The 60,948-nt window shown below is 39.4% G+C and overlaps 5 protein-coding genes across 8 annotated transcripts; 4 read left to right on the top strand and 1 right to left on the bottom strand.

The window, feature by feature from the left end:
- The first annotated feature begins 1,808 nt into the window (after positions 1 to 1,808).
- Positions 1,809 to 11,694, top strand: LOC134813518 (importin subunit alpha-7-like). The gene is made up of 9 exons (XM_063821337.1): positions 1,809 to 2,001; positions 2,271 to 2,361; positions 2,682 to 3,094; positions 4,048 to 4,139; positions 4,666 to 4,816; positions 6,603 to 6,728; positions 7,240 to 7,367; positions 10,467 to 10,648; positions 11,009 to 11,694. Exons 1-9 carry the CDS (start codon positions 1,825 to 1,827, stop codon positions 11,191 to 11,193), a joined length of 1,545 nt encoding a protein of 514 aa, XP_063677407.1. The 5' UTR covers positions 1,809 to 1,824; the 3' UTR covers positions 11,194 to 11,694.
- A 9,134-nt stretch (positions 11,695 to 20,828) lies between these two features.
- LOC134813078 (splicing factor YJU2-like) lies at positions 20,829 to 22,215 on the top strand. Its single transcript, XM_063820756.1, has one exon. It carries the CDS (start codon positions 20,829 to 20,831, stop codon positions 21,870 to 21,872), a length of 1,044 nt encoding a protein of 347 aa, XP_063676826.1. The 3' UTR covers positions 21,873 to 22,215.
- Positions 22,216 to 22,382: 167 nt separating this feature from the next.
- Positions 22,383 to 25,736, top strand: LOC134813075 (protein FAN-like). Its single transcript, XM_063820751.1, is given in 3 exon segments — positions 22,383 to 22,661; positions 23,212 to 24,168; positions 24,170 to 25,736. Coding segments are annotated over 3 exon segments (2,703 nt in total). The 3' UTR covers positions 25,637 to 25,736.
- A 566-nt stretch (positions 25,737 to 26,302) lies between these two features.
- On the top strand, positions 26,303 to 47,521 carry LOC134813076 (regulator of G-protein signaling rgs-5-like). The gene is made up of 8 exons (XM_063820753.1): positions 26,303 to 26,377; positions 31,124 to 31,290; positions 31,719 to 32,318; positions 32,463 to 32,594; positions 33,014 to 33,128; positions 42,940 to 43,218; positions 45,672 to 45,827; positions 46,785 to 47,521. Exons 2-8 carry the CDS (start codon positions 31,177 to 31,179, stop codon positions 46,940 to 46,942), a joined length of 1,554 nt encoding a protein of 517 aa, XP_063676823.1. The 5' UTR covers positions 26,303 to 26,377; positions 31,124 to 31,176; the 3' UTR covers positions 46,943 to 47,521.
- Positions 47,522 to 50,806: 3,285 nt separating this feature from the next.
- Positions 50,807 to 60,217, bottom strand: LOC134812926 (uncharacterized). Of its 4 annotated transcripts, none has more exons than XM_063820532.1 (8): positions 60,103 to 60,217; positions 59,351 to 59,503; positions 54,822 to 54,938; positions 53,797 to 53,873; positions 53,286 to 53,398; positions 52,732 to 53,031; positions 52,452 to 52,568; positions 50,807 to 51,968 (listed from the first exon to the last, which is right to left on the bottom strand). In XM_063820532.1, exons 1-8 carry the CDS (start codon positions 60,129 to 60,131, stop codon positions 51,894 to 51,896), a joined length of 981 nt encoding a protein of 326 aa, XP_063676602.1. In that variant the 5' UTR covers positions 60,132 to 60,217; the 3' UTR covers positions 50,807 to 51,893. The 4 variants fall into 4 exon arrangements, with proteins under 4 accessions (XP_063676602.1, XP_063676603.1, XP_063676604.1 ...); XM_063820533.1 differs by having other exon boundaries at positions 54,822 to 54,923; XM_063820534.1 differs by lacking the exons at positions 59,351 to 59,503; positions 60,103 to 60,217 and adding an exon at positions 55,496 to 55,625.
- Between the last annotated feature and the right edge of the window lie 731 nt (positions 60,218 to 60,948).

Here is a 60,948-nt window from a genome sequence, read left to right as displayed (position 1 = left end):
GCTACTCTGTTGACGAACTGCTTACACTCTTTAGACATTTCTCCGGATGTGAGGAATACAGCCGGGGTGAAGGTAGCCTTCTCCATTCTCCACATCCAACACTCTCTCCAAGTACTCATCCATCTTCTCGTTCTCATTCATTTCGTAAATTTCTTGAAGATCAATAGACTAGCAAGCTAGGTCTGTGTAATAGTCTAATAGTATCCTCGGTTGACTAAATAGTAGTACTATATTTACCTATAGAATTTTGATTCTGATAATTGTTATTTTCACTTAGTTAACAAACGTATCGCTAGCATTTGAATTTCACCCTGGTGTATTTGTATAAAAAGGTGCCTTACAAGATTGGGGATATTTTTTCAGGGCCTTTTGTAAGGAATACAAATTTAAGGAATACAGATTATACATATCATAGATAACCATAGATGCTGCACATCGGCTGATTTACCCTCAATCACTGTTTCCTGATCATTCATTTGATCATTCATTTGTTAAGTCAGCTGTTGTAGTAATTAAGGAAACACATTTTAATTGTAAAGATATTCTAAATACTCAATGATATAAATAAGGTGCTTTCAGAAACCTGCTTGTTTTAGAGTTTTGCCCCACAGTATTGTGGCACCTTTGATTTAGTCTTATCAAGCTTCTACTTCAGTTTATCAATTTTACTAATAGAGGAGCTTTAAGTCAAATTATATCAGTAAGTTGCATTACAGGTACAGTTTAAATAATGTTGATTTATTATTTAAAACCATTTTTATTAAACATTTTTAGTGTGATCAACTCTTTTGGTAAATTCCGAAGGGTTGTAAAAATGTTAAACTTCTTATATCGGGCTGCCTAAACCTTGAACTAATGAGGAGTTTTAAAGGGGTTCTTGAAGAAACACAGCACCCCCAAGGGAACCTCTCTGCCACTCGTACTTTTGTGCGCCAACAATAAATTCAATTAAACCAAGTGGTGCAATTGACAGAGCACAATAAAATTAAGTTTTGCAAACTGGCAGAGCACTATACATTGCCACCAATATTTTAAAACTGTAACAATCAAATATAATACACACAAGTTTCAAAACAAATGATCTACTCCATTATAGGGGCAGGGATGAGGTTACATGTGAGACTTCTGATAGAGGGGTCTCATGTTTGGTTTCCACCTTCTTTCCTCTGTACCCTCTTAGAGCAACAAGGGTTGTTCTCAACATTGCAAATTTTATCCTCATTCTCACTACATCACAGTATCTCTCCTTCCTTTTTTCTTGCTATGAGGTCTGCTACTCTGTTAACGAACTGCTTGTAACACTCTTTAGACATTCCTCCAGATGTGAGGAATACTGCCGAGGTGAAGGTAGCCTTCTCCACATTCAACACTCTAACAACACCTATACTAAGCAAAAATTGTACAAAATATCTTAGGGTGAAATAATAAAATAAAACAAAGAGTTAATTAAACAATCGGGAGAGCTCAACTTTGGATCATTCAAGAGTGCTTTAGAAGAGCTTTCAGTTGACATATGTGCGTCAAACATCTCTTTCTTTAATAACTGTGTGTAACTGTCGCGTGTGTTGTGTGTCCGTTCCTTAACCCTTCGTTAAGTAACCATTGTGTGCTAACTGTGCATTACCAATGTGTTAAGTGTGCGTTTTATGTCCATCGACAAATTACTGATCTACCATCAAGTTAATGTTTATATTATATGTTTTTATTATCACTATAGTGTAAAAATATAAATATTAGTTGCACTAATAGATATTGCTATCATGTAAATTTAAAATCCGATCAGAATTTTGTTGAAATGATGTTTAAATTAAATTGTATGTAGTGATGGAAGGAAGGAGACTGCAGAACTACAAAAACAAGGGCAATACTACAGATGAGCTGCGGAAGCGCAGAGAAGAGGAGGGGGTCCAGATCAGGAAAAACAAGCGCAATGAGATGCTGCAAAAGAGGCGGCTTTGTGCGGACCCTCCTGCCCAGCAAACTCCTCCCACTTCAAATTTAGTGAGTACATCCATTAGCATTTTTCACTGTACAAAAAACAACATCTACTTCTACAGTCTACACTCACTTTAGTCTTGAGATCGAAAAGTTTTGTAACAATCCTAATAAACATCACACATATTATATAATATGAATGGAAATACCATGAAATCCTAATTTTACAACTATCTTGTTTTAGTGCCACAGTTGATTGTGCAGTGTAACAAGCTGACTTTGTAAAGCATGTGTATAAGTTTATAATAACACTTTGCTATAAAATCGTATTTCAGGATTTTTCAGAGATGGTACAACAAATTATGAGCAATGATCCAGGGTTACAGCTCGTCGCGACTACTAAGTTTAGAAAGATTCTAAGTAAAGGTCGGTACTCTGTAAATTATAAGTTTGTACATTTGTTAAGTTGAAGGGTGTGGTAAATTTTAGCACTTCCGTTATACTTCTTATACAATGATTATAATTTGCAATTTTTCTCGATAACAGCTGAAAATGATAATTTCTGAAATATTATGTTCATATTTAATTGTTTAAAGCATCCCCGCATCTAATTAAAAAAAAGAGTTACATAAGATACAATATAAATGTGCCGTGCATAACATAATGTGAGTTGCATTATACTTGTATTCAACGTATCCCACCTTTCAGCACTACACACAATTGATTTTAACAACTACTTTCCTCAGAAAAAAGTCCACCAATTGAAGAAGTTATAAGAACGGGGGTGGTTCCGATTTTAAAAGACTTTTTAATGTGCGAAAACAACATGACACTACAGTTTGAAGCAGCATGGGCCTTGACGAACATAGCCTCTGGTAGTTCCCACCAAACAAGGACTGTCATAGACTGCGGTGCTGTCCCTATATTTATTCGCTTGTTGGAATCTCCTTACGAGGATGTCAAGGAGCAGGCCATCTGGGCGCTGGGTAACATAGCTGGAGATAACCCCGAGTGCCGTGATATCGTTATAGACGCTGGTATTGTTGATCCGCTTCTTAACATTCTGAAAACTGCGCAGAAGTTGTCAATGTTGCGGAATGCTACCTGGACCATGTCTAATTTGTGCAGAGGGAAGAATCCATCACCTAATTTTCCAAAGGTTTTCTATTTTAGGATAATAGTAATACCTAAACTTGTTGAACATGGTCATGTGTTATATTTTTATTTTTTAAACCTTCAAATTAAAAAATTATGTCATGATATAATACAGGGTTGCTGATATCAGAATTACCCTGTAAACCGCAATTTGTAACGTCATTGTAGAGTAGTAAAATGTGCAAGATATAGGAAGAGGCAGGAAGTATGATAATATGTAATGGACGGTCTATATTGCGACATTGCGAGATAGTCCAGTATGTTGGACAGTGCAAAGGAAGAAAACATAATTTTTAAATTGTACTACACACCAGAGAGTAATTCGATAAGCGGTGCAAGTTGCACTGCAATTACAAATCCAAATATTTGCAATTTAAATATTTAGGAAATTGTTTATGTCCGTTATTAACCGGGTGATGATTAATCACTCTACCCTCGACTATCACGTGACTTACATAAGGCTCGAGGAGGGAGGGTAAACATACATTTTCCAGTTTTCACGTTCTTTAGATGGTCTTATTGGTCCTGAGGGACAATTCAAAACCTTCTACTCTAACCCCGACCCTAACCCAATCCCTAACTGAAGCAGATGCTATAACCCCGCCCCTAATTCTAACCCTAACCCAATCCCTAACTGAAGCAGATGCTGACCCTAATGATAAATTAGACCAACTTCATTATATGATCATGTCACGTTATCGCAAATAACTCGCCAGGGGAACATTTTAACCATATGTCATGTAGGGTGATTCGGAATCAACGTTCAAAAATACGTCGAACCCTGTAGGTTTCAACTGTAGGGGGCTCTTTTAGAAAATTTTCGAAGTTCGAGTGTAGAGTGATTTAGGATTTAGTACGTTCGTTATTAAACCATTATATATTATATTACGTAGCTTTTAGTATTATAAGCTCTTATCTTGATTTCTCCAGGATTTAAACACTGATAAACTTTTTCAGGTATCACCTTGTCTGCCCGTGTTAGCAAGGCTGTTGTACAATAACGACGAGGAAATACTCACTGACACTTGTTGGGCACTATCTTATCTAAGGTACTTTCTCTTTTGATATATTTCCAATCCACCAATTTAATTAATCGAATCATATTCTTATCTGAATCATGGGAACTGTTTAAGCGGAGTGTCGAGTTAAATGAATAATTAAATTAGTGTACAGTGTACGCTGCACTGTACTCTGTACAATGTACACTGTACAATGCAGTGTACACTGCACTATACACTGTACACTGTACAGTGCAATGTACACTGTGTACACTGTGAAAATAGTTGACTTGCTTGCTAAAAAACAGACCCTCCGAGCGGAGCTATGCTACACGGAAAATTAACGTACGTTTCACACCCTCACTGTCAAATGTCAATAAAATGTACAGTACATTTGCAGTGTTGATATAGTTTGTACAATGTACAGTGCGTGTACATGTTTCCTGGGTGACCGACCCCTACTACTCAAGGTCGTTGTTTATGTAATCACCAATTTAACTGTCGCCATGGTCACCGTGTGACACTAACTAAATTATCGCCCAATCAATTGATGATTATCCAATTATCCAATCAACAGTGACGGCCCTAACGAGAAGATACAAGCAGTGATAGATGTGGGAGTGTGTAGGAGACTAGTGGAACTGTTGGTGAACCCTCAGTATAAGATAATTACACCAGCTCTAAGAACTGTCGGTTCCATCTGCACTGGAGACGACGTTCAAACTCAGGTACTGTTTACACCCCTGTTCCATGCCCAATGAACGATGAACGAGGATGGGCACGAGGATACGATTTCCATAAACTCGTCGAATATTGCCTCCAAATCCTCGCGCAAATACCCATCCTCGCGAGGGTAAATCATCATCGTGCACAATTTCCCACGAGGATGATTTCCTCGCGATGAAATTATTGGACATTTCCATCCTCGCGAGGGTATCGCGAGGGTTTTCTCTTCATCGCACGATGATGAAATTCGAATAAATCACTGATCTTTCTAAAAAGGTATGACAAAATTGGTATTGTGAAAATTCTCACAGTCTCTAAAAAACAGTGGTACAAAAATTTTTAAAATCCGAGCAAGTTTATTTTTATCGTGCACCCCCTAGTATCATCGCGAGGATCCCACGAGGATCGCACGAGGATCACCGCGAGGATATCTATCTGAAATTTCGACGAAATTATGGAAATCATATCCTCGTGTGCATCCTCGTTCACTGTTCATTGGGCATGGAACAGGGGTGTAACAGAGATATTGTTAGTTTAAACTCCGGTACTATATATTATACCGTTAACAGATACATTGTTAGTTCAAACACTGGTTCTAAATGGAAATCTTTATAATCTAGGTTCAAATAAAGTACAATTCACAAATTCATTTCTAGTCACCTCTGAGAGATGCACTTTAAAAGTTATAATTAAGTTTGCGTGAATTACCATATATATGGTTCGAGATTATAATCGATATATGCTTAAATTCTAAAATCTACTAAAATTCGCACAGAGTGCACCGCTAAGGGTGGTTCAAATTGCTCTTAAGCCACAATTAGCTCAAGGCTAAGATCGGGAAAACTCTATATTATATGTACATTGTACATAGTAACGACTGTTCTTGAAGATTTTTACGACACAAATTTAGACCAATAGCATGTCAATGAGATGGAGCTTTAATTTTCCCCAAACCTGAGCTTAAACTCTTCTTGTGGTCTCCCTATTGGTTGCTGTGTTCTGCAAGTGGTCCGGTCACGTGTCATGCGTTACCCCGGTCAGATCACGTGGTTTGCGTTATTCCAATTCCGGTCGTTTGTGGACAAAACATTAACAATTTTGAACTTGAGTTTAAACTCGAATATGGATTATGAACATTGAACATGTCCAGTTTGGTGGAAAATTAGACAAGACATTCCCACAAATGAAGCAATCCTCTCGCTAGGAACTTTATCTTCACATAAAATATAATATATTTAATATATTATTGATTATAAGTGTTGAGATGAGCTGTAAATCTGCAATATCCCAATACACACACTGTACACCACATTGAGCTGTATACAGGTGATTACACTGCAGAGTGCAGACCAATTGCCAGATCTAGAATAATTAGCACCTTGTCTACTGTCTAGTCGCCTATCACCATGTTAAAATGTCTACAACTGAGCAGTTTATGCAACCCTGCAATAAGGCAATGTGGTGTAGATGGGTGTGCAGTATTGCAACTCTTGGGGGGGGGGGGGGGGGGGGGGGGGCACTTTGTCATATGTTTACTTTTAAACGAATATTTAGCGTAAGTAGAGGAGATAACACATTTAATTGTTGAGAGTAACTTGAATTTGCATTTATGTATTTAGCTCTACTGTAGTGTATTCTGCTAAGTTAAGTTATATAAAGTCACGTCGTTTATCGTGGTTCAGTGACTATTTGTTGCTGTTACGCGGCAACCATTTACCACATACCATCTTTATTTTAAGTAGTTATTACGTAGTCAGTAAGCGTTCCAATGACACTTACAATCTTCAGGTTATATTGAACTGTTCTGCGTTACCATGTTTACTACATTTGTTAGCATCGTCAAAAGAGAACATCAGAAAGGAAGCCTGTTGGACCATTTCTAACATCACCGCCGGAAACAAATACCAAATCCAGGTAAAGAAATAGTTTACATTTTTTGCGGTTAGACAAGCCTAACAGTGTAGTAGGCTTGTAGCTACATGCGTGTTGGAATTGTTTGTGATTGAAATGCTAGGTGATGTAATAACCTAATTTTAGGACTGTACAGTATGTACAAGATGTCAATAACCTAATGAGTTAGTCACCGCATCCTAAATTACTAATCATCTCCTCTAATAAACCCTGTAAACTGTTAGATCCTAGATCTTGATTGTTGAGACTTTTCTAGTTGAGCGAGCCTGGCCTCGCTAATTCCATAATCCATTCGTCTAAGTAGTCCACTTTTAAGCCTAATTTTCCTAATTTTGTACTAAAACAGTCTTATGATCTGATTGACTGCATCCTTTACTGCATATTCCATAGTTTCTTATATAATCGACACAAATATTTATCGATAAATTGCCGTATTAAATTTGACTTTATTTATTTATCGATTTCTCCATCATATCATTACACAATACTTGTATTGCTATTATACCATTTTCAGGCAGTGATAGAAGCAGGAATAATCCCTCACTTGGTTGACATACTACAGAACAGTGAATTTAAAACAAGGAAGGAGGCAGCATGGGCTATCAGTAACGCCACTAGTGGAGGGTCTCTTGAACAAATCAAGTTAGTTCTCTTTTAGTTGCGTTCAATATACAACTTGATTTGACTTCCATTTTGTTATAAAATATACTGTATACTACACTTACATTTCCGTAACAGTAAGGTACACGTTTTGTGTACAACAGTGACTAATGTTTGTGTTGTCATATAGCGACTTGTCAGTGTGACTAATTGGTTGTCTTAAACCGCGCCGAAAATAACTTTTCGTTAGCATGTTCGTATTTAGATTATGGTTAAGCTAAAATCAACAAGCCGTTAACACGTGATATTTGTAGTGTGCGACTAAAGTTTGTATATAGTGGCAGTTACACAGTGGGCTACCATGCTAGCATAGGCCTAAAATCGACTTTCTTAAATTTCTTTGAAAATAAGCTTTCCTTATTGTAAAACGCTAGCCCGATTTCATGCAAAAAACCGTAATTAAAAACTTTGCAAGATGCCAAAATGGCGTCGCGTGAAAAAATAGCATTTTTCACTGTCAAGAAATTTTGCCTTTTTTAGCCAAAAATTGCCTAATATTTATTATTTTGGGCTAAAATGCCTGATCAAGGCAGTTTTTAATAATTGAAATACAGTATAGTACTTAAGAATACTCAGCCATCTAAAAAAAACTGTGTGACATTAACATTTTCACCTGATTTTTGACCGCGCCTTTTTTATGGCGTGTATTTTAGGCAATTTTTGGGGTATTTAACGACAGAAATCGTTGTTGGTTTGCAATAGTTCGGTATAATGCATGGTATCATCAGTAACTAGTTACTACTGCCGTTATATATATATTCATGATATTGCCTGATGGAAACGTAGTTCTATCAAGCAGCTGTCATGTCAACTTTTCCTTGGCAAGGCTTTGGAATGATCTTTCATGGGGGGTCACCCCTCCCTCCACTTACCAGCCTGTACTCCCTCCCTCCACTTAGCAGCCTGCACAGGGTACCCCTCCCTCCACTTAGCAGCCTGTACCCCCTCCCTCCAATTGGCAGCCTGCACACCCTCCCTCCACTTGGCAGCCTGCACAGTGCACCCCCTCCCTCCACTTAGCAGCCTGTACCCCTCCCTCCACTAAGGCAGCCTGCACAGTGTACCCCTCCCTCAAATTAGCAGCCTGCACACCCTCCCTCCACTTAGCAGCCTGCACCCCCTCCCTCCACTAAGGCAGCCTGCACCCCCTCCCTCCACTTAGCAGCCTGCACCCCCTCCCTCCACTTAGCAGCCTGCACAGTGTACCCCTCCCTCCAATTAGCAGCCTGTACCCCCTCCCTCCAATTGGCAGCCTGCACCCCCTCCCTCCACTTGGCAGCCTGCACAGTGCACCCCCTCCCTCCACTTAGCAGCCTGCACCCCCTCCCTCCACTAAGGCAGCCTGCACACCCTCCCTCCACTTAGCAGCCTGCACACCCTCCCTCCACTAAGGCAGCCTGCACCCCCTCCCTCCACTTAGCAGCCTGCACACCCTCCCTCCACTTAGCAGCCTGCACCCCCTCCCTCCACTAAGGCAGCCTGCACCCCCTCCCTCCACTTAGCAGCCTGCACCCCCTCCCTCCACTTAGCAGCCTGCACAGTGTACCCCTCCCTCCAATTAGCAGCCTGTACCCCCTCCCTCCAATTGGCAGCCTGCACCCCCTCCCTCCACTTAGCAGCCTGTACCCCCTCCCTCCACTAAGGCAGCCTGCACCCCCTCCCTCCACTTAGCAGCCTGCACACCCTCCCTCCACTTAGCAGCCTGCTCAGTGCACCCCTCCCTCAAATTAGCAGCCTGCACACCCTCCCTCCACTAAGGCAGCCTGCACCCCCTCCCTCCACTTAGCAGCCTGCACACCCTCCCTCCACTTAGCAGCCTGCTCAGTGTACCCCTCCCTCCACTTAGCAGTCTGCTCCCCCTCCCTCCACTTAGCAGCCTGCTCAGTGCACCCCCTCCCTTCACTTAGCACTCTGCACCCCCTCCCTCCAATTAGCAGCCTGCACAGTGCACCCCCTCCCTCCACTTAGCAGTCTGCACAGTGTACCCCTCCCTCCACTTAGCAGCCTGCACACCCTCCCTCCACTTAGCAGCCTGCACACCCTCCCTCCACTTAGCAGCCTGCACAGTGTACCCCTCCCTCCACTTAGCAGCCTGCACACCCTCCCTCCACTTAGCAGCCTGCACAGTGTACCCCTCCCTCCACTTAGCAGTCTGCTCCCCCTCCCTCCACTTAGCAGCCTGCTCAGTGCACCCCCTCCCTTCACTTAGCACTCTGCACCCCCTCCCTCCACTTAGCAGCCTGTACCCCCTCCCTCCACTTAGCAGCCTGCACAGTGTACCCCTCCCTCCACTTAGCAGTCTGCTCCCCCTCCCTCCACTTAGCAGCCTGCTCAGTGCACCCCCTCCCTTCACTTAGCACTCTGCACCCCCTCCCTCCACTTAGCAGCCTGCACCCCCTCCCTCCACTTAGCACCCTGCACCCCCTCCCTCCACTTAGCAGCCTGCACAGTGCACCCCTCCCTCCACTTAGCAGCCTGCTCAGTGTACCCCTCCCTCAAATTAGCAGCCTGCACACCCTCCCTCCACTTAGCAGTCTGCACCCCCTCCCTCCACTTAGCAGCCTGTACCCCCTCCCTCCACTTAGCAGCCTGCACAGTGTACCCCTCCCTCCACTTAGCAGTCTGCTCCCCCTCCCTCCACTTAGCAGCCTGCTCAGTGCACCCCCTCCCTTCACTTAGCACTCTGCACCCCTCCCTCCACTTAGCAGCCTGCACAGTGTACCCCTCCCTCCACTTAGCAGTCTGCTCCCCCTCCCTCCACTTAGCAGCCTGCTCAGTGCACCCCCTCCCTTCACTTAGCAGTCTGCTCCCCCTCCCTCCACTTAGCAGCCTGCTCAGTGCACCCCTCCCTCCACTTAGCAGTCTGCACCCCCTCCCTCCACTTAGCAGCCTGTACAGTGCACCTCTCCCTCCACTTAGCAGCCTGCTCAGCTCAGTGCACCCCCTCCCTTCACTTAGCAGTCTGCACCCCCTCCCTCCACTTAGCAGCCTGTACAGTGCACCCTCTCCCTCCTCTAAGGCAGCCTGCACCCCCCCCCCCTTCACTTCATCGACTAATATTTTAACGTCCTTACTTTACAGGTATCTAGTAAACCAACAGTGTATAAAGCCCTTGTGTGACCTGTTGAACGTTAACGATGGTAAGATAATCCACGTGGCTCTAGACGGACTGGACAACATTTTGAGGGCAGGACAGGAGGAATTCCAGAGTGATGCCAACCTTACCTCTAACCCTTACTGTATTCTCATCGAGGAGGGAGACGGTAAGTTATATGTTCTTAAAATACTTGAATAGGTACTTTCATGGTCATAAGGAGAGTTTGCTTGGCAAGTTAATTTATAGGCTTTTGATAACTTGATCAGTTTGCTGAGAATCGTTATTATCGAGCCAGATCCGATGAGAGCGCATTTAGATGACTTTAATTCCGGTGGATATATATTATACAGTTATTTAAGATGGCAGGCAATCGACCTTAGCTCTTCAAGATAAATGTTCTCCTTATAAAGTTATTGTTAACTGCATCTTTTTTCTATCTGGAATGGGTAGATAGATGCTCGACCTTAGCTCTTTAAGATATATGTTCTCCTTATATAGTAATTGTTAATTGTATCTCCTTTTCTAGGTCTGGAAAAGATTGAGTATCTGCAGAATCATGAGAATCAGGAAATCTACAAGAAGGCGTTTGACATTGTCGAGAAATACTTTAGCGGTGACGAAACGGATGCAGCATTGGACCCACAGATCACTGGACAACAGTACACATTTAATCCGGACATACAACAGCCACCGGGTGGTTTCACTTTCTAAAATTCCGAAGCTTCCTTAAATTATTTTTTCTAGATAATTGATAAACTAGTAAATTATTTGGGCATGATGTCTCTCTTTTTAAATTTTGTCTGATCTTTGAAACCGTTATATCTTTGCCGCTGAAATGATCAAGGCGAGCGTTATCAACTCTGGTTTTAAAGCGCTTGATTATTTTTATAAATTTGGGCTGAGAAATGTATGTATTCTGTACTATAAAAGTAAGATCCAGATAACTTACATTATCTACCATTGCGATATGAAATCGAAAATTTGGCATCCCTGCGTTCTGGGGTTTGTTTGTTATGAAAACATGAGTTGTTTTTAGCGTAAATTCCTTTAAAATCGAACATGGCATTTTTTACTGAGACCGGTGATTTCTAATAATGTAAATGGCTGAAAATTTTGTAGTCATTTTGTACGAGGAAGCCCCAGAATCTTTGCTGACTTAAGTTTGTGTTAAAATTTTATTCAGTGCATAAATTTTCCATTCTAATGTTTCAACGCATGAGTATTACTTTGTAGTGCCTTGAAGCTGATCTCTGTTCATAGTATTTGATGTCCTACAACACTGAGACTACATCGGCCATTGGAATGTATGTGATGACCGCGCCGTTAGGGGTTAGATTCAAATTTGTGGGAAATGTTCTTAACTTGAGCTAAAGTACTAGCAAAAATGAGCTCGTTTGCATATAAACTGAAGCTAATTTAGCGCAACTCTTCACGCACCGGCGCGCGCGCGCACGCAAGTTTCTTTATCTAGCTCATGGTAAGGTATGCACTTAAAATTGATGATGTAAGGTACGTGTTTTAAACTAATCATTAAACACTACAAATCTATTGTAGGTTTACAACCTACCAGGACGCGCGCCGAGTTGGACTCGTCGACGGTCCAATATATGGAACAGATATTTTACGAGTATCACCCGTTAAAAGTTACATTGAAACGTCGAGTAAACTCCTTTCCCTAATATATCAACTTAATAACACCAGAATGTGTGTGTGTCTGTCTGTGTGTCTGTCTGTGTGTAATTTCCGAACGGTTATACAAAAAAAACGGTAATAGTTACGGGACTGGTTTTTTCGGTATAGTGCCGACAAAACTTTGATGAAGCCCATAAGCAAATTTTATAAAAATCGGCCGGTGGTAAGTGGTTTAATTGATGGTTTTGTACCACAAAATATGTTACATAAAATGGCTTGAGAAGAACGGCAAGAGTTACGGGGCTAGCTCTCTCTCTCTCTGCATATGTAGCGTATATATTACATGGCGTATATATTACATGGTCATATGATACTATGAACTTATTAGGGGAGGGAGTGCTCAAACGGTCTGTTTGGACTGTAGAGAGAGTTCATACTTTCATACGACAATGTAATGCATGTTCACAAATATGATAGGCTGGTGTGGTGCAGGGTTAATTTCTATTGATTATTGATTAAGAATTACTATTTTTTAAGCATACGTGAGGGCACTCCGAATACAATTGCTCGCCTAATCCGGGTTTTGACTCAGCGGGTAATTACTCCTACCCTTTTTAACTGCGGCAGTGAAATCCCGGCCGTAGGCCGGGTTACACTAGTAAGATAATAAGAGCATTTTCACATGTCGCAACAAAAGGAATAAAAATAATTTTACACAGAATACAGTACGTTTTATAGGTTTACAACCAAGACGCTCGCTGATCTGGACTCGTCGACGGTCTTTGAAACAAATATTCTACGAGTATCACCCACTAAGGTACGTGGGCCACATTGTTGGAGCACATTGCGATTGTAGCGCGATGCACTACTGGGTCGCGCCGCGCATCAAATAATTCTTCTCGCAACCACTTCGGTAGATCGGCGAGATGCACCACTGTGCCTCACCGAGCTGCGAAGGATTGACATCGTGAATCAAACATTGCGATTGCATAAACAGATATTTGGAGGACTTCGACGCGCCGCGCGGTCGTTGATTACTTGTAGCGCGATGCACTACTGGGTCGCGCGCGCATCCAATAATGCGTCTCGCAACCACAGCAACTTAAGCAGATCGGCGAGATGCGAAGGATTGACATCGTCAATCAAGTTGATTACGTAATCAAAATTTTCTTTTTTTACCCTCTAGAATAATAACAATTTGACAATATTTTAATTGAAATTCCACTCAATTTCACTCTGAGTCTGATAGTGATAAAATTAAGAAATTGATCGAATATCCGGCTATAATAATAAGTAGTTTAAAAGGTGCTTGGCTTACCTGATTTTGGTTACCCTATTTCGGTTGGTAAACAACCAAATAGAGATTAGGCGGAATGACAGGCTGAGCAAGAAAACAACAAATTTTTCGAGAAAACAACAAATTTTTATTTAAATCAATTATAGCAACAATTTGAAAAACTTTAAAGCTCTTCTATTACCATGGAATATACTACGGGTATGGTGACTTGGGCTATTGAGTTGTTAAGTAGATCGGAAATACGCCAGGAGCTCAAGTCAACACCACTGGCAAAGTTGATGTTCCAACTAGCTGCTGAGAAAGGGGCAAGTGCTTGGTTAACAGCACTACCTTTAAAAGAGTATGGATATCTGATGAACAAACAACAGTTCTCAGACGCAATAGCACTCAGATATAACCTAAACTTAAAGGACAGCCCTAAGACATGTACGTGTGGCCAAAAGTACTCAGTAAACCATGCGCTCATCTGCAAACTCGGTGGATATGTGTCACTGCGGCACAACTCGCTGAGAGACACCTTTGCTGAACTAATGAGAACTGTGAAATGCAAGGATGTGCAGACTGAGCCAGTTCTTCTTCCAGTTGATGGTCTGAAGTTGCCTAAGGGAACAGTACTTGGAGACCAAGCTAGGCTGGACATTTCTGCAAGATCGATTTGGAATGCTTCAGAGAGGGCATATTTTGATGTAAGGGTATTTCATGCCCCAGCCCCCTCCAATGCAAGCAAATCGATCCCAGCAATGTACCAGTCCCATGAAAATGAGAAAAAGCGATGTTACAACGCAAGGGTTCTTGAAGTGGAGAAAGGAAGCTTCACACCTTTAGTGTTCTCGACTTCTGGTGGAATGGGTAGTGAGGCTGAAAGACTGGTAAAAAAGCTGGCCAGTAAGATGGAGTACCACACTGGCCAGAGGTACTCGGATGCTGTAGGTTACATCAGAAAGCGCCTTCGCTTTGAAATCCTAAGAACAACAGTGATTTCTCTCCGTGGAGACAGAGGTGCGAGAAAAAACATTGTTAATATAAACAGTCTAGATCTTAACTTGGAGCCACAAGGCCAAGGGTAATTTTTAAGTGTTTAGGGAATTTTTTATATTCTTAAAGGTTTGTTTTTATATAGTGTCATTGCTATATTATGTGTATATTGTTTGAATAATTTTATTATTAATGTTGTTAAGTAGATTAAGATTAGTAAACCTGCACTTGCATTGTATATTTTATAAAAACTAGAAATTAGGCTTCACGGTAAAATGGAGAAGCAGGCTGATCTTGGAGAGAGCAGACCGTAAAGTTTACGCACCCACCAGGGCTACCTACCTACCCCAGTTGTTCTTTTTGGTTTATCAGCTTGTATTGTTATATTTATGGACCCCAAGTCACCTCACTAAGAAGGAGTATGTAAAAAAAAAAATAATAATAATAAATTAAGTTAATATCATCATATCTGTTTAAAACAGTAAAAGTCAAGTTGAGGATTGACTTTCCTAGTTAATTTAAAGGTTCAAACGTTTGGGAATATAATAATGTTGGTATTTGTATCTGCTGCAGCAATAATATCGAAATATCATTTGTCTAGAAAATTTTCGCCACTTCAATAGATATTGGGTCGGCAATTTGGTGAGTGAGTGATGAGATGGTTTGGTCTGTGATTGAGTGAGGGGCGATGTGAAAGTTGTGGTAAGTCCAGGTGTTATTATTGTTGATGGATTGAGATCCCAGGATGATACTTTTACAGCGTAATTTAACCAAAGATACAGAAGTAGTGAGGATTTCCCCATTCTCATTTAGAATCCGTTTATGTATGCTATTCCACAATTTGGAGGCTATATAAAGAAAAGTGTTGGTTTTTCTTGGGAGGATTATGACATTGCTTGTATCACGTTTTGAATGAGTCTATAGTACAATACAACGAGTATGGAGTGCGAAATTTCATAATTCGAAATATCTCAGATATACAGTGGTATTTGTACAAGTTTTGAACAGTAAGCAATTTTAGTCGATTAAAAATGGGCTTGGTGTGCTCTTTTTCGAAAAAAGCAGCTCCTAACCTCTGTTTTGTATAAGGTCTGGCTCGTGCACAAGTGGCATGTTTGTCGAGGTATGCATTTAGGTCTCCAAAAAGGATTCTTATACAACGTTTCTGAGTTATGAACAGCTTATCGTTTGGTTGGTCTTTGAGAGCTGAGCCCCAAACACTTATTCCGTAAGCAAGATGTGATTCCAATAATGCAGAGTATATTTTTTGGTAGTGTTCCCCTGGAACTGAATGTTTAATCCTGTTAAGTGCTCCTGTAGTGGATCTAATTTTTTTTCTTAGATATTCTATATGTGGGCCCCAGCTAAGTTTTTCATCAATTACTACACCAAGAAATTTGGTGTTGCTAACCTTGACAATTTTGTGTCCATTTATAAATATTCCTTGTGATTTGTCATGTTCATTGGCATACGGCCTAACCCTGGCGCAGGTTTCATCAGATTCGTATGCAGGTAGAAAATGTATGTAGCAGCATTTAGACATATTTATATGTAAGAGATTACTTCTCATGAATTTGCATACGAAATCAAGAACTTTATTGGCCTTCAAGTATGTTGCTTCTTTGGACGGTCCAGTGATAAATATATTTGTGTCATCAGCATAGAGCACAAATTTGCATTCATCGCCTTTGTAACAGTTTATTATGTCGTTCATATAAAATAAGAAAAGTAGAGGGCCTAGTATGGAACCTTGGGGAACTCCATATTTTACATTCATAGTCACTGATGTAGTGTTGAGAAATGAAACATACTGTGATCTATCGGATAAATAGCTTTTTAGAAGTCCTAGAGCTAGACCTCTTACCCCATAATTTTCCAGTTTCCTCAGGAGAATGCCATGGTCAAGAGTGTCAAAAGCTTTGCTTAGGTCAATAAAGATTCCTAGAACATGATTACCACTGGATGTTGATGTTGTGATTGAATGAACTGATTTGTGGAGTGCATGTGAGGTTGAGTGGCCTTTTCGAAAACCAAATTGTTCATTACTGAGAATGTCATTAGCAGTGAAAAAGGTATAAAGCCGTTTGTATATTATTTTTTCAAATATTTTACCAAAGATTGGCAATATTGACACAGGTCTATAATTTTCAATATTTTCTTTATTATCTTTTTTATGGATAGGAGTTACTTTGCCTATTTTGAATATGGATGGGAACGTGCCTTTTTGAATACATGTATTATACAAATTTGCTAATATGTTGGATAAGAGATGAGCCGGTTTCTTGATAACTGCTATTGGTATATCACTGGCTTTTCCGTTAACGAATTCTTGAATTATTTCAAGAATCTCCTCAGGATGAGTTTCTTCTAGATGTATTGAACTGTTGACTGATTTCGACATAAACTCAACAAATGATTGCATTGGTTGGATAGACAGCGCGCGGCCCAGTAAGTGCTTGGCCGGATATCATAACAATGATTTCGGCTCATCATGATAGCATGATTAGGGTAGCATGAAACGTAGAGAAAAGTGTTTTCTAGGTGGGGGGGGGGGGGGGGCCATGATTACGTAATATTGCTGTCAGGAGGGGGGGGGGGGGGGGGTTGGGTCTTGATTGTAGCGCGATGCTTTACTGTGCCGCGCCGAGCTGCCATGAATTGACATCGTCAATTAAGGTCTTGATTACGGTTGATTACGGAAGGGGGGAGGGGGGTAAAAATTGCTAAAATATTGATTACGTAATATGTGAACGACCCCTTATGAACATAATAGCCTGAGGTCCCCAGGTAAACATGTATTACCGAGTTGGACTCGTCGACGGTCCTAATATTTGGAACAAATATTTTACGAGTATCACCCGTTAACTACACTATTATCGGGACCAGGTGAGCCAAAGTTAGGCCTAACTCTGCTGTCTGCGTTAGGCCTAACTGCATCTTGGTGACAGGTTTGTTATGGGGAGCCATTTTCAATCTGGTTTGCTCTTTTGATATTGCTGCAGGAGGCATGGAAATTTTGCAAGCACCTGTAACATTATTTAGTATTTGAATAACCATTTTTGCTCTCAGAGCTTGCTTGACAGGGACAGCTGCTTTTGTTTGCACGTTACTGGGCCGCGCTCAGCCTGTCATTCCGCCTAATCTCTATTCGTTTACCAACATTAAAGCCTGGGGTCCTCAGGTAAGTTTGCACGCTGCTTTATGGCTGACTGGTATTTTTTTTTCTTCTTCAGTACGAAAGGGTGGGAATGGTTTATAGATGAGGTTCATAGGGCTCTGTTGAGTAGATTCAATGGTTTGTTGAAGCATACTAGTGGCGTAACGAAGGCCCCCGCTGACCCCGCTGTGCAGGGGGGCGCCGTCTTAGGGGGGCGCCAAATCGTCGTTTGAATGTGGGACAATTTCGAAAATTTAACTGAAGTACTAGCAAAACTGCGTGTTTTGCTCTAGATACACACTTTTTTAGAGATTATACATGTATCGTTTGGTATTGCTTTATGGGTTAGTGGGTGGGGTTTTCCCACTGGGGTGGAGTGGATTATGGGTTGATTTTAATGCAGACTAGGGTTGGATAAAGGGAATTGTGGGATTCCTGGATGAGGAGACATTGTGAAAAGCCGGTTGAGTAAATAGCAATTGTAGTCGACCAGCTTGCCACAAAGGGATTTAGAGTAGTACAAGTTACAACAATCAAATAATTTGATTATGGTCAATAATACAATAATACAAGTTACGGAAGGTTGATCTATCGTAATTAGTTTAAATTTGAGTAAGAAACTTGTATTATATAATAACTATCCGATAAACCACTGAGACAAAGATACATACACAGTTAAATAGAGTTTATTAATCAATATCAATTATTTATCCACACAACAAATAATTTAAGAAGCCCCCTCCAATGCAAGCAAATCGATCCCAGCAATGTACCAGTCCCATGAAAATGAGAAAAAACGATGTTACAACGCAAGGGTTCTTGAAGTGGAGAAAGGAAGCTTCACACCTTTAGTGTTCTCGACTTCTGGTGGAATGGGTAGTGAAGCTGAAAGACTGGTAAAAAAGCTGGCCAGTAAGATGGAGTACCACACTGGCCAGAGGTACTCGGATGCTGTAGGTTACATCAGAAAGCGCCTTCGCTTTGAAATCCTAAGAACAACAGTGATTTCTCTCCGTGGAGACAGAGGTGCGAGAAAAAACATTGTTAATATAAACAGTCTAGATCTTAACTTGGAGCCACAAGGCCAAGGGTAGTTTTTGAGTGTTTAGGGAATTTTTTATATTCTTAAAGGTTTGATTTTATATAGGGTCATTGCTATATTATGTATATATTGTTTGAATAATTTTTCAATTCAATTCAATAATTTAAGAAAGAGACCAGCCAGAAGCCAGCAATCGATGTTAAGAGCTTTTAGGGAGGGGCAGTTTATGAGAGGGTGGTGGTTTAATGTGTGTTATGATTTAGAATTTCATAATCAGTTGGATCATCATCACCGGCAGCAACATCCCTTTAGGCACCTTCGTATCATCCCCCAGTGATCATTCTTTTACTCAGACATTGATTGGGGCTACAAGACTTGTTCTACATCATAAAATTATTTTTTTTATAGTAATTTAATTATAGTAATTTAACCCACAAATCAGTTCACGGTACTGCACCTGATTACCTCAAAGCACTACTGGATGTGGATGTAGTGGATAAAGAACTCTCAAACACCATGACCATGACCAGGCCGAAGAGACCTGATGACCATCTCATGCTCAAAGTACCAAAGAATAAAAGGTCCAAAGTTGATGACAGACGTTTCTCAAGCCATGCACCGATTGCATGGAACTCTCTTCCCCTGATGTTGAGATGTATTACTGATACCAACTGTTTCAAGCGAATGTTAAAGAATCATTTATATAATCAGTTCTGATGTTTTTCTTTCCATTGTCTTCACTTTGCAAGACACATTGGCTTTTATTTTTTACCGCACTCCATTTTATGCCTTGATCTCTTACTTACTTGGATCTGATTCTTTCTTGATTGATTATGTCACTGTACTTACCTTTATTATACCTACATGTACTGTATGGTTTCTGCTTCTATTTAGTTTAGTGTGGTTTACAATAAAAGATGTTTTAATTTTGTCTTTGCCTTATGCTGAGTTATACTTTAGTTCACTTTTACACTTTTGCTCACATCACTCACAGTCAGCCGCTCTGACATGGTTAACCACCTTCCTTGAATTGTGTTGTTGGTTAATCATATGAACGGGATATAAATACCTCATTTCATTTCATTTCATTTCATTTCAATGTTGGAAGTATTAAAATGCATTAACATATAACATTTAGGCATGGCAAGGAGAAATTGCTATTTTGTTCAAGATGTAAATCGTCGTAGAGTACTGTATCTCACTTTAATGAGAAGCTGGAGGGCCTCCAAAAGCATGCTATTAGGTGGATTCTTCACAAGGAGTATATGAGTTATCCACCATCCACATACATTCAAAAATGCAGACAGCTTAAGATTATGCCCATAGAAGAGCGCTTCGACTTTCTTGACCTTATTTTCTTCTTTAAAATTGTGAAGCAACATATACCTGTCACTTTACCCTCATATTTGCAACCATTTCAAGGCCACTCAAGGTTAAGAAATAGCCACATGGACCCCTTATGTTTTGTAAGCTCAATCTTACCACGAGCAAGCTCTAACGCTTTTGCTAAGAACTTTTACTTTAGGACCCATTCCAAATGGAATCATATTCCTCTAGCTATACGTGAGATAGAGACTATTTCTGAGTTCAAAGGCAATTGACCTCCTACATGTGGTATAAAATTCTGCCGGGGGACTTTGATTATGATCTAGATTATTCCCTCGAGACAGAGATGTGAGGCAGTCTACCTAAAGCTAACAATATGTTCACAAGAGCTTAAATCCCTGTTGTCTTTATTTATTATTTCTCATTTTAGTGCATATCATCACATCATGGATTTCACTTTATTATATGATTTGATTGCTTTTGATATTTTTGTGTGATTCTATTTGCAATTCTATTTAAAATTCAAGATTTTCGTGGGCCCATACTTGTGCAGGAGGTGCATTTTGCTCTCAATATCTGTGTTTTGGTGACCCTCAGGTCCTTTGATTACATACATTTTTTCCTAGAAAATCTGATTTTATCGGAGTCTTATACTTTTGAGAAAATTTAATGTTGTTCATTCATTGTGTAAATTTGTATTTAATTGATCGATTTGAAAGATTTCAATTAAAAAAAACACCTATTTGCTTTACACAGAAAGTTTGTATTAAATTAATAGTTGTGATTGATTGTACAATATTTTAAATTTAAATATGATTTGTTATTAATTTGTTCCCTTTAGATACAAATTCATATCAACGCTACTTTTAATTTATAATTAACTTTGAGCTAATCATTTTATTACAGAAGATAGAAACATGGCTGATCGTAAAGTTCTCAACAAATACTACCCGCCTGACTTTGATCCTACAAAACTCCCTCGGCTGCGTGTCAATCCTGTTAAAACTTTTGTTGTACGTATCATGGCTCCGTTCAACATGAGATGTAACACATGTGGAGAGTACATATACAAGGGAAAGAAGTTCAACTCAAAAAAGGAGGATGTTCTAGATATGGACTATTTGGGACTAAAAATCTTTCGGTTCTTTATCAAATGTACAAGGTGCTTAGCTGAGATTAGTTTTCGAACTGATCCAGAAAATACAGATTACGTCTGTGAACAGGGTGCTTCTAGAAATTTCCAAGCTCATGACTTTGCTGAAAAAGAAGAGAAAAGGATGGCTAAAGAAGAAGCAGATGATGAAGCTAATCCCATGAAAGCACTAGAGAAAAGAACAAAGGATTCTAAGAATGAAATGGACATAATTGATGCTCTTGAGGAGCTAAAGGATCTTAATGCTCGTCGTGCCAACACTGACATTGACACAATGTTGGAAGCTGTCACAAGCAAGAAAAATCCTGAGGAACTAGCTGATGAAGAGGATGCAAAGCTAGCTCGTGAAATGTTTGAACAGAAAAGGAAGAAGATAAAACGGCTTGAAACTGATGCTGATGCTGCTGAATCAGATGACCTGGATACAATATCTAATTTTTCTCTTAAAAATGCGGCAGAAATAGCCAAAATTGCACCAACTGCTCCCCCAAAGAAGTCTAGCAAACTCAGTGGATTGGTTGTTAAGAAAAAGAAGAAACTTAAAAGAGAACCTCCTACAACTAAAGCGTCAAATAAGTCCACAATCTTGAGTGATTCAGGTCAAACCACTAACAAAGATGAAATGAACGGTCAGAACTCTAATAATCATATATCACAAAGCAAGGTGGTAGCAGCCTCAACCCAATTAACCTCTGTTCAATCTTCGTCAGTTCCATCTTCAGCAGCTCAATCTTCCTCAGTTCAACCTTCTCCAAGTGGAGTTGGTATTTCATTGCTTGCAGATTACAGTTGTAGTGATTCTGATTGAAACTTTCACTGCTTAATAATGACTCTTGTCGCTGCTAATTATTTAAAATATTTTATGATAAATTAAGCAGGTTTGTTAACAAACTCATGAAAACTATAAATTCTTGAAATTAATAAATCAAAATATCTTTTTATTAAGGGTTGCATACAGAGGTTATTTTATCATTTTAGTTTGCTTAAAGCAACTAGGTACATCTTGTCTGTAAAATGGTACACTATTGTACACGTGAGTGTTGATGGTATTTAATATTTATACCTGTCGACTTTAACACGATGATCTTTTAAAACATGTCCGTTATCACTGTATCTGACACATTAAAGAATATTTCTCTGTTTTATTCGAATTGCAGTACTATCATTGCATTTATCGCTAAATAACGCAAAATGACTGCTTTTCGATAATCTTAAAAATTTAGCACGTGTACAGGATTGAATATTATAGAAACTGTGTGATAAACAATAAATATCTGCCTGGTTTTACTAGCCCTCTACTTCAGGGGTGATCAGGGTAATGTTTTCGGGGGTGAATGACCAGCGTTTCTCCCTGCGCATGTTGGAGCCCAACGAGTATTACTTTGACGACTACTCCGTTGACTTCTACCCGAAAGGCATGAGCAATGCATCTGATGATAACTTCGAAGTTGTTCAGGGAACACTCAAAGTTTGTTCTAGATCAATTGTTTTTGTGCCCTCGAACGGATATGATCCCCTGATAAGGGTTAAACAGAGAAACATCACTGATATAAAAATTTACTCGCCCTCAAACCTTTCACACCTCAAAACTAAGAAAGTAAGTTATCTGTACTAATTAGTTGATAAGTACGTAAACTGTTCAAGGTGTAATGGGATAATTACCAAACCACCGTTTAGCTGTTTGTTATTGTTATGATCAGAATATAAAGATTATGTTTGCATTTAATGCATTTATTTAACCACATATCCTAATATAACAATATGCAAATAGTCTGTACACGTATTCACATGACTATTGACTGGAGCCAAATATACACTATTCATTCGTGTATATCGTTTATATATTGTCCCTCAACGGTATCTTAAAAGGGAGGTAACATTAAACCAAAAAAGGATCAAGTCCTGTGACAAGTCATCATCAAATCTTGATTAGATTCAAAGCAACCGTGTTAATATCAAATGATCTGTTCTCCCTCTCAAATCATTTTACTCTCGTCTGTGCTCACCATGTTGATTACTCTAACACATCCCTCCCCGTATGTGAAGCTCTTATATCTAATTATAATACTCGCGTCGTGGTGATCCTGAGATCCTTTGTCGGTAGAGTCAGTAAAACCAGTGTTCTGACACCCTACTCATACTTTCAGATAGAAGGTGAGACGTTTACGTTCAGCGCCTCCCTCCACACAACGATACAGAACTCAATATCAGCCTACAAAACCCACCGAGACACTAAACTCTTCTCCTTCAGTCTACTATACGTGTCAGGGGAGAAAGTGATTCCCTTCCTCCAACAACTAAACAGAGCATCACAGCTTCATCACATTGAGCATCAGACCATGATAGCCATGATCGCACACCACAGACAGTCTCTTTACCCGTTTAAATCCATGTTTTTTGATGATCTGTATGAGAGGGAATGTGGTAATTTTGTTGTAGATATGGTGGAACCGCTGGTTAATGTTCCTGGACGGATTGTGGTATCGGAGACTAAATTATATTTCCATCCGTTTAACAATGCATTCAGTATTGCAGATATTTTGAAGTGGAAGCTGGAGTCTGTGACCCAGGTTAACAAAAGGACGTATATACTTCAGGATGTTGGTCTGGAGATTTTTGTGAAGGATACTAATTCAATGTCTAATTATTTGTTTGTTCTTGACTCTGAAAAGTCGCGAAATGAGCTTCATCAGTTTCTGTTAGACCATTGCAAGAGTAATTTAGAAGACTCAAGTCCGTCCAATATGACGCTAAAATGGCAGAATGGTGTCATCTCTAATTACGAATACCTAATGTATGTGAACAACATAGCAGACCGAACTCTTAATAACCTGTCCCAATATCCAGTATATCCGTGGATATTCACGGACTACACCAGCAACACCATCGACATCAACAACCCTGCAATCTACAGAGATTTAACGAAACCTATCGGAGCTCTGACTCCTAAACGTTTGAAGAGCATTATGGATAGGTACCATGACATGCCGGACCCTAAGTTCATGTACGGGTCCCACTACTCGACCCCTGGGTATGTTACCTATTATCTGATGAGGAGTCAACCGGATCTTATGCTTTGTCTGATGGGAGGGAAGTTCGATCACCCCTGACCGAGTATTTGCTGGGATTGCAGAGTCTTGGAACAACGTCTTGATAAATACTTCTGATTTTAAGGAGCTTACGCCACAGTTTTACGATGGAGATGGTTCCTTTCTCGAGAACAGGATGAAGATAAACTATGGTAAGAGACAGAATGGTTCTGTAGTTGGCCATGTGGAGCTGCCTCCATGGGCTGCCAACCCAAAAGACTTCATAACTAAAATGAGATCTGGTCTGGAGAGTGATCACGTGTCATCTAATCTGCACCACTGGATAGACCTTATATTCGGGTACAAACAACGTGGTGATTTTGCAGAGAAAAGTTTCAACGTTTTCCACAACTTGTGTTACCCTGGCTCAGTCGATCTTAACTCTATTTTAGATCCAAACGAGAAAAACTCGGTTGTGACACAAATTCTAGAATTCGGTCAGGTACCTCAGCAAGTCTTCACAAAGCCACACCCTGAACGTAAAATGGCAGCTCCATACCCCACTCTAACGGTCCTCAACTCGAATATCGACTCGGAGGAAATTTCCGACAACGAGGTCTCAGCTCCACCTAACTCTAACAGACGATTATCAGCTGTTGGAACTTCTCTCGACAGATTCACGTTATCGGAGAAGATTCCTGTTAAGGAACACGTGACATTCTTCGTAGAATGCAGTGAAACTAAGAGCATGTACGTAGGAACTGTCTCTGGAATGTTGTATACCTACCGACTCCCGGCGATGAAGTACGCATACAGTGTAATCGTCAGTAACGTATCTCTTATGTGCGTCATGGACCTCGGCCACTCCCTCTGTGTCGGATCTTCGGACGGGAAGTTCTACTTCCTTTCCAAGCAGCAGGGAAACGTTTACCTAGCTTTCCCGGCTCATTACGATACTGTTTCTGACATCACCATGGACAGGAGCCTCATTTTCTCCTCTTCGTGGGACTCGTCTGTGAAGGTGTGGGATGTTGTTAAAGGCCCAGGTGGGAGGGTGAAAACACTGCGGCTCTTCAACGAGATGGACCACGAGGATAGAGTTCATAATATCGGTGTTATAGAGGCTATCCTGGTGTCCTGTGTGGAGATGGCACTGATCGTTGTGTGGGATTGGGATACCATGGAGATCTTACACAACGTAGACTATTCACATCATGACATAACACAAGTTTCCATCTGGAACAGTAAGATTGTTTTAGTTGGAGTCTCCATTGTGTACCTTGATGTTCGAACGTTTACGGAGGAATTTTCAAAAATGTTTGATGCTGCCATAACTTCACATCAGATTATAAAAGACAGCAACGCTGTTGTCATTGCAGAAAGCTCTGGGAAAGTTACACTGTTTGACATGGTGGAAGGTGTAGCGAAGGGAGAGTTTACCACTGATCAGAGTGACCTCACCAGAGTTCATTATCTCAATGATGGCTTGTTACTGGTTGGTGATCAGTCTAAATATTTTGCTGTTTACAAAAATATAAGTTAATGTAAATGTTGCTTGTGTTTGTGTGTTGATAGTACTAATCTGTTTGGATTTGTGATTTTTAGTTTTCTGGCTGTGGTACAGAATGTTATATTGATACAAACATTTTTGTAGTTTGGTGTAACACTCCGAGACACGGTATTATACAATTTAAGTTGTTTTGTGAACTTGTAAAATAGTACGAGAACGTTATTTTGAATCAAATCCATAGCGGTGAATAACTAAATCGATTGATGAGATGCCATTTTTAAAAGTAATAAATTGTGTAGTATTAGCTTTATTGAGCAGTTGAACTGTTGAAGGTCAGTAGCTTAGTGTAATAGCAAATTTTGGAAAGGTTATTTTTAAGAGCTATAGTTTCTGTTTTCGATTTTTTGGTTTAAATTATATTTCGTTTTATACTTGAAGATATTTTTGTTGACGGAGTTGACCTCCAAAATATGAAGTTTACTTGAATTTTACGGCTTATCGTTCTGCAGATCTTGAAATAATTTGCGGATTCAATGTTTTAGTTTCAGCGTCGTCATTATATCCAATTTTCTTACTAATGATTTCAACAGTAAACACACTATCTTTCTTTTTTGTATGGTTAACTTCAGGTAAACATAACTTCGGCTTAATATGATTTGTGTGTTTTCCTTATTCCAAAAATAACAATATAATGACCCGAATACCTTTTCACAGCGGTATGTAGTGAAAAGGCGTCCAACAGAAACTTAATCGATGTACTAAACCTTTAACCTGGTGAGACTTATTTAATTATAACTATTTATCATAATTGATCATATCACAAGAGCTTAAAAGACTTGCAATCACTTAATTGTATAAATAAAAGAAGCATTCTCTCACCAATAAAGGAAAAACAGACAAATTTCCCGATTCACTAATTATGGAAACTCAGTTAAAAACCAGGATTAGTGTTATCAAAAAAGGAGCCTGGTGTGTTTCAACGTAACAAACCCTCCAGGAAGTAGGAACATGTCATACTCTAGAAACAAAAAGGCCTACAACGAGTACTATTTAGAACCTGATATAGTGTTTCAAGGTGTCTTAACGGTACAATATGTTATAAACTTGATTACATGATTCTAACTTGTAGCCCCCTCAATTATTATTGTGTTCATTATGATTTAACGTCGTCGAACTATTTTTTATCTGTACCTCTGATTCGAATTTTTGTGACATTTGTTCCCTATGCTGGGTAAGAGAAATAGTCGCTGTAATTATTTTAACCATGTGTAATGAATATCATGAACATGGCTGTTTTATATGAAATCAAACATATTGCCCACCATCAATATGCAATATTCAATGACAATATGCATAAGTGTAACCCTACTCTTCCATCTAAACGCTGTAACCGTACTGTACTAACGGGATTTGGGTGATTTGTATATAACAGCACACTTGTGACTTGTGAGCCGAATAATACTTGATTTGCAGGATTATTTGGGTTAATTTGGTTTCGTTCTAGAAGGCACAAGAAGCCTCGTTGATCGAGTAGGGTATTTTTTGCTGGGTGTTGTTGTATCTTCATATTATTGGGATTTCAGTTCTTAAGACAATTTCTTTACAGCCTAATTTTATAAAGCCCTTCCCGCATGAAACATATGGTCCATAGCCGACTTTACCTGAATGATGATTATAGGCCCAAGACTAAATGCATATTAACGCAAAGGACAACAACTCTTCCACTAACTTTGCATGTATATTTTACTTTCAAAACCTTCAAAATCCATGCGTTTTTGATCAGTATTTACCAGTAGGGCCTGTCGTGATATCATGGATCGCTTAGGTTCCACCAGGATCTGGTAGTCCTCATAATTCTGCGGCCTCTATGTGTCGTCATCTCGCACAACTCTTTAAGAATCTTGTGGATTTGGCATGTGAAAATTTGCAGCCTTCCAGACATAGATTGGGTTAACGAGGTGTCGTACGTCACCTCAAGATCGGGTGACAGGGGGCTGACCAGGCCAGAACCCAATTGATTGGGCCTGAGGTCACGTGATTATGAGCCTGAGGTCACGTGACTATGACGTCACCAGACCTTCCTCTCCGTTTCCCGCTCATTGGACCAGGTGAGCTTGCATGCATGTGAATGTGGGTGTAAGTATAGCTGTACTGTAGTTTATACCTAATTAAACCCCTATAGAAACCGACAATTTATTTTCTGGCAGAAAGCTAGAAATTTACCAAAATATCGTCATTGTTTTAAATTTATTTTGATGACCATTCCTGACCTAAAATCGCACGAGAAATCGATTAAACTTGGTTTCAGAACTCAACAATGCTTCCTTATGCCTCAAAATCCATGTTTTATCGATACAATCAACATATCGATCCTGTAGTTCAACTTATTACTTAAAGGGTTCAAGTATAGTTACGCGGTAGACAAACTAAAACAAAATTGTAGGTTTATAACCTACCAGGACGTGTGCCGAGTTAAGCTCGAGTCGAAGGTAATATTTGGAACAAATATTTTACGAGTATCACCCGTTAAAAACAAAACACCAGTTTAATTGTCCTTTTGTCTGAACCATATGGTTAAGTGTTAGCTGTATACAATACGTCAAAAAATCATATCAACGAATCGTATCAAAGTCCATCATCAGTTAGTAACAGAGTAGAGATCAGAGCAGAACGAAGGAACATGCTTGCTTGCGGGAATCTTTTCTGAAATATTGTCGACAGGTTAAAATCAATTGCATTTCTGTTACTTGGGTGTGGGATATAAAGCATTATATGGTTGTTAAAAGCCTACATAATACTCTTCACTTAATATGGCTAATGTTTAGCATTATTTATAATCCATTATAATGATGTGATCTGAAATTAAGTTAAGCTACAGACGTTTTTTGTGACAATACAAGAAATAATAGATGAGCTCCTACTTGTGAGCCACTTAGGAAATACAATATATCTGATTTATTGTACCTTCACTTCTTCTGCTTTTTCGTTTGCTGTCTGTGCTCTGCGACAGCAATTTGTTGCCCAGATTTCCTATCCTCCCCTACCACCTTCTTACCACAGGTTGACATAAGCGCCACTTGCCTCTCAACAGCTTGGTTGTTGTTAACAAATGCTGTTTTGAGAGGCATTCCGCAAAACCATCCAAAAGCTATACACTAATCCTACCTAATCTTACACTCAGCTCTTATGGCTATTCTACACTCATACTAGAACATTCTAAAAGATCGATTATTACGCTAAAACCCTGCTGTGTACAGCTTATTGGCCACTGTGTATGTGCTCGTAGTCATATAATATATATATGTGTGAAAAGATGCCGATAATACTTCCAGATTATTTCTCGAATAAATTCATAAATAACCTTATAAAATAAAACATTATATTAATATAAAAAGTAGTTGTCTTTTCCATTTATACTGTACCAATCGCCGACTCACTTTTAGCATTTAGCCTCACCAGCGCAACTTGAATTATATTAGAAATCGTTAACAAAATATTTTACGAAAGTAGTGAGTGGAGTTGGGTTAAAAACATATAAGAGATACGATGATTTAACTTGTAGAAGCTTTCAATAAACATTAAACATGTGTTAATCGTCTTCAGCTGAATGTGATGTGGTGGACAATGCTTATATGTGATTGAGTGGTGTCAGGGATGGAGGGTGGGGGAGGTGTGGGTGGGAAAGTGAAAATTACAGTACAATGTCAATAAAAATTTAGTCTTTAAGGATTTGGCAATTTTAGGAAGAATGGGGTCCCAGAGGGAACTACATTTGGGTGCGCGGTCTGTTCTGTTCATAGCTGGTTGTCGTATTTGTATAGCTGCGTGTTCTGTGAGGTCAAGTTGGGAGCGTGAGGTGAGGGATTTGAGGACTTCGATGTTGTTCCAGGAGATGGTGTGGCCGGTGGTCAGGGCATGATGTGCAGGGGCTGATTTGATTCTGTCTGTGGATTCGTCGATGGCGTTGTTGAGTCTGTAACAGATCCAAGGCCGTCGTCAACGAAATGGGAGTAAGTGTTCGGAGGGTCAGGACATGAGGATAAAGCTAAGGTCTCGATTTCAGCAAGGCGGATTTCAGCTAGTTCAACAATGAGGGGGGATCCCATTGTACCACCTTCGTCTTGGGAGTAGAAGGAGCCGTTGAATTCAAAGTATGAGTTGTCAAGGCAAAAGTTGATAAGGGAGCCTATGGTGGTGGTGGTGAAATTGGAGGGAAGACGAGAGGGGTTCTGTTCAAAGGAGGAGATGACAGTTTTGAGGGCTAGGCGCATGTCACAGGAGGTGTACAAGGATTGGACGTCTAAGGAGGCGTGGTAGTGGAAGGAGGGATTGAGAGAGGAGTCGAAGCGATGTTTGAAGTCGGAAGAGTCTTTGAGGCGTAAGGGGTTCTGGGCTAGGGGTTTGAGGAAAGATGCGAGGACTTTGTGGAGGGCTTGGAGGGGGGTGTTGTAGAAGCTGACTACGGGACGGATAGGTGCGCCGGGTTTGTGTATCTTAGGTTGTCCGTAAAGTTGAGGCCATCTAGGATGTAGGTTGCGTAATCTTGAGATTACGAAAGTAGATCTGCTGGATTTGCAAAGTGCTAGTAATAACCAAAGATGGTCACCTTTTTATTTCATTACATTCCCAGGTAGTAGGTTTACGAAAATTGAAATAACAGACACTTTAAAAAAGCTGCCCAACTGAAATTGCACAAATTGCAATACAACTGCCACATAACACAAGGTTTTTATACATATAAGTTTATTTAACGGGTGATACTCGTAAAATATTTGTTCCAAATATTACCTTCGACTCGAGCTTAACTCGGCACACGTCCTGGTAGGTTATAAACCTACAATTTTGTTTTAGTTTGTCTACCGCGTAACTATACTTGAACCCTTTAAGTAATAAGTTGAACTACAGGATCGATATGTTGATTGTATCGATAAAACATGGATTTTGAGGCATAAGGAAGCATTGTTGAGTTCTGAAACCAAGTTTAATCGATTTCTCGTGCGATTTTAGGTCAGGAATGGTCATCAAAATAAATTTAAAACAATGACGATATTTTGGTAAATTTCTAGCTTTCTGCCAGAAAATAAATTGTCGGTTTCTATAGGGGTTTAATTAGGTATAAACTACAGTACAGCTATACTTACACCCACATTCACATGCATGCAAGCTCACCTGGTCCAATGAGCGGGAAACGGAGAGGAAGGTCTGGTGACGTCATAGTCACGTGACCTCAGGCTCATAATCACGTGACCTCAGGCCCAATCAATTGGGTTCTGGCCTGGTCAGCCCCCTGTCACCCGATCTTGAGGTGACGTACGACACCTCGTTAACCCAATCTATGTCTGGAAGGCTGCAAATTTTCACATGCCAAATCCACAAGATTCTTAAAGAGTTGTGCGAGATGACGACACATAGAGGCCGCAGAATTATGAGGACTACCAGATCCTGGTGGAACCTAAGCGATCCATGATATCACGACAGGCCCTAATTTACCAGTCTCAATAACCGCCTCCCCCCTCTCAGTGCCAGAGGAATGTATCCAAGCACCCTCCTTCAGTGAACTTGATCCGCAGCCAATGTCAGCTAAACAGATCCACGTGTCTGCCGCACCCTACCCTCCTGCCTCAAACCTCAAACCTCGCCTGACTGAGTGTCTCAGTGCTCTGCACTGCTTACCTTATTTTATACAGGTGGGGACAAGTTAACTTAACGTTAGTAGTAACTTTGTGAGTCTCAATGAAGTTTGTACGTGTTTTCATGTGCCGTATCTTGTAACTTTTTATAGTACATATGTATAAATAGACTTTAATAGTGCACTGTAATATGATATTGATCACTTTAGTAACCTCACAATGTAGTAACATAGTAATGTATCTTAACAAATGTAGTTATATAGTAATGTATCTTAACAGTTCAGTGGTATGAATCTAACCGACATATATATTGTTAAAGAATCCTGTAGAATGTACATCTTAGCACTCTACGAATACACGCTATTTAAATACACTCAATTATTATGTAAGTTATCTAACTTATGAAAAGTAGACTAAATAATACTATAAATACATATTATTACTATAAATATATATACTATTACTATAAATGCATAATCTTTCAGTATCTAGAGTACTGTAAAAGTATACGGTTACTGCACTTCCTCTTCGCGTGTGATTCATTCAGAGAGATCGCCAACAAAGACATCCCAAACTCAGGTTTCTCGTTTCCCAACAGCCCTACCCAAACCATTAAATCAAGCCTGCAAAACGATGCGCTTGACATCTACGTGAAGTTCATCTCAATGAACGCGCCGCACCCCATAGCCCTGCCTGAAAACATCAGGATTGGTGTTGAGAACCAGATATCTACAGAGGATGGCAGTATAGATTACAGATGTTTTGACGCTGCAGTAAATCACGTGAGACACGTTTTAGGAGAATCTTTCGTACCTAAATTCCGCAGATCTTCATACTGCGCGGCGTACCAGCTGGAGGTGCTGCGCAAGAATGTGTGTTTAGCAGATATACTGCTGTGTGAAGAAAGTATAACACACTTCATGGAGTATCTGGAACAGAAGAGTCATGAGAACCATGTGCTGTTTTGGGTTTCTGTAGAGGCATTCCAGGAGCATTTGAGGCGGAGTGGGACGGAGGGAGGGTGTAAGATGGAGGATGTGGGAGATGATGCTATTGCGCTCTATGAAACTTACCTCTCTTTACAGGTTATTATTATTAATTAACTTCTAATTTAGTTTTTTATTCTTTTTGGCAGATGTGTCATGATCCCTTGAGACGAGTTTGTTTAGATTTTGAAGTTTTACACAACAACATTAACTAACTTATCACACTAACTTAAACCTCACCAGGCCAGAAAACCAGTTAACTACGGTCGTATAATACGAGGTATTGTGGAGAGCAGTATATCTCCAGACGATGGTATTATTACACCTGACGCGTTCATGATAGCACAACAATACTGTTATCATTACATGGATAAGGTTCGTTGTAATAGATGATATTGTTAATGTAAAACATCTGGATACTGGCGTGGAGCTGAACTAGACTTTGAACAACTTGTTCTACAAATGTTTTTGACACGTGATAGCAATTCACCAGTTAGCTCCCAGAATTACTGCACGTGTCAAAGCAAACATGGTTCATCTCTCAATCAGTGTCCTGTTTCCGTAGATATTAGATAATATTTCCCTATGATCCTGGATCACAGTTATCTTGCTAACAGGATATTGTACAATTAAATGTATCAGAGCATGTGTATTATATTTACAGTAATACTTGGTAACGTACACTTGCATATCCTACATTGTTCTAACATGTGCTGGAAGTGGTCCTAATTATATTAAATACAAACACGGTTCCCAATGTCCCGTGCACCTCGTTATTGAGTATCAATTTTCAGTTTTTCTTCGAAGCTTACACCAAAAGTGACCAGCTGAAAAGATATAAAAAGGAACTGACCACGGCTCTGGAAACTCGAAGAAAAGAAGAGTTCAATATAAAGAGCAATTCGAACGGTTTGTTTACTTTCCATTAACTGATATAATGTATTCCTTGCCTTCAATGTAGTGCTTGTCAATTCGATTAGATATTGCATAACTATTTAAGTGTGAGTTACGCACTCAAACGAGAATTCTGAACGCCATTTTAGTTTTACGAGGTTCCTCCTGTTTCCGTCTTTTCATGTAGATTGGATTGCGATCGAGGTTATATTTTCTAGAAGATTGCATCATCGTGATCTGGTTAAACAGGACGTCTGGTCCAAAGTGCCCCAAAAGAAAACAAACCCTTTATGTCACTTGTAGGAACGCGCGATAACTATTATTCCGTCTAAAGTTTTCATTGCTTAAGTCGTTCATGCATGCGCGTATTTATATTATTTAATTTAATTTAATTTTATTTATTTATTTATCTAATTTATCGTGTTCATTTACGAGCTACTGCCGGTCGCGCGCGCGTGGCCAGCATTAATTACATCATTATTAAATGACTCAATTAATTACATGACCGATCTCGTACACTGAACCAAACTGAAATAATTCCTTGCATTTATTATATTAATACAATTTAACTAGTCACTATATATGAATCTAAAGTGCGTCCTGTCAATTTCCGCTTCTCATTATCGAATTATTAAATAAAATCAAGTCATAAATCAAAATAAAATGACACAAACATCATCACACATCATCAAAAATATATCTACTAAAGTTTAAAAATTATCTAAAATCTATTGGCCTAAACAACCAAGTTGAAATGAATCTAATTTACATACTTTCCACTACTATATAAGTTGATAAAGCGTTTTTTAGCAACATGAGGATTACACATAAGATATTCATTGTGCTTCTCTTTATTAGTAGCATAATTTAATCCCTCAATCTTTCCTAATACTTCGTCCGAAACATACCAAAAATGACTATCATTTACAGATCCGTTTAAAATAGTCTCTTTTTTGAAAGCCTCTAATCTTATTTTAAAACTTAACACTGTCCCACAATTCTTGACATCCGAGGGGAGTTTGTTCCAATATGGTCTCACCCTCTCCGGAAGAAAAGAACTGTGGACTTTCTTCATTCTACTGCTACTTTTACTGCATCTACTGTTTGATACCACATTAAGACCAGATCTGCTCATACTGAACAAACCAGCTCCGTAATTGACCAAACCACTTATCATTTTAAAAGATTCAATGAGGTCCCCACGTATTCGACGCTCTGCCAGCGTTGTTAAATTGAGGATTTCCAGTCGACGACTGTATGGAAGAGTACCCACCTCGTCAATCAGACGGGTAAACCGCCTCTGGACGCTCTCCAGCTCCAAGATGACCCCCAACTTCCATGAAACATTTTTTTAGAACATTTGAATATAATTTGAAACATTACAGAAATGTTGTACAAATCGCTCAAACACACACACTCGGTTTTAATTCGGTAAAATTCCATTCGAAAATTAAATGATTCTCAAAATGTAGGTGTCTAATGAAAATATGATACTGTGTGACAAAGTTAAGTATGTCGTAGTGAAATAGAGTTAACTGTCGATAAATTCATGTGAGGTACTATCGAAGTTCAAAATGTTGTGATGGGTGACATGATAATGACTGATAAGAAAAAGTTTTCATGTCAACTGTGCCAAATCCATAACAGTGTGATGACTGTCAAAGTGTCTACCACTAGGTACTTGGACGAACAAGTGTACCCGAGGTGTTCTGAGAGAATAAGAGGACAGGCTCGGGAACACGAACGCGCGCTAGTCGCTAGGGCAAAAAAGTGAAATGCACAGTAAGCAAGTTAAAAAACGGATAATTAAAATGCCGTTTGGGCCAAATGCAGTGAGCCAGTAAGGTACGGTTGTAGGAGCAAGTGGCTCTGAATACTAAAACTGATGAGGCTGATGCTGAAGATGAAGACTGAAAGAGGGGGAAGCAAAGGGGAAGGACAGGATGCAGGGGGACAAGAAAAAAAGAAACAAGAGTGGAGACAAACCACCTGCTGAGGTCTGGCTAAAATCAGAATGCAGTGAGCGGCCCATGTAACATAATCGTCCGTGGCAGTCTACCCCGTACGCAGACTACGGTCCAAGATTTCAGGCGCCAGAATACACCTTTTGGTGCAGAGCTGGTCACGACCAGGGTCCTCTCGGATACCCCGTCTCGGAGGTCGGGCCAATGGAGCGATCCATTGCTGTACTGACAACCATTGTAACCCTATCACTCTGAAGGCCCCACAGTTCCTACATGGACGCACGGCCGGAAGCCCATGTAGGGACGGAAAGTCCCAAGAGTCGCTCATAGCATCCGTCACAGATCCAAAGCAAGAGGAGAAGGAAAGGAAGAACGAGAAAAGCAAAAAAGAGCTGAAGGACTACTTTCCATCTTCATCACGAAGGCTGTCTTTGTGCTTGAGGTTCAGACTGTACATTTCTCTGATGGTTGAGCATGAAAGTCTAATCAAGTTCACATCCTGCTCGTTAAGGTTACCGTAAAGATCTTGGGTACGAGAGAGAGTGTTGACAATGTTGGTCAGTCCGTTGTCATTGCTGTTTCCCAAGCTTTCACTAGCTCTGGTAAACTTGTCTCTGATAGCCTTCCCTTGTGGGCAGGAAGTGAGAAAGTGTGTTTCATCCTCTATGATCCCGGTTGATCCTTTCAGTTCACAAAAGGTGCAAGTTCTGCTCTCTAGAGGTGTGTTTTCGTATCTCCCAATTTCTATGCTGAGTCTGTGAGAACTGCACCTTATTTGAGCTGTTGATCTTCTGTCATCGAGAGTTCGTGCATAATCTAGGTAAGGCTCCCATGCAAAGACTGTTTTGACGTCCTTGTAGAAAGTGAGTTTCCTGCTCTCGTTAATCTTTGATCTCCAGGAGTCTGTAAACAGCTTTTGAAAGTTATTAACCAGCTCGTCTGGACTGCAAGCGTCTGCAAACGCAGTTGCATTGAGTAAAAGCGAAGAGTTCCTTGCATATGTTCTAGGATCAATGTTGTTAAAGCACTTGATGATGTTTTCTATTCCAGAGTACCACGAAAGATGCAAGTTTACTTGCTCAGTCATAGCAGCCTTCACCAGTTGAGACGATGGAAGACACATTATCCTTTTGAAGTATTTGACACTTAGTTTTAATACTTCGATCAGTAGTGGGTACGAACCTGTCTCACCCCATGCAGTCATGAAATGAAAGTTAATTTTCGCCGCTCTGCCAGCGTTGTTAAATTGAGGATTTCCAGTCGACGACTGTATGGAAGAGTACCCACCTCGTCAATCAGACGGGTAAACCACCTCTGGACGCTCTCCAACTCCAAGATGATCCCCCAACTTCCATGAAATGAAAGTTAATTTATCCCTCATTGAAATGAAATGAAATTATCCCTCATTTTTTTACTAACATAGAAATTCAATGTACTCAGGTACTCTTGCATAAACAGTATCTTGTGGAAAATGAGCTTATAGAATATAGATAGAAAGGATGTCTCCAGCCGTAAAAAGAATTAGGCTATTCTCTTGAGATTGAAATGTGACATTTAGGCGGCGCAAGTTGGCACTTCCTTAGTTTGATAGCTGTGAGCTACGTGACTAGCATTATCGGTCCACAAAAGGATTAGTCGTGAGTGATTCAATCAGGTATTTTCATTTAGGTGTACCGGCGTCATCCTTTTATAAGTCAATACAGCGGTATTTTCGGAATGGGTATTTCATACACGTAGAAGGAAATAAATCGTATATATGATCCGAATTTCCGATGTTAATTCTGTCCCTATTGATGGGAATACTTGGTATATCCTAAATGCAAAATTGTACACACTAAGTTAAAAATCGTCCAAATGCAAATGATTGTACCCGCTTGTAAATATAAGGTTCTCAAAAACGGTAACGAAGCAGGCTATGCGTTGTTTGCAAAAACATAAACGTTGTACTATTTCGTTAGGCAAACAAATAAAAATATGACAGATTGACAGAGCTGACAACTGTCCTTGCATCGTACAAAAAATTGTTTGTTTTGACGTTCTAATGTAATCCTCTTTTCCTTGAACCCTTCTCAAAGCTTGATGTGAGCCTACTTTTCCGAGCCGAACTATTCTATCGTGACTGATTTAGACTACCTACCTGCAACTGTAGCCTCTTTGGGTTTGATTGTCATGTGATCCATGAAATTTTCATTTGATCATGACCGCATATAATCTATAAGCCACCTACAAATATTGGACGTCCTTTGTGCATTATACTAGGTGGCTGTAGACCAAAGACTGTGTCACACCGAGACCTTTGAGCCTGGTGAAAGGTGGCTTATATTTTGGTATCCCAACTTTTAGTCTAATAGCGTGGAGAGTTAGGACCATTGGAACTGGGTATAAACGTCGTACAATGCTCAAAATTTTAGAGTCGATCATCCATATTTAATCACCTGTTTCAACTTCAGATGCTATCCAATACATGTTTTTAGTTGCACAATTTCGGCGGTTAAACTTTGTTCTAAGAAGATAGAGGCCCGATTTCTGGCGAATAATAACTGCGATTAAAGGCCCTAGATCTGATGTCATTGCAAAGAAGAAGAGAACGGTATTTAATCATCAACATGTGGAAAGTTCTGCATTGCAAGTGCCCTAATGATATTGGTATCCAGTTCTCGGCGACTCTCAGACATGGTCAAAAAGCAGTTGTGCCCAGTATAGCTAAGTCCAGCAGTCAACGTAATCAAGCACTACATGACAACTCATTTGCAGTCACTGGACCTCGATTATGGAATGTAATCCCAACACATATGCACACCATCGAGGATCCTATGCAATTCAAAGTAGCTTTAACGAACTTTGTGAAGTCATTTCCGGACGAGCCTCCAGCTCCAGGATACAGCCGTCGGAATGGAAACTCCTTGCTTGATTGGAGTGGTGATAAAACAGTTTCTACACTGTCCGGGGGGTCGACTTTTTCGATGGCCCGATAGAGGATTCTATGAAGCCCTACAAAGTAACAAAGTAAGTGACCAGACTCCAGTTGAATAGTTTCCTGTGAACATAAAAAATCGGGCGACAAAGATAGAGAATTGCAGAAAGATTGGCCTAGAACTGCTCAAAGCCCGTATTTCGTAAAGGTCGTCTTCTTTCTCACCAAGTATTGTTTTTTCTAACTACAAGGCACGATCTCTCCTTGATCTCTGCAATCAATTTTGAAATCGTTATCAGACCACAATTAATTTCTTTGCTGGATATGATCGACGCCATAGTGAGTTGCATTCCTGCTTTGTCGGTGACCGATTCAACGGCAGCTTAACTCTTTCTGGCGCAAGTATGGCCGAAAAATTCATTGTCAAAGCTAACGAGTATCTTTTAATGTCAATCAGAACAATGCTCTGCAGTCTGCATACATTTCAGACCCTCTTCTCTCTGTTCTGTTAACTAATTCTAGAGGTCTGCATCATCTCTTCCAGATGTCAGGTATTCAACATGCTCCACAGCAGATCGAGGAACAATACCTTGGATTTAGGGACCGTTAAAATATTGAGTAGGCCAGATTTTGACCTTTTTAGACCTCCCTCTAGCTCTCATCGCTGTATGCCACTTTTCACATAGCTATTTTGTAGAAACTCATTAAGCTTTTCCAAACCCCTCCCTCTTACAAAAGTAATTTCGTGGAATAAGGAACAATCTTCAAGGAATGGAATTCGACTCGCAACTTATTAGCAAAAATAAAAATTCAGAAGTTTGATCGAATTGCACGCTGTATGATTTTCCGTTGTCTTTACTAATATAAAGAACAGACCTAGATTCGAAACTGGCTTTCGGCTTGTGATTCGATCTGACGAGTTTATGGTTGCTGTGTCTGGCTATTTTATATTTCAGCCTTATTGAAAGATCAAAGAGATCTGCTGCAAAACAAATTCCTACCATGTTTTGGTTATTCATATCCGGCAATTACCGTATAGAAATATTTAGCCACTCCCCCACACACTCCCCTGATCTAACACACTGCTACTGAGCCACTCCCCCACACACTCCCTGATCTAACACACTCTACTGAGCCACTCCCCCACACACTCCCTGGTCTAACACACTGCTACTGAGCCACTCCCCCACACACTCCCTGGTCTAACACACTGCTACTGAGCCACTCCCCCACACACTCCCTGATCTAACACGCTGCTACTGAGCCACTCCCCCACACACTCCCTGACCCTCAAGCCCTCTCTGACCGAGCTACTCCTAAAGTACGCGGTCCCTCAATAGATTATAGAATGCGGTTTTTCTGCAGAATTTGTCTCCTGAAAATCGGGTGCATCTATATCCGTAATTTAATATTGTAAATATTGATACTTATATTTATCGTTATTGTTGTCTATATTTCTTATATAAACTGATGATCGTGTTCTTCATAAAGATAGGCAGTCTAAATAGTTTGTAGCCAGAAAATAGCTCAAAAATGAAAAAAGAGCTACATTTTCCAGCAGTGCGCTTCCGGAAAATAATGCAATCATTAAAAATAAGAAACGATTATATTGGTAGCAGTACTTATTACGCTCTTTAATGAGGCTTATTTAGAACCTCTGTTGAGGTCTCGACGTGGTCACAGCCAGGAATATCGGCCCAGAAACCTCTAAAAATTAAAACTCTACTCGCAGGACCAAAGCTAGTAGCTCCCTTGTATCATTTTGAGGCAATGCTCATGTTTGAACCTCACATTATACATCGTTATTCCTTCTGTCGCAGAAATGGACACAAACTGAAGCAGACTACATCCTGCCCCGATTTCTATTCCATCGTGACAGAGCCACGTTGTAACCTCACGACCTTCACTTTTTCCAGCGGTGGCCTGTCTGTTTTGTATTTGTTGCTGGCCAAGAATGGAAATCAGAGGAGGCTACGACGAAAAGGGTTCCCACCTTTTCGAATGCATCAAAAGTTCAGTGGTGCAGTAGCCCTGCCTGTTTCAATGGTAACTTGATGAAGCAGTCCGGATTCCAGATACTTGACCGTTATTGTGTCTAGCATGATTTCGGAGCTGATACAAAGCTGTTAAAGAGACGATTGTCCGCCCTCAAAATTATATCTCTACTGAAACATATTATCCTTTTAGCAAAGTATCTTATAGCTTTCACCCATGTTGAATCAACAATGTTGATGAAAGGATTACGCCATTTCTGCCGGTGCCCGGCAACAGCCTCGTGCCGCAGAACAACTAGCGGAGCTGAGGACTAGTCCCATTGAATGGTACTAGTCGCCTAGTGAATAATGCCTCTTTGTACTGAGCATAGGTCGATATAAGTACCTTAAGGCCAGAGGGGGGGGGGGGGTAAAAGTCGATTTTCCAGTTTTTACATATTCGATCAGAGCTGCTGGAGACGAACAAGAAGAAAAAACCGGACCGAAATCTGACCTTGCGTTTTTAAGATATCGCGCACCAAATATTGAGGTTTACATGTAATTACATGTAAAACTTTAACTTAAACTGTAAAAAGTTAAAACGTCCTAAGTTGAGAAGACTTGCCACACACAGAAGCTGAAACTTGGCACAGGTGTTCCTTGCGCAAAAAACCTTATGTTTTAGAATTTTGATTTTTGCCTTTGTTCTTGAAATAAGAGGTTAACAAATTGAAAAAATCTCAAAAATCACATTTTGCCATTTTGTTAACAGTCTTCTCAACTTAGGACGTTTTAACTTTTTACAGTTAAAGTTAAAGTTTTACATGTAATTACATGTAAACCTCAATAATTGGCGCGCGATATCTTAAAAACGCAAGGTCAGATTTCGGTCCGGTTTTTTTCTTCTTGTTCGTCTCCAAAAAAAAAACATCAAATATGTAAAAACTGGAAAATCGACTTTTAACCCCTCCCCCCCCCCCTGGCCTTAACCTGTTCTTAAAACGTTTGAATGAACAAGAGGGCATTTGTAAGGAGGAAGGTAGCCTTTATAAAGTCATCTTATATATATATAATTCGGCGCGATGCATATTTTTAGAACTGTTTGTAGCGATGGATGTGATCAAATGTGAAGAAGTGTTCGTATTGATGCCGTAAAAACATACAAGCACTTCCACAATTACAAATAAGGTCACGTAAAATCACTTCTACAAGTTTTAATCAATTCCTCCTTAGTGAAAGTCATAACCCATTGGTACCCTGGCAAATATCTTACTACAAAGCTGCAGTGGGCACTAATTGTTAAACGAAACAATTTTGACAGACATATTGTTATTTATTATTTGGTGCATCAAAACTACAGCTTTACAGGTTAGAGATGTGAATACTCCCCCCGTACCTGAGGGCCACAATAGATCTAGCTGTGGCTTCGTTCTTTATAACAAAGGCCCCCTGATGATCATAGTCACGTTTGGAACGCAGATGTGTTTGACCATGCGAATGGAAGAAACGAGGGCTCAAGGTTAATCGTGCTTTTATGAGGGTTGAGTAAGCTCCGCTGGGTCTAAAAGTCGGAAACAGTTGGAATAACATATGAAATACCGATGTTAGGGTAGGCGGGGTTGCCAAGGTTAACAAAAGTAGAGCGCCTCCCAGTTTCAGGGCGCCGAGTTGGGTAGCACGAATCTAGATATCCAAAAATGTAGGCGTTAGAGAATACATAGTTATAATTTTCATTCTTCGGAATTGATAAAGTTTAAAAATTGTCGTGATTTAAGCCTTTTGGTGACATCCAAAAGCTGTGATCTTTGAAACAGATAAAAATTTAATAATATCTAGTCATACCCCTCATGAGGCTTTAGGTTAAAATATTAAGTTAAAAGGTAACATTGAGTTAAACAATAAACAAACGCTATTAAAGTTAATGGCGTACGCGTAATATAGTAGTTTCATGAAATTTAGTAATAATAAAAAATAAACCTATAAATTAATAGCGTAGCAGTAATTTTATTATCTGAAGTAAATAATTTAAGGTCGGCATAAAAAGCCCTAACTCAACTAATGTCAGAATTATTAAAGCTTTTAAAAGTTTTATAAGTAATGAGTATCCTTTAAAACGGTGACTGTGACAAAGATATTATATTAAAAGGGCCCCGTTGTTACGTATCACAACCGTCTATGACTTTTATATGTGCTGGTTATGCTTTGTCTGTGGGGTTATAGACGGTCTTCGATGTCTTTTCGCCATGTCTAAGTAGAAGTGATAAATTGATAACATATAAGGTTTAATAATGCCCTTTGTTAAATGTCACTGAAAATCAGAAAATGGTTCATTTATTGCGAATTCCTGTTTTCGGCTTCGGGGCATAGACGTACCTCATTGTCTATCTGCCGTGTCTAGGGATGGCTGGTAAATTATGATTATGACATTTTATAATACCCTTTGATAACGGTGGCTGAATGGGTTTGAAATAGTTCATTTATGTTGAATCATTGTTATCGGCTGTACGGCCTAACTCTTAAGTTTACTCAAGTATAACTTCGTGATACATTTAAAAAAAAATCACTTTCTTTCGCGCATCGTCCACGTCCTTTAGCGAGAGCACGTCTTGAAGATTAAATATAGTAACACCATCTGAAAATGAAGCCTGATTAGAAACGGTAGTATACAAAGTTCGCACACATATCGTTTGGCACATTAAATATCATCTTGGCGTGACGGAGCGAGTAAAATCTGAAGAAGATACGTCTGTAATTTCTCAGTTAAAGACATAGTTTTATTTTGCAGAACTAATTGTCCTACTCTAACCCTACTAAGACTAATGATTTGGCTTCTTTTTGTCGACGCCCTTGCCAATTTGGTATTTGTTTAAGTTATGTCCCATGTTAACCAAGGTATGGTGGTTCAATAATCAATGTATGGTATCATAATTTGCAAGGATTCAAACTCCTTTGATTAACAACAAACTTTGTTTCAGTGCCCAGAGCATCCAATCGAGAAATTATTACCAAGATTGGTGCAATGTCCGTGGGAAGCCCCACGCCAGCTGCCGCACCAAGATCTCTGTCAAGTCCCTCGCCTGACTCCGTGACAAAGTCACCTAGACTGGACGTCAAGGCTCGCGATGTCGGGAGCAGTTTACCAGGAGAACAGACGCCAACCTCCTCGCATAAGTCTTCTCCTTTCAGTTCTAAAACTTCCAGTCCGCAGAGTTTCAAAAGGAAAAACGAAACGGTGCCAAAATCTTCAGTTGAAGGTGAGTGTCTGGAGTTTTAACATTATGTAAAAATGTTTTCCTGACACACATTTTGGTCATAATCATGCGATGAATTGGATACAAATTGATCTGATATATAACGGAGTGGTGTGAGAGTGGTTGCCAAATCCTGTGTTATCCAGTACTATTTATCAATAAAGTAATCAACAATCAGTGATATTACAGTCCATCTAGTTACACCTGTCGATAATAATGTTGAAAACATCTTATTTCGGCCCAAATCTTTCTGAAAATATTGTCATTTCATTGAAGTCAACTTGACGAATCACGTACTCGAGTTCGACACGTACTCGAGTTCGACAGCTAAATCAACTTTGTCGAACTTCGGTACGTGTCGAACTAGAGTCCAGGTAGCATACTTTAACACGACAAATATTTTCTGCTTGTGAACATATTGATGCCCTCTACTATTACCTTCATTTCTGGTCGAAGCAGAGATCGCCAGCTTTGAAAGAGAACCCCAATAATGATTACGAGTAAGCCCTCATTAACCCTGTCGAAGTACCTGGCCTACTTCCACCAAGACAGAATGTTTCTTCCATCACAAGTAGGCCCTCTGGCGGAACTTGGCGAGACACGGCCAATACCTACCTAGATGGCACAACGGCTTTCGGTGTCTCATGGGCTGCAGTAATCCTACCATTTGGCGCTTCATCGATGTCTTGAAGATGGAGCAAGACCTGACAGATCAACCAGAAGACGATGAGACAGCCCCCTTATCTTTATGAATTTCCCTTTCACTCAGTCACAGTTCTCTTGTAAACTTCGGTACGTCCAGATAGCGTCCTCTAGTTCAACTGAGTCGAATTTTAGGGTTTGTCGAACTACAATACGTGTCGAATCAGTTTGGTCGAATCATGCCAAATACCTGCGAGGAGTTCGAAGTTTCACTGTAATTGTTTTTAGGCCGGAGCCATGAAATCGTTCTTGTAAGGTCACTATGTGGTCTATAATAAGACTTCTCTTAATGTACGCAAGGGGATTGGTAGGAGCTTTTGGTAGGAATTTTTCCATTTTCTTGGGAAGGATAGGTTTCACGGTTAGAAGGGTGTCTAAAATGTTGCTGTGACAGTGGCACAGTTGTGTTCTCAGAGGATATAAGAGAATATCCGGGAAAATATAGTTATAGGATATGTAATATGTATAGAATAAAAAAGTAAGGGGCCAACAAATAGGACTGGGCCGGTCTTCCTTTTGAAAATTCGCTGAGGCCTTGAATCTTGACCGGATGGAAATTGTCCTGGCAGTATCCCAGGTTAGTAGCCCGATCTTGTTCTGACGCGTATTGCGCTTAGACGGTAGGTGTCAGGTAAACTGTGATGGTAAATGAACACAATGCGGTCCAGGAATGTAACGCCCACTAGGGTTCATGTTGACCCTCATCTCATAATAGTAAGAGATCCAGTCTTCAATTTTAATATGAATTGTGCTCGTTCGACAAACATTTAAAGATACTCCGTTGTCCGGGCTCACGACGTGGTAGTGTCTCCTCTCTAAAAATCACGTACCCAACTCCCAGCGAGTTTCTTAAAAAGTGAGAACTTCAAGACGTCTGAGGGAGCCGGTTCTGGGGAGGTGTTAGGGGCTGTGCTTCATCTCTTCGTTTGATCCTAGACTTGTTAATCTAAGAAAACAGGAATATTCAAACGAGATACAAATTTATCGTTAATTAAATTAGTTTCCTATTGTAGAAGATCGTCTGTAAGATATTAATTTCTTCAAGTTCAGAAGAAAAAAGGAGTAAAGATCTAGTTTATGTTATGAGGTCTCGTGAAATTGTTGTTCAAGAGATGTGGGTACACATAATTTTACTTTCGACTGTGCCAGATGACGAGTTTGTTCCTCACTCATGGTCGACGGTTTGGTCGAATCTTGAAAAGTAAATTGGCCCTAACTCTATAACTAACCACTTCAATACACTTTGTGTCGGGAAAATACAATGCCCGACAGATAAGCGCCGAAATGGCTATTAGAGGGCTGCTAGAAATGCAACCGTGGTCATCATTAGCATTGTAATGATAAAGCACGACTAATCCGCACGATTTTTGAAGATTTAAAGACTACTCAGTTTTAAAATGTCCAAATACTGTCGAGCGAGGAGCGTACGTCGCACAGCTGGGTAACGCCTAAAATGTAAAAATAACTGTCTTGAGCGTTGTGATCCAGTGTTGTGATTTTTACGCATTTTAAAATAAATTATCTTAGTACCAACGAGTGACAAGATGTTGATTGAACGCTGTTATGCATTACTTTGATCTGCTGTAACAGCTATTATAATCATAAAGAGTCATGAAGTAGCTCATGAGAAAATCACTGTCGTTAATGGCGTTGATAACTTTATAGATAAAACTCATCAGCTGTCAATAGGTGTTAATTTTAATCATTTTTTGACCCCACAGTTTTAAAATTTACATTATATCATCATTCCCCAGATCCGGATGTTGCTTCCAACGACGGTAACACCGAAGACCTGCTGGACGACTCAAAGTTTTGGACCATTCCCGACACGGACTACACGATGAGCGAAGTTGACGAGTGGGGCGTGTACTCGAGCCAGGACAAACATTTACTCAGTTCCCCGCCTCAAGGTGAGCCAGGACAAACATTTACTTAGTTCTCCTCCTCAAGGTGAGCCAGGACAAACATTTACTTAGTTCCCCGCCTCAAGGTGAGCCAGGACAATTAAACAAACATTTACTTAGTTCTCCTCCTAAAGGTGAGTCAGAACAAACATTTACTTAGTTCTCCGCCTAAAGGTGAGCCAGGACAAACATTTACTTAGTTTCCCGCCTCAAGGTGAGCCAGGACAAACATTTACTTAGTTCTCCTCCTAAAGGTGAGTCAGAACAAACATTTACTTAGTTCTCCGCCTAAAGGTGAGCAAGGACAAACATTTACTCAGTTCTCCGCCTCAAGGTGAGCCAGGACAAACATTTACTCAGTTCCCCGCCTCAAGGTTAGCCAGGACAAACATTTACTCAGTTCCCCGCCTCAAGGTGAGTCAGGACAAACATTTACCTAGTTCTCCGCCTCAAGGTGAGTCAGGACAAACATTTACTTAGTTCTCCTCCTCAAGGTGAGTCAGGACAAACATTTACTTAGTTCTCTGCCTAAAGGTGAGCCAGGACAAACATTTACTTAGTTCTCCGCCTAAAGGTGAGTCAGAACAAACATTTACTTAGTTCTCCGCCTAAAGGTGAGTCAGCTCCCCCACCCTAAAGGTGCGGCTTTAAGTTTGCCAAAGTTTCTGGAATGTACCCAGGAGAACTATTGTGCCCATACAATAGACCCCATACCTAGTAAATAATCGCATTTGTGGCTATAACAAACTACTACTTCTTTACTTCCTGCATAAATCTACCTATTGTCAGTTGCCAGTACTTTGTATGTTATTGTAATTTAATAACCATGGAGTTCTTACTACTTTAGCAGCATTACTACAACTTTGTCACTATTTAACATGTCTACTTAATACTTGTAAGTTATATCAATTACTTATAAGTTATATTGATTAATTCAACTTTTAAACCCCAAAATGTCCGTAGGATCCGAGAAAATTAGGAAATCCGTTCTGAAACTCTTCGGTAAAGAAGAAATAAGCGAAGAGGATGCTGTGGCTCAAGCTAAAAGTATTGTAGCGGATGTGATGAACCTCACCGCTCGACCACTTGATCTGAACGACTTACTTAGTCAAGATGATTAACAGTTTGTCATACTCATAAGACACTTATTCTGACACTTAAAGTAAAAGCACGATATATTCGTCTTAATCAAACGAAAACTCAGTGTTTGTCTATCAAGCTTATCTTATCTATCGTCCCTGACTTGGCTGATTTCGGCCTGAGATATCATTATGAGGATCGGCTGAAATTATGATAGTCCGGTCGCAACATACAATTGCAACTTTGGCCGGCCAAATCAGGACCAATCCAAATTTGGGCAGTATTTGTCAATCAAACTGAGCTGTTCGGATCAGTTTCAAAACTTTGTCAGACCGGGTTGTCTTACAAACGGGGGATAGTCGACAGTTTTGGAATAAGGAATAAATGATACCTGAACATTTAACGTTATTCTTGCTGAGCTTGAAAACGTATAACCTTCTCTTTTGTCACCCTTCTTATATAATAATAAGACTTCGGTCTTATAATTATATAATAATAAGACTTCGGTAATTTTCATGATTTTCGAAAGTAATTTTTGGTTATTCTCCATCCAAATTTCAAGTTATTTGATTAACAAATAAATTACAGTCTCGAATTTTTAGGAGGATTGAAAGATTCAGAAATAAAAAAATCATAACAACTGCAGTAATGACATTACCCTGAACTGAGATAAAGACATTTTAGAAATCTTAGAAATTCATGATAATTTTGCTTTGTTGCTTTTTCTACGGAATCCGTCATTCCTATTTTTTTGCACGTCAACGAGAATCGGGATTTTAATCATTCCTGCACCTCACAGTCTGAACTCACTTTCAACAGAGCATCCATACTCCATAGTTAGCCTCCAGGCCCCTTCGGCAGTAACCTTCATTATTCTTCAGATTAACAGTAACTCATTTACAGCATTCTTGACATAGGATTATGAGTTAAATTAAATGTATGATAATAGGCTCACATCAAGATTTTAATGCCGACTATATGATTTACAAAATCTTGAATTCCATGCCATTAAAGAGTGGCTTCGTTGGAATTTGCAATCGTCGAATAAATCGATAAATCGGAACATAAATCTGATTATAGATCCACAGCAAGACTTCCAGGCTATTTAATGTTATGGGAAATTGTTTGCCTACCGATACGAAAAAAACCCTGGAATTCCATGCCAGTGAAGAGTGGCTTCGCTGTAATTTGTAATTGTCTTATGTTAACCGATAATCAAAGGTAACATTTAGGGCATGTCGTCCCAGGAGAAACAAAGCTGTAGTAATTGTTGGTTTATGTCAGCCGTTAGTGGGCGGATATTGCAGTAAGGGTTCGCTCACATATTACGTAATCGCTGAGGCCAGGGGTGGGAGGGAGTTTCTAAGTGATTACGCTAGTGTAATTTTAACACAATAGCTATGTGTAAAACTGATTACATTTACGGAGGGGGGAGGAGAGGGGGTGAGAAATTTGACAACAAAATTATTACATAATATGTGAATGACCGGGGGGATCAGGTACTAAGTGCCGTAAGCTGACCCCCCCCCCCCCCCCCCCCCGGAATGACCCCTACATTTAAAAAGTGTTCTAATGTTTCAAAACGTCCTGAAAACCCTCCGAAATTTAAAAAATTATTAATTTATTGTATTGAAACAATATATTTTTAGAGGAATACTTGACCAATTTTATATTATTTGGAATGTTGACCAGTGAGCGTTGGCTGATCCGGACTGGTAGACTCGTATGACGCACAAATGACGCACAAATCGAAGATTTTCGATTGTAAATTTAGTACCTTTCGGTTTACACAAACCATAGCCGAACTACAAGACGAAATAAGTGTTGGTAATTCAATCTCTATGTAATCTTAACATTTAACTTTTGATATGGCCGGTAAATTAAAATTCCAGCCAATCGCCATACTGTGGCCAGTCAAATCAGGGCCGAGAAGATAATATGGTGTAACAATTGCGTTGTTAGTGATCTTGTGTGTATTTTGTAGCTTGTGTATAGTTCGGCTGGGAACATGTGATGGTGAACCAAATATTCTTTTAAAATATCGAACCAGGAAACCCCATAGAGCGAGTTAAGATTAAGCTCTAAAATGCTTTAATTATTAAATAACTACAGTTTCTTAGAAAATATTTGGATCACCTCCCCACAGTGACCGTCAACTACTGCTTGTAGGAAATAATTGGGCTGCGCTCCAACTACCAACTACCGGATACCATTCCATTTGGACGGCTTTCATTGATCATTTTGAAATGTAAAGCCGTGATTTAAGCTTTCTGTGTTTTTGTACGTTTTCCTAAATTAAATGTTGTTAGAGTTATTAGAGTGGAGCCTGTGAAATTAATTAACAGCATCCCGGATAGAGTTAGATCATGCGATAAATCTGTTCTTTCAACAAGTTTTTTTGTACCAATAATTAAGAGATATTTTTGAAAAGCATTTCTAAGAGTTAAAGTCGAATTACTATTAGATCATGAGTGCCTTTTCGAATATTATCTTGGAAACTATATTCCAAAACTTTTATCCCACAAATCTGCTGAATTTGGGAAAATTGCTTCAAACATTAGCCAATTTAAAAGATGTTAACAATTCAAGTGTGGAACCATTCATTTTATGTGTATAGAATAATTTTGTACGTGTATATATAATGACGAGTAAAATGTTTATAATGAAGTTAAGTGAAAGAAGTTAGTCACATAATTGTACTATGATGATTTAACGATGGCGAATGGCCGTCACGTGCGACTGCAGGCTGCTTAGTGCGATCTGTTGACTACATGGTCGCCTTTCATCCATGTAGTGCGCACGTCTCAAACGTGATTTGTGGGCCCGCTTGTGGGCAATATGATCTGCTATTTGAAGTAATCAGAGATCTTCAACTGAAGTTTCTGCCCACAATTGGCGGCCAAGATCGGGACTTAATTTTCAAGTTAGGCGAGGTTAAGAAAATGACACCTTACAGTTACACCCCACAGAGATTTTTCCATAATTGTAAATGTTGCCCATTCACCATTGCTGTGCGAGTCACGACCATGAGTTGTTCATAAAATTTACTTTTAGACTATTGAGTTAGACGGGGGTGGAATTTAACTTTTATCAAGTTAAAACATTAATTTTCGATTATGGATTTATGGTTGTTGGAATAAGATCACCAGTGATTTTTGACCTAATATCGACATTTAGTTTGAATAATATGGCTGTAACTTGATTTCAAGCAACTCTAAAATATATGTGATGTTAGTTTTTACTGAATTTTTGATGGACCGCCGAGTAAGGTGGTACGGCAGTGTAATTTTTGTTTCATTACATGTATATTATAAAGTTAGACATTTCAAACGTTATTTTGTTATGAATTAAAGAGTTTGATTTCTTCGGAAGACAAAATTTAATTTACTGTTCCCAGGGTTAATGCTCCAGCTTGAACTGACTAACTTGGAGTCTAATTTTAAAACTGATTATGTTTACAAAAATGAGACTCATTGGTTCATATGATTTCATAATTATGCTTGCAGAGGTCTGCATAATATTAATAAACTTACTTAAACCATGGTTTAGTTTTACGGGTGCCATCACCTCACAGCTATATCCACAACTTACATGCCCTGCTCTAAACGGTCCATTACTTAGATCCCCGTGTGGGTGGTGGCGTGATCTAACTCCAGGCAGAGTCTGACGGCTGTGGAGGCCACAGCTCCTAATAGAGTACTGGTGAAGATTAGGCAAGTGTTTCTTCTAACCATGTTTGGAACCCATAGTCATACGCTGATGTATCCCGATTAAAATAGCCTATTAGGTCTGCCTTTGGCGGCGGCTCTAGCCCTATTGTGTTCGTATAATCTGTTCTCAAAAGTTCGTCTGATGGCTGTCAGACGTGGTGAGGAGACGTGTGCAATAATAAAACGAAGTAAGTCTGTGGTCTCGGGTTAGAAATACAAATAACATTTCAAATACAGTAATAAATACAGTTCGCAGTGTTGCTTTTAGGAAGATTAAAAACAAGACATTTACAGTATTATTATTCATTTCATTTTAGTTCTCTCTTGAAAATGCACTAACTATAAAATCCCTGACCCGGGTAATGCCACTAAGGAACTGCTAAGTTCCATGACAAATTACAAATATCTGTACGATAATCAGAATCTCGTCCCGCCATGCCAAGCGCATAGAAAACTAAAATTGATTATGAAACTTATTAAGAAAGAAAGTTAAATATAAATTTCCAATTACCTAATAATAATTTAGCAAAATAAAGGTAAATTGGTTAGAGCTCAAGATGGGCATGCAAGGCAGTAAAAGAAAACACGGGATGGCATTAAAAAGGAGTGTTCTAGGTAAAATCACATAACTATAGTAAAACATGGAAAACGTCAGAGTAATCCTAGAACGGTTGGCAGTTTAACATTCAATAAGACTAATGCCAAGTGAGCCTAAAGTCCTATACTAGTTGTTCTACAACTAAGATCATCGAAGCGTAGACAAAAGGATATAACTTTTTTTACGGTGTTTGAGCACATATAAAATGCTTTGCCTAGAATTCTAATCAAGTTCATCAGATATGAACAGTATAAACATTTCGATTGTTATCGAACGAAACGACAAAACGGTTATACATCAAAAAATAATCTGTTCTAACGTAAAATTGTCCCAACTTAACTATGTTTAAGACTATATATCAAAACTTTTATTTTACATTGAACGTCGACTAGACAATAATATTAATCTAAAATAAGGATAATAACTCCAAATTAAGTTTAAAACATTATTAAGGTTTATACAGTCTGAGTCTCAATTCTTTACTCTTTAAATAAATAATTCTCAGTCTTCTTTGTACCACAATTGTGCTAGCCTAGAGGCTCGCATGTAGGCTCCAAATGGCTCAGCTATGCGAGCCTGGCGTTCGGGCGGCTAGATAAAATTATAATATTTTCTTGTGTTCGACTTGCAGTCTATCTGAAGAGAATCCTAAACTTGGTGTAAGTAGTTGATGAGCATCTCATCTCATACTGTAAGAACGGGTTTTGAGCGTTCCTGGCACGTGTCGCTAACGTTCGCCTTACAGCACTTGACTCTGTTCTGCAGGGGAGAAAACATTTATCACATAAAATATATCGAGGGCAGGGAGAGAAAACATTTAACAGTAATATTTATTGAGGACACTTTTATTAAAACAAGGAATTTAGGAACCATTAAATATTATATGAGCCGATTTGTGAGCTTTTCAGTTCAGTACCTATCTGTTGGTACGCTTTATACTGAGACTTCAACATATGGGTCCTGGTACTGCGGGCACGCAGCTATTACTTAATGTGAGCGCAGATTTGCCAAAAATGATGCTATGCAGTATGTGACAGAAATAACTTCTGGCGGATGAATTTATCCGAGGACTTAGTAGCGAATTATTGGTTGAAAAACTTGCCAAAATTCGGACGAAGTAGAAAGTGTCTTGAGGAATGCAATGACCCTCCTCACAGGAATTATAGGCATTTGTTATGGTGCGGTATTATAATTACACGTGCAATGGCGCGGTTTTATAAACACGTGCAATGGTGTACTTACCACGGGAACGTGATGCCAGTCACTTTCTTCTATCCTGAGCTCCACGGCCAGCTTATTGTCCGGACACAACATGGCACTGTAAGATAGCACCGTCTGGCAGTCCTCGATACACAGAACCTGTTGGAATGAGGTGGTTAGTAATCGGAATGTGGTGTTAGTACTGAGTAGATGGCCCTTACTTAGTCATTAGTGACAAATCTCCAAAACGTGGGTTGTACCAAATATCATAACTTTTATTCGATCATAAAGTTGGAGAAAGGGACTGGAAGAGGAGCCTTACCAAGTGGGATGTATCTTCTGATGGCTCTGATGGTTGGTGGGCCATTGGATGGGCCATTGGATGGTGGACAATTTTATGAGAGGTAAGATCTCGCCTAGATCGGCCTCGACCTCTTCTTTCAGCCGCTCGGGCCCTTTGCTTCTGTTCTTTCTTACTAAGAACCACTGAGTTGGAGTTGTCGTCCTGGCTTTGATCTCTGAAGGCTATTTGGAAGGCGCTGTGAACGATTTGGTGATTTTTCACCTTTTCTGAGTTTGCTCGCTGCCTTTTCTTGGCCCTCTTTTTGGCAAATTCGTCTTTCTGAAATTTGCCAACATGTCAGTCATTGGGAAAGGTGAAATAACCAATCGTGATATCTCGTGATGCAGAGCTGTCAGAGAAGATAAAATTTAGTCCGGAAACTTTAACAACCAGTTATTTGATGAATATAGCTTCTGTGTTCTGTTGAACACATATTTATGTAGGATTTGAATATAATTTTAAATTTTACGTTTCTGATGAAAATGTCTAGTTTTGCTGTGTAATATTTATGATAAGAGCAGCTGTAATCTCACCTTCATCTGTTTTTTGGACCAATGGTACATTCTCTGATTGATGGCTGACGTGACACGGGCGGCTCCACTCTGACCTTCTTTCTCCGCGATTATCTTTATCTTTCTCTTTGTTTCTGCGGAGAGTAATAGTATAGACATGTAGTCATATTCTAAGAATTATCTTCATTACACAAGTCATTGAGCGATAATAATGAGGGCATTCTTATCATACCCCGACAGCTAAAAAGTTAGTCTTCAGCGTGATGCGTGTAAGGCACAGAATTCCGATTAATGAAGAAGGGGCACGCTTAGAGACAATGCACGTTGACAGGGGCGACAATCGGCTGATGCCAGATAAGATTAATGAATATTAGAGAGTTTTCACTGCCAAGTGCCTGGCACACTGCCTGGCAGAATGATGACCTGTTTTCTCAGCACGCGTCTGGCTACTTCAAAAAAGAGGTGTATGTCAGATTGTGACCATATTTGGGTTCATGTAAGCTACATTACTGATTACTCTACTTGAACTTACCGGGGTGTGCCTCTACGTAGTCGGCAAGGTTGACCATTAGTTCGGAGCAACGGTGACCAACATATCCTCGCATGCAGCTGTGGGAGAGAAGGTCTGATTATAATTATATTGATCGGTGACGTAAAATTATCAAATTCTAATACTAATTAATATTCTCACTAGGCGTGCCATGAGGTGGCCGGGACGTGTGGTTTGAATATTCAAATACTGTGATGAGGTGGCGAGCATTTCATTATCTAATTACAGCATTCTAAACCATTGGACTCAAGTGCTCAGGGAAATACTGGATTTTAAGCGAGAAAAACTCAGGAAATGGTGGTACGGGGTAATTATCAACCTAATTTTGTGTCTGAAAAACTGAAGTGATCAGACTATAGCTATATATTGGTATCGAAATTCAGCGGTTGCAGTATTAACTTGTGGAATTATAATGTCCAGAAAAGCTAAAAGTTCATTTCTAACATAAATCTTAACAAAATCAACTTAAATATTTTTCCGGAGGTATTTATATTTATAGTAAAAGTAAAATAATAGAGCAACGATTTGCGAGACGGAGGCGCTGAGGTCCTTATTTTCAACCACCAAATTATAAATTATATTGAATTTGAAGGAGTTGCTCCTGACAATGACAATTTAATATGAATAAACTTACTAAGACTCCAATAATGCATTTCTAAGATCAATTTACCTTAACAAAATCAACTTGCATATTATTTTAGGAATTTTCACTCGGTTAAGACGAAATAATAGCATAAAGATCTGTGAGAGGCCTGATTTCTTTGTTTTCAACCACCAACTATAAATACTAACTATATATTAAGGGAGTTCTCGTGGCAATGGCATTTCATAAGGACAATTGTAAACCGTATACCAAAACTTCAAACAATTACTGCGGGAATGTCGAAATATCTATTTCTTGGGAAAAGATATGACTTGGTGAAAAACCATGGACTAAGACTTGGTCCATGGTTTTAAGTCTGTCAAGTCACCAGAAATATTTAATCAATCGAAATATTCAAACTTACATGCACATTCTAATGCCATCTGCTACTTGTCGACACTCGCCCATCTTGCAGCTGTTGTCGGTACATTTCCCTGCGTTACGCTCGTGTGTCACCGACGGGGTACTGAAAAGGGTTTCACTACACGAATAAGGATATAAGTTCAGGGGCACTTCACCGTTTTGGTGGAGTATGCACGTACCGTGGGAATTTCACTGCTGGTTACTGCAAGGCCGGCTGGGCCTGTATTATCCTGGGTATAATTACTTCTACTTAGTTACTTGTATATGCACTTAGTCTTAAGTAGGAATTTATTTGCCGACTCTTGTAAATACTTAGATAGCACTTTCTGGGTTTAGTAATCTTTGATTTTTTTGCAAAGATTTGCAAAGATTTGCATGCAAGTGCAGAACAGTATGGCCTCCCCATGAAATAGGTCGGTGAGACACCTACTCTAAAATAGGTCGGTGAGACACCTACTCTAAAATAGGTCGGTGAGACACCTACTTTCTCGGTACTGAGTAAGAAATACAACAACAACTCATCACGTTAGAAAAGCAAAAAATGCATCATCAGCACATAATTTGCTATATTTTCCGTCCAGGAAACAGCGAGAAATATTTCATTATTAATAGCCACAATCCAGTTCTATCTGTGGAAGAGAAATGTAAAAAGCAGTAAGAGAGTAAAACACTAACAGCAGTACTATCAATAAGAGATCAATCCGCATCAGTAGCCTCATGATTCAACATTTTCCATGCGTTTTTCCCTAAAGTAGATAGATAACATCACGCAGATATTATGTATGAGACATTTTTTAAAGAGTATTACGTTACTACACCAGCATTAGGGCTGCACAACAAAATTTACTACGAATACACGACACAAAATTGCAAACTATTTATCGAGGAACCTACTTTAAAATAATGATCAACTTGATCGGAAAGTTGCTATAAGTTCCCGTGACGGACACTATTTACGGCATTTCGGAATTTCATAAATGTCGAGAAATTATCGTAGTTACATAATGATATATATCGTTGCATGACTCTTTAAATCCCATTAAAAATGATCAGAGTAGCTGAGCTGAATTTATTTGGATTAAATGTTGTCGACGAGACATTGAAAGGAAATTAAAAGGTAATTGCAACTTTAACACTAAATCAAATCAGGAACCAAGGGTTCCGATCCCATTTTGAGCGCTGAAACCATAGAATATTCCGAAATATGTAGCCCCAAACCGATGCGCCATCTTCAAAAGTGATCGACCGCGTACAAAATACCTTAGTCACGTTAATTAACCCGACATATTACCATGATTGGGACTAACAGAATGTAAGATCTGTGGTATCATTACTTCGTCTAACTCTAAGTGATGCCAAAAACCCATGGTACTCAAGAGGCCACAATTAAATTAAAAATTGCCACCCTTGGCAAAGCTTAGGAATTCCATATTGCCAGACTTCGATTTGAAGCATTTTTATTTAACTTACTTTAAAAACTGATCAAATTGGTTTATTTACCGATTTATTTAACAAATTCATTTATTTAGCATGTTCTGTGAAGGATGCAGCTGAGTAAATAGTTACATATTTCAACATATTTAAACCACGTACTGAAAATAAATACCTTAAAACCAGTAGTTTCACTTCCTGTAGTACCCCTTCCTGATTACGGTAGCAGTTGTTACCGAATACCGTAATCAGGATACAGGAAGGGAAGCTAATGGTATTGATTTTTTGTATGTGCTTTGACCATTAAAATACTTATTTCTTCAGATTGAAAGTCAAACAGGCACGTCATAATGAAAGTCATAGCATGCCTGATTTTCAATCTGTCATAATCTGTAATAATCTACTTGAACGGTCAAACCACCGGTGGCTGCCCTTTAATTTTATGTAGAGCTCCTTTCAGTGCCTAGTACCTCTTCATAGGGACATTATTCTGTGCTCTTTTAGTAATCACCGCCAGAAGTTAGAACTAATTTACGATATCAGTTGTCTGCAGCCTGCAAAAAATTAAATTGCATAAACTGGGGGAAAGTGACACTTATTATGAATATGACTCTGGAGCGATCAATGTCATTTCATTAAATGGCCATTGATACGCATTTATCACAGTTCCAGCGAACCATATCATTATCGCAAAATGCAAAAAACGGGTATTTTCTTATTTATTTCGAGTAAAAACTAGCATGCCATCCTTGGTGGAGTAAAGAGTACGGTCATATGGCCAACCTCAACAAAAATAACGAGTAGACGCCTATTTTGATATCATTCCCTTATTACCTCATACTACAATGTAAATAAAAGAGCTAAGTTAAAACTTTGTTCGAGCAATCAGGCACTGAAATCCACCATGACTTGGATTATTGATCATAATCACTCAATCAGCAGATAGGAATTTTTAAAAGTGATTTCAGGAATGTGTCGAGACGTGCCTTATTATGTCGTTAAGCTTATCAGCATCTTCTTAACAATTTCACTTTCGGTCCAAATTTCTACGCGAATTCGAAAGAATGCCGAAATCTTTGAATCGTGCCGATCTTTTAAATCCAGCCTTACTTAATCTTACTTAATGGATCCTGCAAGATCGTAAACTGGTAGATTAATTGGGTACCTCAGTCGTCTGGCCTACAAGCAACTGACTTAGATGATGTCAGTTTGTTGGAATGTTTCGTGGTATGCACTGGTATTAAATTAATGACGCTGAGACCTTAAAATAGAAATTATTCACAACTGTTTGACGCATGTGAAAACGTAAAAGTTTCGACAAAGAGTTGTTTAGATTTTCTGATCGGAGACATATGATGGAGGTGTGACACGTACGTCGTACATTGCTTGAGTTTCCAATTTGTGGGATATCAGGAGATGGTAATTATGGTACGTGTTGGCCTAAACTGAATATTTTCTGCTCCACTACGATCTCAAATTTACAGCTGGGCTCGGTCAATATATCAAATAAGTTTTCCCACCAAATTAGATTTATCGGTAAAATTTGACTACAGAATATAGAGGTAATTCTAACGATATTCGAGTTGTAGCAGTATGTAGATTGTAGGTGCCATGCAAAATGTTCGCCGTCTATGATCGCCAGGGTATGAAACAGTAATTTACAGATATTATATCTCTTCTGACTTTCATCTAATTACAATAAAAAACAGCCATGATACAATGCATTTTTTCTTTTATAATTCTATCAAACTGTTTATTTCTTTATATTTAACGCCGGACACTGAGTTGCGATCGTAAATCATCATTATCTTTATAAGCTGTTGGGGGTAGTCTAGACAACGTGAAACAAGATTTTGCGTGAAACATGATTCATAAAATCATGGGCTGTGAAACAAAGAAATTTGTCATTTTCTACAACTTAATCGGTACAGACACCGAAAAAAAAACGCTGCACAAAGTTTAGGTCCTCAAACTTTATGTTGACCATGGAGAAAGGGTAAGGGCGTATAAATTGTGTCAGTCGTTTAATTCTCATGTAAAGAATGGGAAAATTTAGCAGACTACTGACTATTTAGCTGACCAGTCAAATAATACAATTTATGAGTTTTATTTTATCGTTTGAAGGCTGAAGAGTTGTTAATTGTTAATTCTTAGAAATCGTAACCACAAACTTTTCTTTGAAGGTGGATTCTTGTGCAATCCTTAACCAGGAAAATATCTAGTAAGAAAAAATATCATGAAAGCATCTTAGGTATTTTAAATACCTAACGTATCTGTGTAAGCTTTACAGGTATGTGCACATTTTTATTTGAAAGAGGTTTCGGTGTCCAGAGAAAATAGCAATTTAATTATTCGCAAATTGAAGTCCACAGCATTCCTTTTGCAATGTGTGGTTGTCGAGCAATTATCGACGGATAAAATAGACGAAAATAAAGTTGTAAAGTTTCAAAATGTCATTAGCATTAGCAAAGCATTCAGAGATCAAAAGTCATTCTTCAAATCAAAATCTCTTATCCTTAAAATAACAATCGATTTTCCCGATCACCAAAAATTTGATTTGCGATCAAAATTTCACAACCGGAAGTAATTCGTTTATGAGAAAGTTTCAGATTTAGGGCCTAATGATTATCATTAAATAATTATTGATACTTAGCAGCAATTAGGCTTCACAATCATAGCGCAGCAAAATTACTAATTTAGAACAGCAGCAGCAGCAAGATCCTCACAGCACATGCACACTAACAACTAATTTACCGATCCACGGACACGCAGCTGTGGGTGTTTTTTATTGAGTGAATTGTGATGTTCACTAGGCACCGTGATCAAATTACGACATTTATCGCAGTACAAAGAACAACGACAACGCCGTCAATGACCAGTTGAATGAGTCAGATGTACGAATTGATTTTTTCAGGAAAACAAAGAATCAGGTATTTAAGATCAGCAAAAATTACAAGCACAGCACATGAATACAGATCAGTGATGAAATGGGAGGTACCAATGAGGTAAAAATGAGGTTTAGAATGTGGAGATGAGCCATGAAATGAGGTTTGAAACTGCGCATCCGTGTCTCGGTGTTATTGAGCACTATTGTCTCACCTGGTTGGGGTGGGACCCTCGTTGAGGAGTTCATCCATGAAGGAGGCCCCCCTCTGTTTCCCCGCCTGTTGTCTCTGGTTTAGCGCTGAATCTCTTTCTTCTGTGTTTCTATGTCGTCCCCTGTTTCGCAATGTGTGGGATCCTTCTAACATACTGGAAATGTAAGGATTTGTTAGTGAGTGGTCGGATGAAACGATATAAATACCATCCAGATTGTAAGTCCATTCAGAGAGATGCCACAAAGAATTTGAGGTCACTATTACCGATTTTTAGAGGCAAATTATAAATAACTTGAAGGTTACTTCACTACTACAAAATTCACAAGTTTGTGGGCATTGTCAAGTATGATTTCGAAAATTTTGCAAGCCAGCTTGCTTATGCAAATTTTTCCTAATTATATACAGGACTAAAATTATTAAATAACGGTGTTTCGAGTCTATTTCTGGCTTAGAATTGGATCGGAAATAATTGGATGCTTGTCATTTTGAGCTCAAGTATGGCAGAGAGGTTTGAATCGTAGAATAACTTGCGGTCGAACATGATGTGGTCCGGAAGTTACGACAATTCCCAAGAAAAAAAAATTGTATCTCAAGGTCGGCCGTCAGCAAAGAAAACTCAGTAGGTAATGTTTGTAATACAAACATTAACATTTCCCAAATAATCGGGTAAGGCATATTTTATCTGACGAGATCTCTTGATGATCGGCTGTCAACCTAGTTCAGAGAAGGTTACAGTAATATAATGGCACAAACCTGTATAATAAGAGAAGAATTATTAACATATTATATCCTCAGGTGCTTTCTAAGGTTTTTCGTGTCAACCCGTTTCAACATTGTCTGCTTAGACCATTAATACCATCAGATAGCTGTGGGAAAATAAGTAAATAAAAATGGGGGTTGGTAATTATCTTGGTCGTACTCAGCAAATATAAAAGTTTCTAAGTACTGACTTTCTAAGTATTGAGTAAAGAGACAGGACAGCCTTTCAGTTTTTACCGTTAACAATTTCAACCCAACGAAAATTCTACCCCAACCAGCATACGGAAAATTACTTTAAACGTTCTAAACAGTTAAAAACGATAAACATCGACAAATTTTAAAATTGAGGTGTAAAAACTGTAAAATATTTGCCCCACGACAACTTGTCATACAAAACTACCGTATAAACTACTTAAAGCATATAAATTGACAAAGCGGGATGTAGTTGAAAAACAGACACGGGAACTTTATCTGTAATCTAATTAAAGGGTTGCCGATCAACGATACCCTATAATAAATTCGCATTATCTCGTATATTATATATATATTTATATATCCTGACTAATCATTTGCCACATACCGGGATTGCATGAAGCTCAATTGTTCATGTCACGGAAAGGAAATTAAGTTAGTAGCTAATCAGAGAAGCGTGCCCGCAAAATTCATTTCAATTGTTTAATCGGGAACTGATTTGGAGCCGTGAAACGGAGAATTGGGGATGGAGAGCGGATCTGCTGAAGAGGGGTCAAAATACCTCGTCACTTTTCTCACGAGGTAACACAAGGTAAAACAAAGCCAGCTCTCGGATCTCCATTTCAGCGAGATCACTTTGCATAAGTT

Source organism: Bolinopsis microptera, chromosome 3 (assembly GCF_026151205.1).
Source record: "Bolinopsis microptera isolate Bmic1 chromosome 3, MBARI_Bmic_1.0, whole genome shotgun sequence".
Taxonomy (NCBI): domain Eukaryota; kingdom Metazoa; phylum Ctenophora; class Tentaculata; order Lobata; family Bolinopsidae; genus Bolinopsis; species Bolinopsis microptera.
Note: the sequence above shows the minus strand (reverse complement) of the source record. Positions and strands in the feature narration are given on the sequence as shown.

Bases quoted from the DNA above. Each gene is read 5' to 3' on its own strand.
- LOC134813518 (XM_063821337.1), top strand. From the start codon at position 1,825: ATGGAAGGAAGGAGACTGCAGAACTACAAAAACAAGGGCAATACTACA. The intron at 3,095-4,047 runs GTTTTCTATTTT...AAACTTTTTCAG, and splicing joins CATCACCTAATTTTCCAAAG to GTATCACCTTGTCTGCCCGT. The intron at 4,817-6,602 runs GTACTGTTTACA...TACAATCTTCAG, and splicing joins GAGACGACGTTCAAACTCAG to GTTATATTGAACTGTTCTGC.
- LOC134813078 (XM_063820756.1), top strand. From the start codon at position 20,829: ATGGCTGATCGTAAAGTTCTCAACAAATACTACCCGCCTGACTTTGAT.
- LOC134813076 (XM_063820753.1), top strand. From the start codon at position 31,177: ATGTCAGCTAAACAGATCCACGTGTCTGCCGCACCCTACCCTCCTGCC. The intron at 32,319-32,462 runs GTTATTATTATT...AAACCTCACCAG, and splicing joins AAACTTACCTCTCTTTACAG to GCCAGAAAACCAGTTAACTA. The intron at 43,219-45,671 runs GTGAGTGTCTGG...ATCATTCCCCAG, and splicing joins GCCAAAATCTTCAGTTGAAG to ATCCGGATGTTGCTTCCAAC.
- LOC134812926 (XM_063820532.1), bottom strand. From the start codon at position 60,131: ATGTTAATAATTCTTCTCTTATTATACAG. The intron at 59,504-60,102 runs GTTTGTGCCATT...TTACATTTCCAG, and splicing joins ATTCTTCTCTTATTATACAG to TATGTTAGAAGGATCCCACA. The intron at 53,399-53,796 runs GTAAGTTCAAGT...TACTCTCCGCAG, and splicing joins CTACGTAGAGGCACACCCCG to AAACAAAGAGAAAGATAAAG.